Below are 71,490 nucleotides of genomic sequence, written 5' to 3'. Positions count from 1 at the left end.
TTGCCCAACTTCAACATCTGCGGGGCTGGAAGAGGGAATTAAGAAAGCGGGGAGAATTGCGCAAATTCTTGTAGGGGGGGGAAAAAAAAAAAATCTAATAACAGCATTACAGGATGGATCGCTGGACAAAGCGGGGGATGATATTCCGCTACTTCGAGGAATCCATAAAGTAGCAGGGATACAGGGTTACACTAGGTTTACCGCAATTTGGCCCAATCTCATCTGTACAGAATTGCATACGGTATCTAATGTTCGGATTTGGGGACGATATGGACTCACCTACATGATGGGGGCACCCTGAAAGAATATGCCCAACTACTACGCGAGTTTCAGCTTCCAGACTCCCAATTTTATTTCTATTTGCAGCGTCGGCTGCTATCCGCTCCCAAGACAAAGCAGAGGGGATTGGGCCGGCTTCCAAAAATCCGATTATAGATCTGGCGGATCCACCTGTGGGGGTTATATTGCTGCAGTACAGCAGTCTTATGGAAACACAATTTTAAAGGCAGCCTCTCCGAGTGTATGATAAATGGCGGAAGGATATCGACGACTTGACGGAAGACCAGTGGCGCACAGCGCTGGAAGGGTTTACCGATAGAGCGCTAGGCGAAACAGAATGTCACAGCTATTGTTACACAGGGTTTATCGCAGTGCGCCTCCAGCGGTTACAAAACTACAACTCCCAGCATGCCTGCACAACCAAATGCTGTCCAGGCATGCTGGGAGTTGTAGTTTTGAAATAGCTGGAGGCGCACTAGTTGGAAAACATTGGTTTATTGGACACCTGCCCTCCTAAGGAAAATGGGGTACAGGTCAGATGACGGTGCACCCAATGCTACGGGTCACACTGTCACAAATGGAGAGATTTGTATACCAAAGGAGGAATAACCTCAAGAAGTAGGAGAAGATTTGGGGCAGGTGGTTGCAACACTACAGTATTGGAGATTAACATTGATTTGAACAGTTGGTGACCAGATTGCCCCGGTCTTACAAGTTGTCCCTCTGGAAATATGGTACTGGTGCTCCCTGGGGGCAGGAGAGACGCGGTAGATACGGGTCTAGCTTTTGAGGGACCGATTCTACCTACGACTTATTACGTTACCTTGTAATATGCCAGTGTATGAACCAATTGTTCTCTTTAATGCTTTAAAATCTCAATAAAAATAATCTAATTTAAAAACAAAATACACGCATCTCAATTATCCCACCCCCGCAGACCTACCCCTCTGTATGGCGCAGGGTGAAGCCCTGGCCCCTACGCTGAGATGCATATAGATTGTGTCGCAACTTGTTTTTAAAATAAAAATCTGCAGCATATTTACCACGTGTGAACAGGGCGGTGTGACTTCATGTACACACAGGTAATATAGTATTGTGATTGTCCATATTGCCTCCTTTGCTGGCTGGATTCAGTTTTCCATCACGTTTCCATGGTTACAACCACCCAGCAATCCAGCAGCAGCGGTGGTCGTGCCTGCACACTATAGGAAAAAGCTTTGGCCTCTGGTGGTCGGGAGCGTTCAGGCAGTGGCCGTAACCATGGAAAAGAGCAGCGTATGATGTGATTGAAAGAGGATTCCAACCAGCGAAGGAGGCAATATGGACAATCACAATACATTAGTAACTGCATCTACCATAAATGCCACTTGCTGAAGCGAGACAAGTTTCCAGCAGTTTTTGCCCCAAAGCAGGACCTATGGAGGAATCTTTACCCCCCAGCCATACACCACAGATGGGGCCACATGCACCTCTGAAGCCAAAGGCCTGTCATTGGCCCTGTGCATGCAGAAGATGACAGATGGGGACCAGACCACGAGCAGGGAGTATGGACTTCTCCATAGGTCCTGCTTTGGAGGGGGGACAGTAAGACCCCCCCCCCCCAGGGTCAAAGCCGCCCCAGTGATCCCTCCATGTACAAGTGCAGGAGACGGACAGTGACTGAAATATTTTCTTTATTTGATGAGGGCAGAGGATGGCGACGACTTAACGGTTGGATTTGGCGACTCTCTCCAGTTCATCTTTCTTCTTGATGGCGTAGGAGTTAGAGGAGCCCTGCAAGGAGAGAAGAAGAAAGAGTGAGTCTCATCGCCCGGCGCTCCCGGCGGCGTGCACTCGTACAGACTGCGGCGGCGCTCACCTTGGCTGCGTTGATGAGCTCATCAGCCACACATTCTGCAATCGTCTTGATGTTCCTGAAAGCGGCTTCACGAGCACCGGTGCAGAGGAGCCAGATGGCCTGCGGGAGAAGCAGAGGCGGGTAAGAGGCTGGCACATGGGGGGGGTATAAGAATCTTAGGCCAACACTAGCCTTGGCGGATACCTGGTTGACTCTTCGGAGAGGGGACACGTCCACGGCCTGTCTCCTGACTGTTCCGGCTCTACCGATACGGGTGGAGTCTTCCCGGGGGCCACTGTTGATGATGGCGTTCACCAACACCTGCAGAGGGTTCTGGTGAAGAGACAGACGGGGCGGCAGTGATTAGTGTTCAGGGCTTTTCACATCAGCACAGGCACTACATTTCCAGCTGTCCCACCTCACCCACGGAGAGAGGTCCCCTAGATCCCATCTAGATGGCTGAGGCGTCCGCGGCACAATACGGACACCGAGTATTACAGCCTCATTCACACCCGGGGACACAGGAGCTGCATTTTTCCCTCAGGATAGGTCTCCAAAATATCTCACAGACCACCGCCGAGCAGCAGAATATACACGTGGATTTTCTACAAAATACCCCACATGTCGCCAGAACCAATTACCACGACTTATCTCCCATCCATAGGATAGGGAACAAGGGTACATTCACACAACCGTCTGTAGATACAGCTCGTGTGTACTCCTAACAGTCCTACCCTTGTCAGTAATGCAGACAATAGGACTTTTTTTTTGCGGAACAGCCATACGGACATGTAGTCATTTCCGTTTTTTGTGGCCACATTGGAGCAATTGGTTCTGCGTACAGGCCGCAAAAAAACAAAAGACATGGGGAAAAAAATATGTTTGTGTGTATGAGCCCCAAGTGTGACAGGCAGGTGTCTGACCACTCATGAGAACGGCGGCCTGTGAGAGCCGGACACAATCCGTTCGTGTGAAAGAGGCCCAAAGGTGTTGTCCCATCTCATTAGCATATCCCACTAATGTCTGATGGGTGCGGATCCTGCACCTATCTTTAGAATGGAGCTTGCAAAGTGAAGGACAGCGGTCAATGCACGCGCAGCCGCCCTCCATTCATTCATTTCTATGGGAGTGACGAAAACAGCCAGTGGCCTGCTGCATCTTGTGCTTGGCCGTCACATTAAAGGGGTTGGTGACATCGCTAGGTAATGCCACCAGTGTTTGATAGGTGCAGGACCCGCACCTCTAGAACAGAGCATGCACTGCGCATGCATACCCACTGCTCCATTCACTTCTATGGGGCTGATGGAAATGGCCAAGCTAGCGCTCAGCTACTATTGGAAGTGCCATATAAATAAATGGAGGGGGGCAGGGCATATGTGGTCCGCTCACCTTCACTTTACAGCCTCCATTCTAGAGATAGCTTCGGGTCCCACCTCTGGGACCCGAACCTATCAGACACTGGTGGCATATCCTAGTGATCTCTTTTAATGTGACCAGCTGTAGCTTAGTCATGACGAACCACACAGAGCCTACAGAAGAAAGATGGTTCTCCTTCACTACGGTGGATGGACCTGATGTCAAGAAGCAATGCCCTACGGTTATATTTCAGCATTATATTGGTAATGAAACCTTGTCACTCATCCAATATCAGGACTACATTCGAGGAAAAAAAAAAAAACTCAGCAGCTGCAGGGATATCGCCACCAGCGGAATACAGGCCACCATAAGACAGCCTGGGCTCTGCTAGGAAAGCACAAACCATGATCAGTTACTGGTCAAGCAGAAGACCAGGGTCCGTACACGCTGTATAAAAGCGTTCCCCATGGAGTCACGGGGGAACCTAAACGCAGGCAGGGACCCCTTCAGTGTTAGCCAGCCCTCACCTCTCCGGTCAGCAGGTGAATGATCTCGAAGGCATGCTTCACGATCCTGACGGTCATCAGCTTCTTGCCGTTGTTCCTCCCGTGCATCATGAGGGAGTTAGTGAGACGCTCCACAATAGGACACTGAGCCTTGCGGAAGCGCTTGGCAGCGTAGCGCCCTCCACTGTGGGGCAGGAACTTGGCATACTTCTCCTTCACAGCAATGTAATCCTGGAAGGAATAAACCGGAGATGAAACATGGACGCAGAAGACACCATCATGGACGAGCACAGATACTACAGGGGGACGTTCAGCGCCCCCTTATGAATCTGAGCAGCTCTGTCCGGCTGACACTTACCTGCAGGGAGATGTCGCTGATCTGGACGTCATCTGTACTCCATTTCCCGAAGAGTTTGATTTCAGCGGTCTCGGCCCCGACGGGAGCGGCTTCCCAATCTGCCATTCTGTAAATGAGATCAGTATAGGCGGTCACACACAGGAGATGCCACCAAGCCCACAGACACGAAGACGGGGCTCTGCCCTCATGAGTAACACCACTGAGCACACACGTTGCACTTCTACAGCGATGGCCGGTGCTTCACCTGGCAGGCTGCTATACGAGCGGTCTGCACGGAGAGGATCGGGGGCTACAAGTAGCGCCATTAGAAGTGTCCTCCTTTTAAAGACATGAAAAGACTGCGGGAGTCCAACCGTGGAGATCACTGATCCCAAGACCCCCTATGTGAGGGTCCATTCACACGACTATTTCTGGGTCCACATCTGTTCCGTAATTTTGCATAACGAGTGCAAGCGCAAACATCCAACGTGAAGGAGCTGGAGCAGTTTTGCAAGAAGGAATGGGCAAAACTCCCAGTGGTAAGATGTGGCGACTGCTCAGAGACTGATCCAAAGAGACTTGGAGCCGTGATTGCCGCAAAATGTGGCTTTACATAGTATTGACTTTAGGGGGGTGAATAGTTCTGCACATTGACTTTTTCTGTTATTTTGTCCTATTTGTTGTTTGCTTTACAATAAAAAAAAAAAAAAAAAAAAAAAAAAACATCTTCATAGTTGTCGGCATGTTCTGTAAATTACATGATGCAAATCCTCAAACAATCCATGTTAATTCCAGGATGTCAGGCATAAAAATATGAAAAAAGTCAAGGGGGGTGAATACTTTTGCAAGGCACTGAACACTCCATTGCCAGTCCATTTCAGCTTGGTTCCCTCCCCCATTCTCATGGTCAGTGGGGCCCTAGCAGATGCTGAATAGGTGATAATTTGGTATTATAGGTAAACGGCATTTAAAGGCTTTTGCTCTCAACAATTGTGACATATGAATAGATTACCCCGTGGATATCTGTTAGGTGCCGGTACTACCTCCGGGACCCGCTGTGAATGGAGCGCATGCACTGGGTCCTCTCCCTTCAATGCTATGGGACTTCTGAAAATAGAAGACTGACTGCGCAGCTTGCTCCCCTGGTGGGGCGGGTCCCAGAGGTAGGACCCACTCCTATGGACATCACCTTTAAAAGGTCACTGAGTTTTCCAAAAACCTTACATGTCAGTGTGATCTGAACACAGACTAGGCACATACATGTGAGGGGGTGCACATACAGTCAGGTCCATAAATATTGGGACATGGACACAAGCCTAACATTTTTGGCTCTATGCACCACCACAATGGATTTGAAATGAAACAAACAAGATGTGCTTTACCTGCTGACTGTCAGCTGTAATCTGAGGGAATTTACATCCAAATCAGGTGAACGGTGCAGGAATTACAACAGTTTGCATCTGTGCCTCTCACTTGTTAAGGGACCAAAAGTAATTGGACAGAATAATAATCATAAATAAAACTTTCACTTTTTAATACTTGGTTGCAAATCCTTTGTGGTCAATTACAGCCTGAAGTCTGGAACGCATAGACATCACCAGACGCTGGTCTCATCCCTGGTGATGCTCTGCCAGGCCTCTACTGCAACTGTCTTCAGTTCCTGCTTGTTCTTGGGGCATTTTCTCTTCAGTTTTGTCTTCAGCAAGTGAAATGCTCAATCGGATTCAGGTCCGGGGATTGACTCGGCCATTGCATAAATTTCCAATTCTTTACCTTAAACTCTTTGGTTGCTTTTGCAGTATGCTTTGGGTCATTGTCCATCTGCACTGTGAAGCGCCGTCCAGTGAGTTCTGAAGCATTTGGCTGAATATGAGCAGATAATATTGCCCGAAACACTTCAGAATTCATCCTGCTGCTTTTGTCAGGAGTCACATCAATAAATACAAGAGAACCAGTTCCATTGGCAGCCATACATGCCCACGCCATAACACCACCACCACCATGCTTCACTGATGTGGTGGTATGTTTAGGATCATGAGCAGTTCCTTTCCTTCTCCATACTCTTCTCTTCCCATCACTCTGGTACAAGTTGATCTTGGTCTCATCTGTCCATAGGATGTTGTTCCAGAACTGTGAAGGCTTTTTTAGATGTCGTTTGGCAAACTCTAATCTGGCCTTCCTGTTTTTGAGGCTCACCAATGGTTTACATCTTGTGGTGAACCCTCTGTATTCACTCTGGTGAAGTCTTCTCCTGATTGTTGACTTTGACACACATACACCTACCTCCTGGAGAGTGTTCTTGGTCTGGCCAACTGTTGTGAAGGGTGTTTTCTTCACCAGGGAAAGAATTCTTCGTCATCCACCACAGTTTTCCGTGGTCTTCCAGGTCTTTTGGTGTTGCTGAGCTCACCGGTGCGTTCCTTCTTTTTAAGAATGTTCCAAACAGTTGTTTTGGCCGCGCCTAATGTTTTTGCTATCTCTCTGATAGGTTTGTTGTGTTTTTTCAGCCTAATGATGACTTGCTTCACTGATAGTGACAGCTCTTTGGATCTCATCTTGAGAGTTGACAGCAACAGATTCCAAATGCAAATAGAACAGAACTCTGGACCTTTTATCTGCTCATTGTAATTGGGATAATGAGGGAATAACACACACCGGCCATGGAACAGCTGAGAAGCCAATTGTCCCATTACTTTTGGTTCCTTAACAAGTGGGAGGCACAAATGCAAACTGCTGTAATTCCTGCACCGTTCACCTGATTTGGATGTAAATGCCCTCAAATTACAGCTGACAGTCTGCAGGTAAAGCACATCTTGTTTGTTTAAAATCCATGGTGGTGTATAGAGCCAAAAATTTTAGAATTGTGTCGATGTCCTAATATTTATGGACCTGACTGTATATGGCAGTATTATGTGAGGGGCTCTACATACAGGCCAGGCACATGCATGTGAGGGGCTCTACATACAGGCCAGGCACATGCATGTGAGGGGCTCTACATACAGGCCAGGCACATGCATGTGAGGGGCTCTACATACAGGCCAGGCACATGCATGTGAGGGGCTCTACATACAGGCCAGGCACACGCATGTGAGGGGCTCTACATACAGGCCAGGCACACGCATGTGAGGGGCTCTACATACAGGCCAGGCACACGCATGTGAGGGGCTCTACATACAGGCCAGGCACACGCATGTGAGGGGCTCTACATACAGGCCAGGCACACGCATGTGAGGGGCTCTACATACAGGCCAGGCACACGCATGTGAGGGGCTCTACATACAGGCCAGGCACACGCATGTGAGGGGCTCTACATACAGGCCAGGCACACGCATGTGAGGGGCTCTACATACAGGCCAGGCACACGCATGTGAGGGGCTCTACATACAGGCCAGGCACACGCATGTGAGGGGCTCTACATACAGGCCAGGCACATGCATGTGAGGGGCTCTACATACAGGCCAGGCACATGCATGTGAGGGGCTCTACATACAGGCCAGGCACATGCATGTGAGGGGCTCTACATACAGGCCAGGCACATGCATGTGAGGGGCTCTACATACAGGCTAGGCACACGCATGTGATGGGGCTCTACATACAGGCTAGGCACACGCATGTGAGGGGCTCTACATACAGGCCAGGCACATGCATGTGAGGGGGTCTACATACAGGCTAGGCACACGCATGTGATGGGGCTCTACATACAGGCTAGGCACACGCATGTGAGGGGCTCTACATACAGGCTAGGTCACATGTATGATCTGCACAGGGAGTCTGGACATGTACCGGCGCCATAGAGCTGCATGTGGGGCCACAGCTCGTGAGCTCCTGGAGCGTTAACATGACGGATTTTCCTGCCTCAGCCCACCACACGAGCTCCGACCACATCCCTCGCTACCCTGCCTGCAGATCAGCCGCCAACAGACACCATTCCTCCCGGTATAACTCACTTGTGTGGTCGGCTATGTCCTAACCAGTCGGCGCTCGGAGCGGAAAGAGGCCGGGGCGGGGTCTCCTGCTCAGATATACAGGGGCCCACACTTCCGCTTAGCCCTGAAACGTAGCTTCTGCCCTCACCTTAGGTGAACGCGCCCATGCTGTAAAAGGCAGACGTAGGAACGGAGGCGCCATCTTTACTGAGGGCGACGCCTTTGACGTCACTTCCGGTCACCATTGCCTAAAAGGGCAAGGTAAGCTTGGAGCATGCGCTGAAGGAGAAGGGTGCCATGTTAACTGCTGGCGCAACGGCGTGGTGTACGGTAGAGCTGCTGACATGTGACATGAGCCATCTTGACTCGGCAGTCAATCAACTTTATTAATACCCTGACGCTGTGAACACTCACACCTAATTACAGTTGGGCTAAGGCTACACTGCCATTTTTATTGCATAACCCCCAAAAATGTATGTTATGTGATTTGGGTGCAAATTGCATATGATTTATGAGTTGCAAATAACACCCTTTGATGCGCTGCCACGGATTTATAGCTTCTGCAGCTTACATTGAAGTCAATGGCATGTGACCTGAGGCAAAGTCCAGCACATTCAGACCACGTCCACCATTCTCACTGTCCACGTTATGGTGTAAAATTTTAGTCTTCTTGTCGTGTGATGGAAGTTGTGTAGCCCCAGACTTTGGCCAGAGACACACCAACAAGTTCAATGCAAGAAACTGGCAGCGTGTGGCAGCGTGAGGTCCCGCTCTGCTCGTCTGACAGGATCGCTCAGCGTTATACTGATTTATAATGCTGTGTGTCTCAGCGAGACCTGGCATCTATTGAATGATATCGTTTCCAACTTTCCCGAATTTGCTGGGACTGTACCTGATTTTCAGAGACAGTCCCAGCAAATTCGAGCTGTCACGATCAAACTCTGCCCACAACTGGATTTTTTCCGGATGGGTTTGGGGCATTCCTGATATGCCCCGATTTTACCAACTGAAATGTTGGTAAGTATGCGATTATACGGGTATAGTGCTGTCGGTGTGGTAGATTCCAGGCCTATCAGCGTCACACCGCATTATAAATCAGTATAATGCTGTGTGATCCTGTCAGAGGAGCGGAACGGGACCTGTCACTGAGCTCCTCGCATTGAGCTCGCTCTTGTGTGTCTGGCCTTATTGGTGTGTAGTCGTGCGACTAATGTATCTGAACTGGCTCTGATTTCTCAACACAGGACAGGGAGAATTGTCATGGAGACTCACCCCTTTAGAATGCTAACATTTTTGCATTTATTGATTTTTTATTTATATTTATGTCCGGTGCTAATTGTTCCTTAAGGCTACAGTCACACAAACGTTAATAATGGCCGTCACACAGTTATTAGGGCTATTCACATGTCTGTTTATTTAACAGCCACTGAATACCAGCTATCCAAAAATAGGCCAAAAATATCCTTCTCTTAGGGCTCTTTCACACGAGCAGATCCCGTGCGTGAAATCCGCTGCGTGAAAGAGAACCCAGCCTCGTTCCGGACAGAAGAGATGTTAATGCTCCGTGCCTCTCTGTGACCTTTTTACTACAAAATAACAGTGAGGGCTCATGCACACGAACATATTTATTTTCCGTTTCCGTTCCGGTTTTTTTGCAGACCATATGCGGAACCATTCACTTCAATGGGTCCGCAAAAAAAAACAAAATCACTATGTGTGCATTCCGTTTGTCCGCAAAAAAGTAGTGCATGTCCTATTATTGTCCACATTACGGACAAGGATAGGACTGTTCTATGAAGGGCCAGCTGTTCCGTTCCGCAAAATACGGAATGCGTCATAATAGAAGTCTATAGGCTGCAAAACGGATCCGTTCCATTTCCGTTATGCAGGGGAATCCTGCACTTTTCGAAACAAAAAATACCGGCCAAGTTAAGCCACACCCCAAAGGGCTGGTTGTGGGGGCGTGGCTTAACACAGGATGTTAAAGGGGTTCTGCAGTTTTTTTAAACTGATGATCTATCCTCTGGCTAGATCATCAGCATCTGATCAGCGGGGGTCCAACACCCGGGACCCCCGCCGATCAGCTGTTTGAGAAGGCAGCGGTGCTCCAGCAGCGCCGCGGCCTTCTCACTGTTTACCGCAGGCCCAGTGACGTCACAACTAGTATCACTGGCCTGGGCGGGGCTAAGCTCTGTTCACTTGAATGGAGCTTAGCCCCGCCCAGGCCAGTTAATACCAGTCGTGACATCACTGGGCCAGCAGTAAACAGTGAGAAGGCTGCAGCGCTGCTGGAGCACCGCAGCCTTCTCAAACAGCTGATCGGCGGAGGTAAACAAGGGGTTAATGTGATCCCAAGTGCAGTAGGAAGTGGGACATCCGCTGCATCGATAATGATATTCCAAAAAGTGTAGGGAGATATCCCCATATAGTATAAAGGTGCTCAGAACATCTGTCAGCTCCATGATAACGGAGTCCTCCATATGTCCGGTAAGGCTCTGTTCACATTGTATATTGAGCCCTTCGTTTTTATTGATCTCAGGAAAGCCCTCATTACATGCGTCAAGTGTATCCGTAGGAGCTCATTCTGACAGAAGCCAAAAGAGCGTCCTATTGGCCTCCACTGGGCTGGTATACGTCGGTATGTACATACTGACCAACGTTCTTCTTGATAAATTAAGGGCATTTAAGCCCCTAACCAGGGCTGCCTCAAACCAGCCTTGGATCTCCCACCTATGGGTGTGGCTCACGTAAACCCTGCTCATTTAAAACAAAAAAATTGTCCCAAGACAGCCTGAATTTGCCGGGATTGTTTCTGAAAATTAGTTGCAATCCCTGAAAGTTCAGGACGGTTGGCCGCTACTTATGCCTAGAAAAGCGTAGCTGACTATGCTCTTCTATGCAGAGACTTCCCACCAAAAAAACCTACCAATCGCAGGAGTCAACAGGTGACGTATACCAGTGTATGCATAGGTCGGGATCATTCATTGGAGGCGTACGTTGGTCAATACTGCCAAGGTAGATGTCTGATGGGAGGCTCAGATGTGATGTGATGAGAGCCTAAGTGTCACGGTGCGGTTCACCGTGACGTGGATTTCCGTGCAGGCTGGCTGCACCCCTTTTGTGTACTGGCTGCGGTGTTCCATGCAGGCTGGTTGCTTTTCGCTGCGTGCTGGCTGCGGTATCTTGTGTGTTCCTGCCCATGTGTGTGCATGTACCCCCATTTGGCTGTATTGTCTCCCTGTGGGTATTCAGGTCTGTTGCACTCTTGCGTACTTGGCTGCGGTGTTCCGTGCATGCTGGTTGCTAGGGGCTAAGTCCTGCATCGCAGCTAAGTAGGCTGCGGTTTATGGTTGCACCTGACCTGATTTGGTACCTCCCCGTTTTGGTTTTGCTGGGGTTAATTATTTTATTTTCATTTATATTAAAGGGGTTCTGCAGTTTGTTTAAACTGATGATCTATCCTCTAGATAGATCATCAGCATCTGATTGGCAGGGGTCCGACATCCGGGACCCCCGCCGATCAGCTGTTTGAGAAGGCTGCGGCGTTCCAGCAGCGCCGCGGCCTTCTCACTGTTTACTGCTGGCCCAGTGACGTCACAACTAGTATCAACTAGCGTGGCGGGGCTATGCTCAGTTCACTTGAATGGAGCTTAGCCGCGCCCAGGCCAGTGATACCAGTCACTGGGCCAGCATTAAACAGTGAGAAGGCCGCAGCGCTGCTGGAAAGCCGCGGCCATCTCAAACAGCTGATCGGCGGGGGTCCCGGGTGTTGGACCCCTGCCGATCAAATGCTGATGATCTATCCAGAGGATAGATCATCAGTTTAAACTAAGTGCAGAACCCCTTTAAGTCTCTGTCGTACTGTGGCCCCCAGTAATATTAATGCCCCCATTATTGTCCCCAATAATAGTAATGCACCCATTAGCGCCCCCCAAAATTAATACTGCCCCTAGTAATAGAAATGCCCCCATTAGGGCCCTCCGCTGGTACCCGCACCTATATCGAGAACGCAGCAGGGAAGGTGGTGGCTGGAGGACTCCAGGTTTCCCCAGGTCCGGCCACCACCAAGTGCTCTCCCTATAGAAGTGAAGGGGAGCGCACCGCACTTGCATGGCCACAGCTCCCATTCATTTCTATGGGGCCGACGGAAATAGCTGAGCCAGCGCTATTTTCGACGGCCCCATAGAAATGAATGGAGGGCAGCTGCGCACTTTTTAGGGCTCCGTTCTCTGTGTATCAGACAATGGGGCATATGGGAATAGCTCTTTAATAATGTCCCCCACTAAAAATAATGCCCCCATTAGTGCTCCCCAGTTAGAATAATGCCTCATTTGTGCGCACCAGAATAAAAAAAAATGACGGATTTCAATACCGGAAAATAGAAACGCTAGTGTGAAAGTAGGCTAAGGTTTATACTTTCTACAGGGAAGCGTGCACTTGGCGAGCTTCTGCAGTGACCATCGCAGAAGATTCCAGAAGAAAACCTTGTGCATGGAGCATTTATTTATTTTGAATGGACGCCATGCAGTACCACATTTCTCCTGCAGTGGCCGCTGCTTTCTCTTGCCGGGTGTTTCAGCTTCCGGAGCCGCTGCGGTTTGGCGATTGACGACAGGTCCTGCTTTACAGAAGAGGTCGGCCAGATGAAAAATACACAAATCACTAGGTCATCTGTTTTTCTTTTTGTTAATGCATTGATTGACAAGTTCCTGTGATCATTCAGTACATGACACAAACCTAGAGATGACTTTTATTGACTTCTCGCTCATCGTGCACCGGGTAGATATCACCGGCACTCTTATACAGCCTGCTCCCAGCGTTTAGTTTTTGTCTGGCATTGCCCCTCTCATAGGCACAGCCTCTCTCTTCGGCCCTTGGCGCTCCTCACCCGCAGTCTCGCAGCCTCACGGTCGATGCTCTCTCCTCGCAGCTTGTTCTCCTGATCGTTCTTTAAGGTTGACTGGGTGTAATGTAAGAGGCCAATTCTATCACGGTTCTTATCGAGAGACTTCTGCAAGGACACGGTGCCCTAAGAGAGCAGGACGGCAGGAAAACAAGGGGTTAATGTGATCCCAAGTGCAGTAGGAAGTGGGACGTCCGCTGCATCGATAATGATATTCCAAAAAGTGTAGGGAGATATCCCCATATAGTATAAAGGTGCTCAGAACATCTGTCAGCTCCATGATAACGGAGTCCTCCATATGTCCGGTAAGGCTCTGTTCACATTGTATATTGAGCCCTTCGTTTTTATTGATCTCAGGAAAGCCCTGATTACATGCGTCAAGTGTATCCGTAGGAGCTCATTCTGACAGAAGCCAAAAGAGCGTCCTATTAGCCTCCATTGGGCTGGTGTACGTCGGTATGTACATACTGACCAACGTTCTTCTTAAAGCCCTCACTCAGGAATGCCTCAAACCAGCCTTGGATCTCCCACCTATGGGTGTGGCTCACGTAAACCCTGCTCATTTTTAATTTATTTTTGGCCTAAGACATCCTGAATTTGCCGGGATTGTTTCTGAAAATTAGGTGCAATCCCTGGAAATTCAGGACTGTTGGCCACTACTTATGTCTAGAAAAGCGTAGCTGACTATGCTCTTCTATGCAGAGACTTACCACCAAAAAAAACTACCAATCGCAGGAGTCAACAGGTGACGTATACCAGTGTATGCATAGGTCGGGATCATTCATTGGAGGCGTACATTGGTCAATACTGCCAAGGTAGATGTCTGATGTGATGTGAAGACAGCCTAAGTGTCACGGTGCGGTTCACCGTGACGTGGATTTCCGTGCAGGCTGGCTGCACCCCTTTTGTGTACTGGCTGCAGTGTTCCATGCAGGCTGGTTGCTTTTCGCTGCGTGCTGGCTGCGGTATCTTGTGTGTTCCTGCCCGTGTGTGTGCATGTACCCCCCTTTGGCTGTATTGTCTCCCTGTGGGTATTCAGGTCTGTTGCGCTCTTGCGTACTTGGCTGCGGTGTTCCGTGCATGCTGGAAGTCCTGCATTGCAGCTAGGTAGGCTGCGGTGTTCCGTGCATGCTGGTTGCTAGGGGCTAAGTCCTGGGTCGCAGCTAAGTAGGCTGCGGTTTATGGTTACACCTGACCTGATTTGGTACCTCCCTGTTTTGGTTCTGCTGGGGTTAACCTCCCCGATTCAGTTCCTCGGCGTTTACTTTCAGGTGCGCTCGTTAGGCTGCTAATTCTGCCTTTGAGTGTGGAGTGTTGAGATCAGTCGTAGGCTACTTTCACACTGGCGTTTTGGTTTCCGTTTGTCAGATCCGTTCAGGGCTCTCACAAGCGGTCCAAAACGGATCAGTATTGCCCTAATGCATTCTGAATGGATAAGGATCCGTTCAGAATGCATCAGTTTGCCTCCATTCAGTCTCCATTCCACTTTGGAGGCGGACACCAAAATGCTGCTTGCAGCGTTTTGGTGTCTGTCTGATGAAACTGAGCCAAACGGATCCGTTCTGACAATGTAAGTCAATGGGGACGGATCCGTTTTCACTGACACAATAGAAAACGGAAACGTCCCCCATTGACTTTCAATGGTGTTCAAGACGGATCTGTTTTGGCTATGTTGAAGATAATAGAAATGGATCCGTTCTGAACGGATGCAGACGGTTGTATTATCTGAACGGATGCATTTGTGCAGATCCATGATGGATCTGCACCAAACGCGAGTGTGAAAGTAGCCTTAGTCAGTCTGTCGTTGCCATGTCTTGTGGGTGTTTCACCCTTATGCTCTGTTAGGTCTGTCTATGTTTGCCAGGTTTTGCCCTTTGCTGCTGACTCAAAGGGGCCGGCCATCTACGTCTCCATATGTGCCGCCTGGTTCTGCATTGTTGTCTTCTGTCCTGTACCATGCTATGCCTTGTACCATGCTTTGTTTCTGTCCTGTATTTGTTCGCCTAGCAGTGCGTAACTGTGTCTGATAGCTTAGCATGGCTTATCTGCGTCTGTTCCTGTCCATGTCTGTTCCATGTTCCTGTTATTGTCTGTCTGGCAGTCCTTACTGCTTCTGGTATTCCATTCATGTCTGCTTCTGTTCTTGTCAGTCCATGTCCACCTTCAGAGGAGGGTTCCTGTGTTCCCCGGAGGGGGAATGCCCATTCTCTGCCCTGCTATGCCTTGTCTGTCTCTATGTCTGTTTTGTACCATGCCATGCCTTGCTCATATACTGTCGGTACCTTGTCTGGTATCTCCTTGCCGCCGGCTCCTGCTGCCACTGACTTGGTTTACGCTCTAGAGTAGCCCCTGGCAACTACCATGGCTGAAGTCTATCCTCACCACCAGAGGCGCTAGTGAAGACCTGGTGTTGCTTAGTTACACCCCTCTAGAGTATTGCTAGTCAGTGGCGCATTGGATTCTCACCCACTGATCTGGTGCAGTACATTGAGGTCTTCTATTTATATCATTGTCACGTGTACTGGTTCCTTTGTATGGTTATGTGTTCAGTGGTCACTTGCCTGTTTTGCCTTGTCCAGCTCGTATGTCATCCTGGAGGTCCTCCTGGGGACATCCGGCACGTGACACTAAGGAGGTGGTCAGGTGGACTCTATTCCTTCTGATCCCCCCCCCCCCCCCCCCCCCCGCCCCGGCCATGCAAGTAATCTCGATCTCCCTTGAAAATAGAAAAGTTCTAACATGTCCACCCTCATCTGACCCATGTACTTTAGCTGATCGACTGACTCCATTGAAATCATCACGTTTGGCCATTATTTAGCAAATGTGTGGCCATCTTATGGACATATGGATAGACTTTTACGCCAAGGTTTAGATGCAGTTTTCATTAAAAATATTGCATGTTAGGCCACGCCCTTTTCTCACTAAGCCACACCCCTTTCCATCTCAGACCCTCCTATGGTCGGGCTAGGTGTTGTGGATTTTTTTTAAACTAGATGTTTGGCACATTTTACAAGATCTAGGCACAATCCAATTTTTATGAAGAATATTAAAGGGGTTTTCTGTTTAATATAAGGCAGGGCAGATCCCTTTAATAGGCCGTACTGTACCTGTATGATGAGCGTGCTCTCTGGGAGCTGGGTTCCAGGATGCCTCTGAAGGACTCTCACTAATGGACGATCTAAACGTTCTCGTGTGGAGAGATCCAGGCTGGAGACAGGGCCCTATAAATGTGGACAAAAAGTAACTACGAACTCAGTCTGCATTTCTTGTAAGCGCGCTCACTATTTCCGTAACACCCCATTGACTATAACAGAGGGTACAATGTACTCTCACGATTTTTCCACCTATTTCACTCTGCTGCTGCAAGATTTTAAAAAAATCATCATATAATGTTAAAAATATCTTAGATTAAAGGGTTACATTGGGTGCATTATGCTAGGATATGCCACCAATGTCAGACAGGAGCAGGTCCCACCTAGCACGGTCAGCCGTTTCTGGAACTCCCATAGAAGTGAATTTAGAGCTCGCCACGGTGTGCACTCGTTCACTTTGGGGCCCCGTTCTAGAGATAGGTGCGGGTCCGAGCAATATGCCACCAATTAAAGGAGTATTCCAATCTCAAACATTGATTCACAAGATATAGCATACATGTCTGATAGATGCAGGTGCTGTGGGATTGGGTACATGTTCATTACACTGATAAAGGTGAGGAAGGTACACCAAGCTTCACTGTGCGCGCTCCCGAAGTGTAGGGCATGCGCAGTGACCTGAGGTGTACTCCACTCGGCCTTATGTGCATGCATCTGATGCTGCTAAAGATGAGACCCAGGCTCCTCTTCCAGTTCTTCATTTACTGAACTTTGCAGGTCCAGATAGGTTTGGGATCCTAAACCCCAGCTCCATAATGGCATGTTGGTGGTTTAAGGGACCCAAACCAAGTGACGGGTTCCATTTAATACCCCACACCCAGACTGCTGTGATAATGGGGAGTTGGGCATGGATACTAACCAGCTGTAACTGGTAACCGGCCTCCATCTCATCGTGAATTCTCTGCTGCCTTTGCATCATGTTCTTCACATCTCCAGAAGTCAATGTTAAATCCTCCTAAAATACAAAGTCAAGAGCATTTCTAATGGCTGGGGATTGCTGTCCATTTCATCTACATTATTATGTATTTACAGGACTTCAAAGGGGGTTTCCAAGTGCATTGGTGCCCGCAACATACAGTAGATGATAAGATGCCCTCCCAGTATACTCACTTTTTAGACATTTTTACATAGGGGGATCTAGGGTTCAGTGATGGTATTCTTTTAATATGCCTGGTGGTCTAGAGTGGTTTACTGGCTAATACCTGGTATCTCTTAAGGTCTGTGTTGGGGAAGGGATTGACATTTATGATCCATTGTGGTTATGGGTTATTATCTAAAAACCCACCTCTCTAATGTTTACGGTGGTTTGGGTTGGTGAAGGGGTTTGTCAGGGTCGTTTTGGACATACATGTTCTCTTGAATCGGTTCCTGTATTGATGACTTCACAAATATAATAGCTGTGGTAACCGGTAGTTGTTCTGTGCAGCACAGAGGGGACCTTGTATCTTATGAAGTAGTAAGATTGTGCCCAACCATAAAATAGGAGTGCAAGCACCAAAAATGGGAGTAGAAGGGTCAGAAGGGATCTAGCAGCATACTTGTTTGACTTGTATGGACACTGATGGTTCACATTACTGCACATCATGTTACCCAGATGCGGGCGCTCTCCTCCGCCTTCTTGCACAGCGCTTGGGTCACAGTTTCTTTCAGCTCTCGTCGGTCCTCCGGTTTCTGCCAGTTAGGAGGGTGCGTGTTTCGGAATTTTTCAGATGTGACAAGAGCATTGCTGATAGCCACCTGACAATCTATTTAAGGATAGCGGTAAAGAAAAAACATTAAACATAGAGAAAGTCATAAAAAATTTATTTCTTGGTTTCCTTTTTCAATGTGCATCCCGGTACCTGAGTTTTCAGGACCCAGCAGCTTATTTCCACCAACTTGCTCTCGACATCGGGCGTTCTCACCGATAATGTCCAAGACCCGTCCCTTTTCTTTAGAAAAATCTAGGAGCTTCTGACGGTGTGAGTAGAGAACCTGAAAGACCGGAAGAAAATAGAGTCATATGCAAGAAGGGTCAATACTATGAGGACCAAACAATACAAAGCCTATAATGCGAAACATCTTGGTGTCCATACAAAGACTATACTACCTGACCACCAAGAAGCAAGAATTACTCCGTAACCATCTATTAAAACCTAGAGGGAAGACATATGATGGAAGTGGACAACAAATAAGCAAATCCTACTGAGAATAAATTCCACGTATAGAGTGACCTGGAGCTGCCTCGAGATTTGATGTAGCTGATTCTCCGAATGTCTCTTCAGGTCATGAAGGCCTTTCTTCTCTTCTTGTAAAAGATTATCAACTTTATCAGGATACTGAAAGCAAAGAAGCGTTAGTGACAGACTACTAAAAAAGTCTCCCACATCTATGAAGCCAAGATCTGTTTTATGCATCTTATAGTTTAGATTTTGGGACTTCTCTAGGGATCTGTTCAGCTAGGAGAGCATTAGGTTGGACACTGTCGTTGGATTATAAGGGCAGGCTGACAGTTGGTGCTATACATCATTTTAACTTGGGTGGAAGTCAGGACTTTGTGCACCACGACCATAGACTATGCTGGCCATGTTATTTATGGGCTTCTCCTAGGCCCATAAACAGTATGGACCTTCCCTACACCCCATATCATGACAGAGAAAATATTCCTACTTGAGCAAGTTTTAGGGGATTTGTCTCTATGGATTTAGGCTCATCCATTATGCTGTTAGGTAAATATTGGAGATGTATATTACACTACTACAGCCATCACTTGGCATTGTACATGGGAATCTCCAGAATTGGATACAACTGCTCTACCATCGAAACCTCATCCATGATCAGATGTGTAATTCTCAAGTTGCTTCCAGAGACAGTCTGCATCTCAGTGAGCAGTGAGAACCTCAATGGTCTCGTTTTATGAGCTTTCACTTTACAATCACTGGTGACCAGGACAGCAAGGATTTACTGACTGGTGTGGTGGTATCCTATGGGTATGCCATGTTGGAAGTCACTGAGCTCTTCAGTGCAACCTATAATACTGCTAAGGCACATTTGCTGATTACGGTGCTAATGATAAAGCAGATTTTCCATGAAAGTTTGATGTTCAGAGAGTAACTCCAGCCATAATCCCTATTGAATCTACAAAAAGGGGACGCGTATTATAGACTATTATATGACATCATCTTTATCCAGTAGATTGAGTACTGATCTCTCACCCTCTCGCTCATGGGCCTTGTGCTACGCAGATGAGTAGTCTCGTTATTCGTCAGGATGTCTCTTCTAGTATTAACATGGGATCTTTCTAGTGTGCTCCTCTGTTTTTGCAGTCTATGGATATGGTGGTTCATCTCGCACAAGGCTTGTCTCAGAATGGACATCGAGGTTCGGGTTTCTCTCATGTACCCGCGGGCGTAAGTATTGCATGTGTCGATAATTAGGTCTCGGTTGAAGGGCGGAGGTGTAGGGTGATCTCTTCTGATACTCTTCATCTGGGTCTTCTCATCTTCTGATCTCATCTTATCTTTGGTACTTGCATTGAGAGGAAGACAAGAAAATGGCGGTATCCTAAGATCCTTTGCCAGGAAGATGGTCTTATAAGAGGCATCTCGCCAGGTGGCCGATCCCACAGAGATTTCTGCCATGAGGTGGTCAGAGAGTCCTGGATTACAAAAATAAAATGAACAGGTCACAAAAGAGAATATCTTGTATAAAGTTCAGGAATGCAGAATTAGGAATCTGACAGTAATATCTCTCATCATGGAGCCCCATAGGAGACCTCTGAATGGGCCACAACTAAGAGCTCTGCCATAGGTACGCAGACTATTTTTTATTTAAAGTTAAAGGTTTTGCCCAGCCCATTCAGTGGTTTAAATGGTGTAAAATAATAGTATAAGTCATACTCCCCTTACCAATCCCCTGTTGTCCCATTCTGCCGGTCTATCTGGTCCTTCTTGACACAACCACTCAACTAATCACTGGCCTCATCGATCATGTGCTGAACATGCAAGTATCACCTCTGAGGCCAATCATTGGCTGCATCTTTCACATGAATGATTGATGCGGAACCGGTAGGGACTGAGGAAGCGGCAGAGGATTAATGGTGAGTAATGCTTATTTCTTTTTATTTTATGCCCTTTTCTGCATTTAAGCAACTTTCTTAAAGTCCTAGAAATGGTATAGTTCTTGCTATATGCAGTCACCACTAGGGGGAGCTAATGTGGATGGTAATGAACTCAATGGGAGCTGTATGTGTGTGTATGCAATAAGCTCTCCCTAGTATTCGCTGCAGATAACTTCGTTGGCAGTGAAACGGCAAGCAGGGGAGCAAGTTCAGTGCCAAGCCACCCCTTCCCCCACCATGGGCCCCGTGTCCAACCTGTTTGGTAGGTAGGGCCTTGGCCTGCAGAGTGATAAAAGAGACTGTAATCTTATTATAAGGGTAAATGCCCATCAATAGACGTTATAATTGGTTGTCCTACCTCTCCAGGATCTCAGTAATAGTCTGCCACCTTTGGATCTTTAACTTTAGGGAAACTACAACTCCCAGCAGGCTTAGGTTGCAGATCACTTAGGAATATCATGGAATATTGGCACCCAGTGCCGTAGCCATATTGGTCACAGATGTGAATGGGCCCCTAAGCTATGAGGCACAGAGGCCGCCTCACCACACAGTTGCCTTCCATGTCCCCTCCGTGCTCTCCTCTGTATGATCAGTGCATGGAGGAAACCAGAAGTTATAGGCAAGACAACACAGATGCCGGGAGGGGTAAGTATCAGCTGGACTCCAGGTGTGTACCATTATCCCTTCCACTGCTCTCCACCATAGATCCTTACATTAACCTCCTCACTGCTGTAGACCACAACAGATACTGGGGTTAAAGCCCCTCACTACCTTACCACCATTAACATTTTCACTGCTGTATCCTTACATTAACTCCTCCGCTGCCCAAGACCACCCAGAATACTAGGATTAATACCTTCAATGCCCAAGACCATGAGTAGTACTGGAATTATCTCCTTTACTGTCCTAAACAGCCAGGCATACTGAGATTAACCGGTTCACTACCCGAGATTGTCGTTAAAGGGGCTTTCCGAAAAAAAAAAAAAATTAACTGATGACCTAATCACAGGATGGGTCATGAGTATCTGATCAGTGGGGGTCCGACACCCAGGACCCCCCGCCGCTCAGCTTTCTCAGAATGCAGTGGCGCTCCTGTGAGCACTGTCACCTCCATTCTGGTTTTCCTAGGCCAGTGACAACCTGTTCGTCAGTAACATGGCCTAGGAGCAGCTCAGCCCCTTACACATAAATGGGGCTAAGCTGCAATACCTAGCATAGCCGCTATACAATGTGCTTGGTTGTCAGCGCCGCTGCCTTCTCAAAACATTTTTTCCCGGGTGTTGGACCCCCACGATCGGATACTGATCCTGAGGATAGGTCATCAGTAAAAATAAAAAAATCTTGAAAAACCCCTTTAACTTTTTCACTGCCCTAAATGACCAGAGTTGCTGAGACTAGCGCCTTTACTGCAGTACATCCCCTGACGCCCACCTCTCCTGAGATACAGAGGAATCATTTCCAGTGACGGGCAGGCTGCCGCCAGCAGTGATGAAGATAAGTGGGTTGGGGCAAGCTGTACTTTTACACCTCGGCCCACGAGCCTTTCTTTAGCTACGCTCCTGTGCACACTAATACTTGGTCTGCAGACAATCTTGTGAAATACTGTCTAGACTCATTGCTCCCGTGTCAGATCCTTTGGCCATAGTTATAAGTAGGCAGCCAGACTGGGAGTGCGCCAAGAACACAATGAAAGTGATATCGGCCAGACGTGAAGTTACTCCACCGACAAAGGGAAAGCTCTTGTAAAGTAACCAACGAAAGAGGACAGCACTTATAAAGTCAGACATAAAGTTACTCTACCGACAGAGGAAACACTTATAAAGCCAGACGTAAAGTTACTCTACCGACAAAGGAAAAATACTTATAAAGTCAGACATAAAGTTACTCCACCGACAGAGGAAACACTTATAAAGCCAGATGTAAAGTTACTCCACCGACAGAGGAAACACTTATAAAGCCAGATGTAAAGTTACTCTACCGACAGAGGAAACACTTATAAAGCCAGACGTAAAGTTACTCCACCAACAGAGATAACATTTATAAAGCCAGACGTAAAGTTACTCCACCGACAGAGATAACATTTATAAAGCCAGACGTAAAGTTACTCCACCAACAGAGATAACATTTATAAAGCCAGACGTAAAGTTACTCCACCGACAGAGGACAGCACTTATAAAGCTTGACATAAAGTAACTCCACCGACAGAGGACAGCACTTATAAAGCCAGACGTAAAGTTAGTCCACCGACAGAGATAACATTTATAAAGCCAGACGTAAAGTTACTCCACCGACAGAGATAACATTTATAAAGCCAGACGTAAAGTTACTCCACCGACAGAGGACAGCACTTATAAAGCCAGACGTAAAGTTACTCCACCGACAGAGGACAGCATTTATAACGCCAGACATAAAATAACTCCCCCGACAGATGACAGCCATATGTTTGACAAATGATTCATGCTTGCACAAAGACCTGCCCCAGGAACCATCCAAGATCACCCTATTTTTGGCGGGGCTTACATAAACCCTTTGTATAATATGCACAGACCTGCACTCCTTGGAACAGGTAACTTCTCTTTCTCAACAAGGACTACGCCCTCCACAGATGTAATCCTTTCTTCCTACCACCAACCTCTTGCTTGCACTCACAAATGGCCGAGACCTCCGTGCGTTCCGTCCTCTCCTTCTTCTGTCCTCCCCCGATCTGCAGGCACAGGGTCAGGATGAGCAGGGACTATAAATTGGGGCTACCAGTCTCCACAAATTTGGGACTGTTGGCAAATATGCACATGTGATGGGTTGCCAAATGGGGTGAAGATGTAAATACAGTGATCCGTATGTAATCCTTCATCGGCCTGTCAGAGCTCTGTTTACTAGAAGGGAATGTATAGGGGAACATTTACGGAAACTAAAGGATAAGCTGTTTTTGTTGCCCATAGCAACCAATCAACGCACAGCTTTCAATTTATATTCTGCTCTTGGAAAATGAAAGCTGTGATGTGATTGGTTGCTATTGGCAACAAGGACATGGGACATGGACACACAAGGCCGGATTTATCAAGACCCGCCGTTCTTGATATCCCCGGCGCTGCCAGAGGATGAGAAAAAGGTGTCGTCATAAATTAGGCACATCCTCCAGTAGTCTGTGCACCTGAACAGAAATCTAGATCAGATCAGAGCTACCGTAGATTTCTGGCTCCATTTGCGACAGAAAACTGGCATGAATGAAGATAAATTAGCGGCGGCTGCTGGCCACGCCCCCTCCCCAACCTTACCACGCCCCCTGTAGGAAAAGTGGCGAGTGCGGCGTAAAAACTGGGAGATGCGACTATTTTTAAATAGTTTCAAACACATGGGGGGGCCTATATTAAGAGCGGCGCCGGCCTCCACATAACTTTGGCACATCCACTACCGGTCTAAATCTACGTCAGCTCCCTTGTTGGCTTAAAGGGAACCTGTCACCGGGATTTTGTGTATAGAGCTGAGGACATGGGTTGCTAGATGGCCGCCAGCACATCCGCAATACCCAGTCTCCATAGCTCTGTGTGCTTTTATTGTGTTTAAAAATCGATTTGATACATATGCAAATTAACCTGAAATGAGTCCTGTCCCTGACTCCTCTCACATACAGGACTCATCTCAGGTTAATTTGCATATGTATCAAATCAGTTTTTTTACACAATAAAAGCACACAGAGCTATAGGGACCGGATATTGCGGATGTGCTAGCGGCCATCTAGCAACCCATGTCCTCAGCTCTATACACAAAATCCAGATGACAGGTTCCCTTTAAATTTAGACAATTTTTTACACCCAAAACAGGTGTAGAATATGATAAATTAGACCTGGCGTGAGCGGGGAAAAGACGCAGATAGTGGCGCAAATAATATTAGAGTGACACAAGAGATATGAGCTGGATACATGAGATAGAGAGATTGATATTATATAAGGAGATGAAAATAAAAAATCTGCAGCACTCTCATAAAGTAAAAAGGTAAAAAAAAGACCACATGGGTGAAAAAAAAACTCCTCTTTTTTACCTTTTTACTTTATGAGAGTGCTGGTAATTTTTATATTTTTTGATTATTTGGACTATAGTCCCAGTCCTTTAGGCTAGGTCTACACGATGACATAACATGTCGCGCGACACATAGGGCACAACTACACTGCCACATGTCTCTCGCGACAATTTTTATATTGGTAGTCTATGGCGTCGCACTGTGACATGCGACTGCGACGCATTTTGAATGGATTTTTTGCTACTGTCGCATGTCGCAGTCGCAGCATGTCGACTATATTATAAAAATCGCAGCGCGACATTGGTGCAACAAAATGTCGCGCAACAAATGTGGTCGCGTAGACCTAGCCTTAGGCTTGCACCTCTGTTATTTTCGGTTACTTTGTTCCGGTGCTGCCATTCTTTTCCTTTTTTTTTTTCTTTTAGATAGATAGATGAATATTAGATAGATGCAGAGAAGAATGGTTTCTGCAGGAATGATCCTCTACAAGAAGAGAACAATAAATGTAATGTCCGTCACCTAAAGGTCCGGTCTACGCCTGGTCTTGTCATAGAGGTGTCTGCAGAGTATCACTGGATATAATATATCGCACGTCTTCTTACCTAGTTTGTCCTGTGTAGATGGCTCTGATCCGGCGGGTCACACTAGTTAGTCTCTGTCTCTCCGCCCTGTCTCTCGCAGTCTGTGTGTGTGTCTCTCAGGATACAGTTACTATGTACAGTGTCTCATGTTCTCTCCCTATTGATTAACACAATGTCACAGTGTAACAAAGCCGTTCCTCACCCTGCAGGATCCTCAGCACCAGGTCACACACTGTGAAGGTTGAGTACGCTCCCCTCCCCTGCTAGCCACCAAGGCTACCCCCATAGTGACTATGGGGGTAGCCCCAGCAATCCCCTGTACCCATTTAGCAACTGGCGCAGCCTGATAACATAACAAGAGGGATATTTTTGGGGTTAAAGGGGTTCTGAGATATTTTAACTGATTGGTGGGGGTCCGATACCCAGGCCTCCCGCTGATCAGTTGCTTGAGAAGGCACCGTCGTTCGCAGAAGCACCGCAGCCTTCTTATAGCCTTCCCTAAGCCAGCGATGTCACGTTCATCAGTCACATGGCCTAAGAGCAGCTAAGCCCATAGAAGTGAATGGGGCTGAGCGCAAAACCAAGCCGAACCGCTATACAATGTACGGCGCTGTGATTGGTGAGCAGGGAGAAGGCTGCGGGGCTCACAGGAGCACTGGTACCTTCTCAAACAGCTCTCTAGTAGGAAGTGTGGTGCGGGCGGCGGTCATTAAAGCTAAATGCCGCCAGCACGCATGTTTAATAGGACGTGTGAGCGCTCAGTCTGCTGACGCTGTGCTGTCCTCCGAACCACACCGCCCTCCCCTACTGTGACGCGCTCCGGCGCTGCTGCCCTGTATGTTGAGCTGATAGGTGGTGAGCACGGCGGGAACTGCTGCTCTGCCGCCTCCACCAATCAGTTGCCCGACCGCTCGCCACTACCAACTGCTCGTCACTACTGAACCTCCGGCACCCGGAGTCAGCGCTGCTTTCCCCTGGGACTACTGGGCTGTCTCTACCTGAGACTTGGTGAGTGACAGCCTGGATATAAAGAAGGGGCGCTCAAGGGCCGACCTGGACAAATACGTATTACATATGGCTATAACCGCTCCTCATCTATAGGAATACACTCTTTAGGATGGGGGGGGGGGGGGGGGGTTACAGTCACATTTAATGTAAACACTGTCCAGGAGCTGTACTATTATTGGCCTAAGTATTTGCATTAAATGTGACTATAACCCCCCTCATTCATAGGAATACACCCATGTGCAGCAGTGCATGGATTAATTTCTATGGATGAGGGGGGTTATAGTCACATTTAATATTAATACTGTCCAGGGATTGTACCATAATGGACCTGTGTATATTAAATGTGGGGGTCCGACTCCTGGCACCCCCGCCAATAAGCTGTTTGAGGAGACCGCTATGTCCCAGTGAGCGCCGCAGCCACTGTGCTCGGTATTGCAGCTCAGCCCCAATCACTCGGATGGAAGTGAGCTGCACCTCTAGGCCATGTGAACGATGTCATATGGCCTAGGAAGAGACTGTGGCGCTTACGAAGCACCGCAGCCTCTTCATATAGAAAAAAACACTAGACTAAAATGGAGGGGGGCCCGAGTTGGGTAGACAGCCCCGGGCCTATCGTGCACTTAATCTGCCCCTGCCCCCAGTGTATAATGCCCCCTGTAGTGCCACTTTATAATGGTACCCCCCATAGTGCTGTTAAATGATGCCTACCTTATATATAATGCCCCAGCCCCACCTTAAAGTACCGGTATATAATTCACATCCAAATGTTATTACAGTTGCAAAAAAAAGTATGTGAACCCTTTGGAATGATATGGATTTCTGCACAAATTGGTCATAAAATGTGATCTGATCTTCATCTAAGTCACAACAATAGACAATCACAGTCGGCTTAATCTAATAACATAAAGAATTGAACACACCATGTAAACATTCACAGTGCAGGTGGAAAAAGTATGTGAACCCTTGGATTTAATAACTGGTTGAACCTCCTTTGGCAGCAATAACTTCCACCAAACGTTTGCTGTAGTTGCAGATCAGACGTGCACAACGGCCAGGAGTAATTCTTGACCATTCCTCTTTACAGAATTGTTTCAGTTCAGCAATATTCTTGGGATGTCTGGTGTGAATCGCTTTCTTGCGGTCATGCCACAGCATCTCAGTCGGGTTGAGGTCAGGACTCTGACTGGGCCACTCCAGAAGGTGTATTTTCTTCTGTTTAAGCCATTCTGTTGTTGATTTACTTCTATGCTTTGGGTCGTTGTCCTATTGCAACACCCATCTTCTGTTGGGCTTCAGCTGGAGGACAGATGGCCTTAAGTTCTCCTGCAAAATGTCTTGATAAACTTGGGAATTCATTTTTCCTTCTATGATAGCAATCCGTCCAGGCCCTGACGCAGCAAAGCAGCCCCAAACCATGATGCCCCCACCACCATACTTCACAGTTGGGATGAGGTTTTGATGTTGGTGTGCTGTGCCTCTTTTTCTCCACACATAGTGTTGTGTGTTTCTTCCAAACAACTCAACTTTGGTTTCATCTGTCCACAGAATATTTTGCCAGTACTGCTGTGGAACATCCAGGTGCTCTTGTGCAAACTGTAAACGTGCAGCAATGCTTTTTTTAGACAGCAGTGGCTTCCTCTGTGGTATCCTCCCATGAAATGCATTCTTGTTTAGTGTTTTACGTATCGTAGATTCGCTAACAGGGATGTTAGCATATGCCAGAGACTTTTGTAAGTCTTTAGCTGACACTCTAGGATTCTTCACCTCATTGAGCAGTCTGCGCTGTGCTCTTGCAGTCATCTTTACAGGACGGCCACTCCTAGGGAGAGTAGCAGCAGTGCTGAACTTTCTCCATTTATAGACAATTTGTCTTACCGTGGACTGAGGAACAGCAAGGCTTTTGGAGATACTTTTGCAATCCTTTCCAGCTTTATGCAAGTCAACAATTCTTAATCGTAGGTCTTCTGAGAGCTCTTTTGTGCGAGGAATCATTCACATCAAGCAATGCTTCTTGTGAAAAGCAAACCCAGAACTGGTGTATGTTTTTTTATAGGGCAGCTGTAACCAACACCTCCAATCTCATCTCATTGATTGGACTCCAGTTGGCTGACACCTCACTCCAATTAGCTCTTGGAGATGTCATTAGTCTAGGGGTTCACATACTTTTTCCACCTGCACTGTGAATGTTTACATGGTGTGTTCAATAAAAACATGGTAACATTTCATTCTTTGTGTGTTATTAGTTTAAGCAGACTGCGATTGTCTATTGTTGTGACATTTTATGACCAATTTGTGCAGAAATCCATATCATTCCAAAGGGTTCACATACTTTTTATTGCAACTGTATGCTACTGAGTATACAAGGTTATACTGCATGCATCCAGTATAGCTACAAGCAGAATGCCAAGCCTTGGATGAAGATCTGTCTCCTCTCCTGACATGTTTTAATAAATACTTGTATTCCCCATGAAATAATTCTGGAGCCTCTTTATTCAGACCAGATACATAAAAAAAATTGCAGACCCCAGATCAAACCCTTAAATAAATTCAGATATCAGCCCTATTAATTGCAGAAACCAGACTTCTAAATTAATCCATAAATTAAAACTTGACCTCAAAAGTAATTTAAATACCTGACTCCTAAATAAATTCATACCCCTACAAAAATTCATACCCCAGACCAAAACCCCAAATTGCATTAGACCCCTCTATATATTGACCATCCTCGCTCCCTGAACCTCTGCAGCTTTGGTCACTACTGCTCATTGGGTTTAACGCCGGCAGCATCCAGACAATCTGCATGCTGCTTGGAAAAAAATCATATGATCATGCGAGTGTATTACTGTAGTGCAGCGGCGGCATGAAGCGCACGGCATCATAGCAGCCAATGACGCCGTGCGCTTCTGCTGTCAGCAGGATGCCAGGCCGGGATACCACAGACCGCTCACCTCCGTGTTCCACGGCCGTGTGCATTCGGTCTATGACGGTTGATACGGTTGAAACGTGTCAGACTAGATCAGGATGTGCGTCTTTTAATGTGAACAGTTGTCAATAAAAAAGATATGATTGTACTCGCTGGATCCAGTTTCTCCAGGGTGTGGAGACACTTTAGGATCCGAGCTTTGAGTCTACAAGCTATTCTCTTGGAAGCTGGACATCCACTACATGTGTGCACCTGGGAGCAAAGAGGATATCATTCATTGTTATCCATCTACAAATCCAGAAGATAATGGCTGCTGAAAGAGTATGACCAATGATCCCAAACATACAGCGAATGTCATTAAGAACTATCTTAAGTGTAAAGAAGGAGTCCTGGATGTGATGATTTGCCCCCCACAGATCTCAACATCACCCAGTCTGTCTGGGATTACATGAAGAGACAGAAGGACTGGATGAAGCCTACATCAGTGCTTAGTCCTCCAAGATGTTTGGAATAATCTCTCTGCTGAGTTTCTTCAAAAACTGTGTGCAAGAGTCCCTAGAAGAACTGATGCCGAAGACAATGGGTAGTCACACCAAATACTGATTGGACTTGGATTTCTATTTTGTTCATTTATTTTGCATTTTTTAAAGGGGTTTTCCAGGATTATTATATCAACCCATACTCAGGACAGGTCATCAATATGAGATCAGCGGGGGTTCGACTCCTGAGACCCCCTGACATACATAGTAACATAGTACATAAGGCCGAAAAAAGACATTTGTCCATCCAGTTCGGCCTGTTATCCTGCAAGTTGATCCAGAGGAAGACAAAAAACCCTGTGAGGTAGAAGCCAATTTTCCCCACTTTAGGGGAATATAAACTTCCTTCCCGACTCCAATCAGGCATCAGAATAAGTCCCTGGATCAGCGACCCCTCTCTAGTAGCTATATCCTGTAATATTATTACACTCCAGAAATACATCCAGGCCCCTCTTGAATTCCTTTATTGTACTCACCATCACCACCTCCTCAGGCAGAGAGCTCCATAGTCTCACTGCTCTTACCGTAAAGAGTCCTCTTCTATGTTTGTGTACAAACCTTCTTTCCTCCAGACGCAGAGGATGTCCCCTCGTCACAGTCACAGTCCTGGGGATAAATAGACGATGAGAGTGATCTCTGTACTGACCCCTGATATATTTATACATATTAATTAGATCTCCTCTCAGTCGTCTTTTTTCTAAAGTGAATAACCCTAATTTTGATAATCTTTCAGGGTACTGTAGTTGCCCCATTCCAGTTATTACTTTAGTTGCCCTCCTCTGGACCTTCTCCAGCTCTGCTATGTCTGCTTTGTTCACAGGAGCCCAGAACTGTACACAGTCCTCCATGTGTGGTCTGACTAGTGATTTGTAAAGTGGTAGGACTATGTTCTCATCACGGGCATCTATGCCCCTTTTGATGCAACCCATTATCTTATTGGCCTTGGCAGCAGCTGCCTGACACTGGTTTTTGCAGCTTAGTTTGCTGTTTATTAAAATTCCTAAATCCTTTTCCATGTCAGTGTTACCGAGTGTTTTACCATTTAGTATGTACGGGTGACTTGCATTATTCCTTCCCATGTGCATAACTTTACATTTATCAGTGTTAAACCTCATCTGCCACTTATCTGCCCAAGCCTCCAATCTATCCAGATCCCTCTGTAGTAGTATACTGTCCTCTGTAGTATATATACAGTATACTGTCCTCTGTAGTGTATATACACAGTATACTCTCCTCTGTAGTATATATATACAGTATACTGTCCTCATCAGTGTTAATCACTTTACACAGTTTAGTGTCATCTGCGAAAATTTATATTTTACTATGCAAGCCTTCTACAAGATCATTAATAAATATATTGAAGAGAATAACGCCCAATACTGACCCCTGAGGTACCCCACTAGTGACAGTGACCCAATCTGAGTATGTACCATTAATTACCCACATACAGATGTTTTCTCCCAGTCCGAGCATTCTCATTTTATATACTAACCTTTTATGTGGTACAGTGTCAAATGCTTTGGAGAAGTCCAGATATACGACATCCATTGATTCGCCGCTGTCAAGTCTAGAACTTACCTCCTCATAGAAACTGATTAAATTAGTTTGACATGACCGATCCCTCACGAAGCCATGCTGATATGGCGTTATTTGCTTATTTCCGTTAAGATGCTCTAACATAGCATCTCTCAGAAAACCTTCAAACAGTTTACCCACAACAGATGTTAAACTTACCGGCCTATAGTTTCCAGGCTCTGTTTTTGGACCCTTTTTGAATATTGGCACCACATTTGCCATGCGCCAATCCTGTGGGACATTCCCTGTCAGTATACAGACTGCAAATATCAGAAATAAGGGTCTGGCTATGACATTACTTAATTCCCTTAGGATACGGGGGTGTATGCCATCCGGTCCTGGCGATTTGTCTATTTTAATCTTTTTAAGTCGTTGTTGTACTTCTTCCTGGGTCAGACAGGACACTTTTAATGGGGAATTTATTTCAACATTCAGCATTTCATCTGACAGTTTATTTTTCTCAGTGAATACAGTGGAGAAAAAAATATTTAACAGCTTTGCTTTCTCCTCATCGCTCTCTGCGACTCCCCCCTCATTACTCTTTAACGGGCCGACACCTTCCGATTTATACTTTTAAACATTTATATAATTAAAGAATATTTTAGGGTTAGTTTTACTTTCTTTGGCAAATAATCTCTCTGTCTCTAGTTTGGCCGCTTTTATTTGTTTTTTACATGTTCTATTTTTTTCCTTATAGTTTTTCAGTGCTTCCGTGCTACCTTCTTGTTTTAGTGATTTATATGCTTTATTTTTGTCATTTATTGCTTTCTTTACAGTTCTGTTTATCCACATTGGTTTCTTTTTGTTCCTTAACCGGTTATTCCCATACGGTATGTACCTCTCACAATGAGATTTTAGGATGCTGACGATCAGCTATTTGATGAAACTGTGGCGCTGCAGCCTCCTGACTCCTTAGCAAGCACAATGCCGTCCATTTGATAGCGGCTGTGCTTGGTATCACAGGTCGGACAAACACTTTAGTTGTGCCTAGGCCATGTGACCGAAGAACGTGATGTCACATGTCCTAGGATGAGGCCTTAGCGCTCACTGGGCACTGCGGCCTCTTCATACAGCTGATCGGCAGGGGTCTCGGAAGTCGGACCACTGCCGATCTCATATTGATGACCTATCCCGAGGATGAGTCATCAATTCATCAATATGAAAAGTCTGGACAACCCCTATAATTGATAAAAATAAATTAGTAACTCTTCTATTTTTAAAAGCATTCTTACTTTGCAGCATTTTTCCAAATTCTGCCTAATACTTTTGCACAGTAGTGTGTAAAACAATATCCAGCACTGCAATGGGAATCCTCTTTATTCGATCAGGTAGATCCAGCATGGTGGTAGGGAGGTAGGCTTACAGATCCTTAGTCATAGCAAGTAATCCTACCACCATGCTGGATCTACCTGATCAAATAAAGAGGATTCCCATTGCAGAGCTGGATATTGTTTGCCCCATTTCTTCCTGCCTTCGAGGAATACCTGTGTAAGGAGCGGTGAGCTGGGCTATGTCTATTCCTTGCCTAGTACTGTATGTCTACCCTCACACTTCCTTCATATTATGCAATTTTGTATTCTGTTTTACGTCAGGCTCGGGGAATCTAAGCGGTAAAGTGATTACGACCTGAACACCTCTGAGATTCTGTTCCATGTTGTAATAATTAGCAACCTTTCACTAAATGGGGGGGGGAGAAGTATCAACATGGAAGTTTCCTCGCTCTGTAAACAGCTCATTAATTACCCCTCCATGGGATTTGTTAATTGGAAAGCGATTATTACTGTGAAATCACAATCTTAAATGATATTGGAAGTGCAAGGCAATTACCTGGAGGACATGGAGGCACAACTGATGCGTTCTTAGTGGAAATCTTAAGAGTCAACATGAGAGATTATTAAAATGTTAACTGTTAAGGACCCATTCAGACGGCCGGAGTGATTTGCGGATCCGCAAAACACGGATACAGCCGTGTGCGTTCCGCAATTTGCGGACCGCACATGGCCGTAACCATAATATATAATGTTTATTCTTGTCCGCAATTGCGGACAACAATAGGACATGTTCTATCTTTTCCGCAGAGTCGCTGAACGGAACCACGTTGTGCTGTCCGTATCTTTTGCGGCCACATTAAAATGAAGGGTCTGCACCCGTTCCGCAAAATTGCGGAACGGATGGGGACTCCTTCATACGGCCGTCTGAATGAGCCCTTATTGTGATAGTATGTGTATAGTAAGGTTACATGTATGGCGGCATGTCTTATATCAATGGCGGAATACTACAGGTTGCTCATAGGCCCTCTGTGGCAATGTGCCTCCTTGAGCAGTGCATCTAGGCACAGACAACGTGAGCTAATGCCATGATTTAGTATAGTCTGAGTCACACGGAGGTACAGTATGGACTCTTAGCTACCTATGGCCACAGTATTACTGGTTTCTATAACATTTCTCTAAATACAGCAATGTCCAACTCAATGGTTGGCAAAAAGTTTCGAAGGGTAGACTGTCTTCCTGTTGAGCTTGTACAAGGAAGTCATGGACATGGCTACCTGCTACATAATAGGCTTTAGTTCTCTGATAGACTGGGAAGGACCATGGCCAGTACCATCCTCCATTGAGGTATTGAGAAGTCTATTATCCTCCAGTGTTATCTGAGGGGGTCATCCAGTGATTTTAAAGGGTTATTCCAGACAAATATTTATCACCTGTCAAATGCATAGGATTGCTGTGCTTTCCATCAGTGCCATAGACTTTGAATGGAGCAGTAGGGCACACTCAACCGGTGATCCATTTAAACTCTTCCTAACCCTGGTCTTGGGGCTAGAGGAATGATGGGCCAGGCTCCCCCAGTGAGCAATCACTTGGGTCCAAGCAGCTCAATCTCTACCAATCTGGTATTTGCGACCTATCCAGCCATGTAATGCAGCAGCAGAAAATGTAAAGCTAGATTCCGTTTCCCTCTGCAATAACAGTTGACCACCAGGAGTTAGGGAAACTGGACCCACAACCATCAGCTGATCACCATGTTGGCTTCTTTTTGGGAAAAATAAATTGTTGATTTGGCGAGACAACCAGGTAGCTACATTTGAATATGCTACGTTCCTCTACCTATGGTTCATTAGTGTCCTCATCAGTTCACAAATGGGCATCACCCATTACTCCCACTCCTGGTCTTGTGACCAGGTTCCCACACCAGGCAATCAGTGTGATTTCAAGCAGTTCAATCTCCACCAATCTGGCATTTGTGACCTATCCAACCATGTAATGCTACAGTTCCCCAGCAAAAGAAAATGTATAGCCATATTTGGATTCCCCCAGCAATGACAGATGACCAATGAGAGTTAGAGGAACCGGACCCACAACCATTAGCTGATCACCATGATGGATTCTTTTTTAAATAAAAAAAATATATTCTCTTGGTGAGACAAGCAAGTAGCTACATTTATGTTTACTACAGACCTCTACCTATGGCTTATTAGGGTCAGTTCAATGATGGTCATCATTCATCACTCCTACTCCTGGTCTTGGGACTCGCGAAGGATGGACCAGGCAATCAGTGGAGGTCCAAACTGTTCGACCTGCCTAAGTCTGGCATTTGTCATTTATCAAGCCATGTAATTGTACATTTGCCCAGCAGCAGAAAAAGTATAGCCGGACGCAACTTCCATCAGCAATGACAGCTGACCACTGGGAGCTAGAGAAACTGGAACCACAGTCATTAGCTGATCGCCATGATGTTTTTTTTATTTTTTTTTGCCAAAATATAAATTGTTATCTTTTTGAGCCAACCAAGCCACCATATTTTTATCTCCAATAGACCTCCAACTATGGTTTATTAGGGTCAGTATCCATTTTCCAATGGGCATCACTCATCTTTTTCAGTTTTGTGCATGCTGCAGTTTGATTTACAACTCTGGAGAATGCATTTTGGTGAAATTCCTCGGTAATTGGGGTACAATGCAACATTTCTGTAGGAACTTCAGTGTCTAGATAAACAACTCACTTCTTCTATACTGTTAACCTCTCAAGACAAACACAACTAAGGTGGAAGATAATTCCATGTTTTTGCACTGAACAAATACCAGGGCCTAAAAACTCAGATGATGATGATATGACTGATCTGTCTGGTGATGCAAAATGTCCACATGGTCAAGAAGAGACAGAATTGTGCGGTTATGGAATGACACTAATCTGCTTGTACTTGTGTTGTTTGTTTGTTTTTGCAATTTTAACCCTCAGAAAAAAAAAGTTGGAATAGCTTAAATTAGAAGCTAGCAAATATGTAATGGATTACCAGAGTCAGAATTTTTGTAAGATACTGGAACCAACATTGCTCAGGTGAGGTAAGTGTAGACGAGAAACATTTGGGTAAAGCAGATGTAACTTATCTATCTCATATCTTGAAATACATTCAATCTTAATAGCATTATTAATCATATTACTTTTTATTTTTGGTTCTCTCCGTGATGGGAGTTCAGTGACATTTTTAGATCTCCAGCGTTAAACCCTCCAGAGTGAAGCTGTTATTGACGGTCTATAAAACCCAGTGGTGCTATTCTTGAGTTCTGATACTGGCTGTATTTCCACACACAGCTGATGGTGGTGTTCTGTATCACAGTAGAGGGTAAATTGGCAAACTAAATACAACGAATACTATACTGTTATATTGTATTCTGATTATATGCATATATAAATATATATATACATACACTCACCTAAAGAATTATTAGGAACACCTGTTCTATTTCTCATTAATGCGATTATCCAGTCAACCAATCACATGGCAGTTGCTTCAATGCATGTAGGGTTGTGGTCCTGGTCAAGACAATCTCCTGAACTCCAAACTGAATGTCAGAATGGGAAAGAAAGGTGGGCTACAACAGCAGAAGACCCCACCGGGTACCACTCATCTCCACTACAAATAGGAAAAAGAGGCTACAATTTGCACGAGTTCACCAAAATTGGACTGTTGAAGACTGGAAAAATGTTGCCTGGTCTGATGAGTCTCGATTTCTGTTGAGACATTCAAATGGTAGAGTCCGAATTTGGCGTAAACAGAATGAGAACATGTATCCATCATGCCTTGTTACCACTGTGCAGGCTGGTGGTGGTGGTGTAATGGTGTGGGGGATGTTTTCTGGGCACACTTTAGGCCCCTTAGTGCCAATTGGCCATCGTTTAAATGCCACGGGCTACCTGAGCATTGTTTCTGACCATGTCCATCCCTTCATGACCACCATGTACCCATCCTCTGATGGCTACTTCCAGCAGGATAATGCACCATGTCACAAAGCTCAAATCATTTCAAATTGGTTTCTTGAACATGACAATGAGTTCACTGTACTAAAATGGCCCCCACAGTCACCAGATCTCAACCCAATAGAGCATCTTTGGGATGTGATGGAACGGGAGCTTCGTGCCCTGGATGTGCATCCCTCAAATCTCCATCAACTGCAAGATGCTATCCTATCAATATGGGCCAACATTTCTAAAGAATGCACCTTGTTAAATCAATGCCACGTATAATTGAGGCAGTTCTGAAGGCAAAAGGGGGTCCAACACCGTATTAGTATGGTGTTCCTAATAATTCTTTAGGTGAGTGTATATATATATATATATATATTTTCCAGCTGATGCTTCTAATTTTCTGATTAGAGTGCTCCAGTGATACTTTTCCTTAGGTGGAACTTAAAGGGAACCTGTCATCAACTTTATGCTGATCTCACTGAGGGCAGCATAAAATAGGGACAGAAATGCTGATTTCAGCGGTGTGTCACTCATGAGCTAAAAGTATCAACTCACCTGTCTCTACTTTATTCTGCCGTTAGTATGGGCAGCATAAAGTTGATGACAGGTTCCCTTTAACATTTTCTATGTAGACCATTATACAGTTTAAAAAAGACACTGATCCATCAAATCCAACTTTTTCTCCTACAGTGTTGATCCAAAGAAAGACAAAACGTCCTAGGAGACAAGTGCCAATTTTCCCATATTTCTTTCCAAATTTAAATAATGCAATCAGAATATTACAAGATGGGTCAATACTCCATCTCCGGAAACAGAGTAACTATGAACTTGTAATATTACAAAAATCCTTCTAATAGCTTTTATTTCCATACACACAAATGCATTGGGAACACTACACATTCTATTTCAAATCAAAACATGAAGAAAAATATATCACATTTGTGTTGTTCCTCTAAAAAATTTTTGGAAGAAAAGTGAATATTAGACTGTTAAAAAAAAATAGCAGTGTTTGTATTCTTCTTTACAAACTCAAACATTCACTGTATAAACTGAAAAATGTCTGAAGATTTTGCTTTCCTTTGAATCCCTTCACTAATATTTAGTTGTATAACCGCTGTTTCTGAGAACTGCTGGACATCTGTGTTGCATAGAGTCACCACCTTCTGCCCCTGTGACCAGGTTCTCCAGCCCAGGAGGATTGGACTACATTCCACAGTTCTTCTCTATTTCTTAGTTTTGCCTCAGAAACTGTATTTTTGATGTCACCCCACAAGTTTTCTATTGGATTAGGATCCGGGGATTGGGCTGGCCACTCCATAACGTCAATCTTGTTGGTCTGGAACTAAGATGTTGCACGTTTACTGGTGTGTTTGGGGTCGTTGTCTTGTTGGAACACCCATTTCAAGGGCATTTCCTCTTCAGCATGAGGCACCATGACCTCTTCCAGTATTCTGATGTATTCAAACTGATCCATGATCCCTGGTCTGCGATAAATAGGCCCAACACCGTAGTATGAGAAACATCCCCATATCATGATGCTTGTCCACCATGCTTCACAGTCTTCACAGTGTACTGTGGCTGGAATTCAGTGTTTGAGGATCGTCTGACAAACTGTCTCCGGCCACTAGACCCAAAGAGAACAATCTTACTTTCATCAGTCCACAAAATGTCTCTTTAGGCCGTCAATGTGCTCTTTGGCAAATTGTAACCTCTTCAGCACATGTCTTTTTTTCAGCAGTGGGACTTTGCGGGGGCTTCTTGCAGATATCTTGGCTTCACATAGGCGTCTTCTAATTGTAACAGTCCTCACAGGGAACTTTAGACCTTCTTCGATCTTCCTGGAACTGATTGTTGGCCGAGTCCTTGCCATTTTGGCTATTCTTCTATCCATTCGAATGGTAGTTTTTCACTTTCTTCCACGTCTTTTAGGTTTTGGTTGCCATTTTAAAGCATTTGTGATCATTTTAGCTGAGCAGCCTATCATTTTCTGCACTCCTTTATATGTTTTCCCCTCTCCAATCAACTTTTTAATCAAGGTACGCTGTTCTTCTGAACAATGTCTGGAACGACCCATTGTCCTCAGAATTTCCGAGAGAAATGCACTGTAACCAGCATGTACAACATTTGCTGCCTTCCTTCCTTTTTTAAATAAAGGCAATAATTGCCACCTGTTTTTCAAAGAATGAATGACCTCATTCATTGAACGCCACACTGCTATTATTTTGAACATGCCCCATTCAATTAGTGATTCAATTACACAGAATCTGCAGCATGCATGTCATGACTATTGGGTCTGTTGGGTTTCTATTACTCTACTACACCTGCTAGTAAATTATTTTTCATGTAGAAATATCATTTCTACCAAAAACAGTGATTGATCAGGTTAGTGATGTCTGACTGCTATTATTTTTAACACAACTGTACATCTTTCAGGAAGGATTTCAGAAAACTATTGCTCAGCCAGTCATTAGTCAATGACTAATAAGCCACTAATAGACTGGCGTGGTAGCATCTTATTCCCCTCTCCTGAAAGCAGTATGTGTATTTATTAATCATGTGTGCTAAATCCTTTATATTTTCCCTTATTTTAGGGACCATGGTATGCAATGGAAACTGGAGCTTGGCCAGCACCTTCATAGTTGTGGGCTTTGAGGCGGTTCGGGAGACTGAGCTCTTTCTGTTCTGCCTATTCCTTCTTATGTATGTGATCACCATTGGAGCCCATTTACTCATTATAGGACTTGTGGCTATAGATAAGTGTCTTCACAAACCAATGTATGTGTTTTTGACCAATTTCTCGGTGGCAGAGATTGCATATATCACAGCAACTATTCCGAAGATGCTTGATGGTCTACTGACCCGGAACAAGGAGATTTCATATTCTGCTTGTCTCGTTCAGTTTTATTTCTTCTTTGCATTTGGAGCCACTGAAAACTGTTTTCTCGTTGTGATGGGATATGACCGCTATGTAGCAATCTGTCAGCCATTGCACTATACAACCATGATGGCCAAAAGGACAAGTTTGGGCTTGACAATTGGAGCCTGGGCAAGTGGGTTAATGGCAGCCACCTCGCCTGCTATCTGGGTTTCTTCATTGAAGTTTTGTTATCCTAACCAAATTGACCACTTCTTCTGCGATTATGCTCCTCTACTAAAGCTGTCTTGTGAGGACACGTCCAGAGGCGAATTGACATTCACTGTCTTATCTTGGACTATAGTTTTGGGTTGCTTTTTTCTAACTTTAGTGTCTTATGCCCTCATAATTCACTCTGTTCTAAAAATCCCTTCTGTTGAAGGACAGAAGAAGGCTTTCAGTACTTGCGCATCACACCTCACAGTAGTGTCCATATTTAATGGGACTGTTATCTTCGTTTACCTACGTCCTACCTCCACAGTCCGGTTCACTTTCGACAAGGTGATATCTATCTTTTACTGCCTGGTGACACCACTCATGAACCCTATTATATATTGTCTGAGGAACACTGATGTTAAGAATGCCTTGTACAAGGTATTAAAGAACTGTAGAGCAACACAGTATGACTAATGAAATAATTTCAATTCTCGGCGTTCCAGATCGGAGAGGAGGAGGTGTATATACGTGTGCTTGATTTGTATCACTGGGTAGAGCTGGGCTGTATGTGTAGGCATAACATGTTCTCATTCATTTTTGGTTCCTCATGATTTTTTCTTTGACCTTGACAAGCTCCAATTTTCTCTGTGGCATTTCACTTTGGAACATGAACCAAAAAGTTTTGACAAAGATAAGTTTCGATAATTTTGAAAGTCACCAGAATCCACAGATTTGGACCAGTCATGCCTTATACTTCTTTAAAGGGTTATATCATCACTAGGATATGCCACCAATGTCAGATAAGTGTGGGTTCCATCTCTGGGACCTGCTCCAATCTCCAGAAATGGGCCCCCAAAGCAACAGAGAGCTCACCATGTGCTATTTTCAGCAGTCCCACATTGTTTGCCATCGGTGGGATATCCTAGCGATATGACATCAATGGCTGAGATGAGACAACTCCTTTTAAAAAATGAAGACTCAATATCATCATTGACTTTATAGGCATTGTCACGAACACCACTCACTGCACGCATGACTTGTATGTGAGTGAAAGGGGTTAATCTTTCCTACTTCACGTACATCTTTCGTATAAGGCTACAAATAACTTAAAGGGAGTAGGTCACCATGAAATTCACTGTTAAAGGGGTTTTCGGAGATTTTTATACTGATAACTAGGGATGAGCGAATCGACTTTGGATGCTTCATCCGAAGTCGATTTGCATAAAACTTTGTTGTAGAAACATAGAATGTGTCGGCAGATAAGAACCATTTGGCCCATCTAGTCTGCCCAATATGCTGAATACTATGAGCTCCGTACAGTATTAGAATGTATTGGCTCCAATGAGCCGAAGTTATTACTTTGCGAAGTCTCACAAGACTTTGCATAATAACTTCATGAATTAATTATTACTGTAAAAAACCTTGATACTTAAACTCTGTTCCAGTTCCAAGGTACCACTCGGCGGAGGTTCGGTAGGAGCCTCTATGTAGATTCTAAGAAAAAAAGAACAAAACACCCCTGTATGCAGCTGTCTTGTGCCTTACAGAATGTCAGAATCCATAACTGAAACCCGACAGACCTCATTATATGGGATCCTATGGGTGGTTTGTGTCCTATGATTGTGGGGTTTGAGACGGTTCGGAAGACTGAACTTCAAAGGGAATTCTGGACATGGAACCCGTATCAAGAATGGCCAGGGCACTTGTAATTTTCCATGGTGCAGTTTATAAAACCACAAGCTGAATAAAAAGGGGTTGTCCCATCCGGGCCCCTGAAGTGAAGGGAGAGCACAATGTGCATGCACCGCCATCCTCTATTATACTATGAGTGTTCTGATAATAGCTGATCACTGGCAATTCCATAGCAGTGAATGGAGATAATGCTGCACATGCACACTGTTATGGGGGGATCTGTGGATGACACACTGTTATGGGGGGATCTGTGGATGACACACTGTTATGGGGGATCTGTGGATGACACACTGTTATGGGGGATCTGTGGATGACACACTGTTATGGGGGGATCTGTGGATGACACACTGTTATGGGAGGATCTGTGGATGACACTGTTATGGGGGGGATCTGTGGATGACACACTGTTATGGGGGGATCTGTGGATGACACACTGTTATGGGGATCTGTGGATGACACACTGTTATGGGGGGATCTGTGGATGACACTGTTATGGGCGATCTGTGGATGACACACTGTTATGGGGAGATCTGTGGATGACACACTGTTATGGGGGATCTGTGGATGACACTGTTATGGAGGATCCATGGTCGGATGACACACTGTTATGGTGGGGATCTGTGGATGACACTGTTATGGGCGATCTGTGGATGATACACTGTTATGGGGGATCTGTGGATGACACTGTTATGGGGGATCTGTGGATGACACTGTTATGGAGGGATCTGTGGATGACACTGTTATGGAGGATCCATGGTCGGATGACACACTGTTATGGGGGATCTGTGGATGACACAGTGTTATGGGAGATTTGCGGATGACACTGTTATGGGGGATCTGTGGATGACACACTGTTATGGGGGGATCTGTGGATGACACTGTTATGGGCGATCTGTGGATGACACACTGTTATGGGGGGATCTGTGGATGACACACTGTTATGGGGGATCTGTGGATGACACTGTTATGGGCGATCTGTGGATGACACACTGTTATGGGGCGATCTGTGGATGACACACTGTTATGGGGGATCTGTGGATGACACACTTATGGGGGGGATCTGTGGATGACACTGTTATGGGCGATCTGTGGATGACACACTGTTATGGGGGGATCTGTGGATGACACACTGTTATGGGGGGATCTGTGGATGACACTGTTATGGGCGATCTGTGGATGACACTGTTATGGGGGATCTGTGGATGACACTGTTATGGAGGATCCATGGTCGGATAACACACTGTTATGGGGGATCTGTGGATGACACAGTGTTATGGGAGATTTGCGGATTACACTGTTATGGGGGATCTGTGGATGACACTGTTATGGAGGATCTGACTGTGATACTGCCACAATATGTGGCTTTATAGATGGCTTTTATCAGCAGCCCTGGTCTGCTCCCCCCAGTACTGAAAAAAAGGCACTGCTAATTTGGACCTGAGATTCTTAATCTAATCAGCAGGCACAGGCAGAACACACAGGGAGCGCACACAGGGAATGCACACAGAGAGCACACACAGGAGGCACAGGGAGCGAGCAGAGAGAGCACACACAGGAGGCACAGGGAGCGAGCAGAGAGAGCACACACAGGGGGCACAGGGAGTGCACACAGGGAGTGCACACAGAGAGCACACACAGGAGGCACAGGGAGCGAGCACAGAGAGCACACACAGGGGGCACAGGGAGCGCACACAGGGAGTGCACACAGAGAGCACACACAGGAGGCACAGGGAGCGAGCACAGAGAGCACACACAGGGGGCACAGGGAGCGCACACAGGGATTGCACACAGAGAGCACACACAGGAGGCACAGGGAGCGAGCACAGAGAGCACACACAGGGCACAGGGAGCGCACACAGGGAGTGCACACAGAGAGCACACACAGGAGGCACAGGGAGCGAGCACAGAGAGCACACACAGGGGGCACAGGGAGCACACACAGGGGGCACAGAGAGCACACACAGGGGGCACGCGGAGAACACACGAAGCACATGCAGAACACACAGAGGGCACAGGGAGCGCACACAGCGGGCACAGAGAGCACACGGAAAACACACAGGGAGCGTATACAGCGGGCACAGGGAGAACACACAGTGGGGGCACACACAGAGGAAAAAGAGCTGACAGTGGGAACTCACAAATCAGTGACCATCAGTAGTTGAGGGCAGTGCAGGGCTGTATCAGTGAGAGTGTGGCCCCCGCAGCCCTGCACCCTCCTCCACAGACACTGCTGCATGTTTTTTACTCGATGGACTTAACAGCTGGGGAGGGAACAGGCCGGGTGCTTTGATAAGAGGGTCCTGGGACCCCCTGCAGTCCAGGAGCTGAGGTCGGCGTCAGGGGGTCGGATGCATAAGAAGGTCCAGTCCTCCAAGTCTGATGTTTGGGCCTTGCAGCCTGGAGCAAGAGCAGGCAAAGGATGGGGGCGTGGCTATGTTATCTCCGCCCACACAGAACGTCCTGATGCCGCCCTGTGTCAGGATTGTGGATAATGCTGTGCGGTCACGGAGGTCTGGGGAGACGGTGGGAGACTGTGTGGGGCGGACAGCGGCAGACTGCTGCAGCATGTGGAGGAGATAAACAAAGGAACTGAATGAAAAAAAGGCTCCACCCGCCAGCCCACTTAACAATCAAATAGCAGGGCCCCCCCTCCTAACGCCGGCCCTGGGCCCAGTGGACCTTGGTTGTTGGGGCCTGGACAGCTGGGTTCCTGGTAGCCAAGGTTCATGCCTTCTGGTTTATCATCTCGTGACAACTCCATTGATGACTTCTTATTCTCCTCTTCTGAAGCTCTCCTTTGAGGACACATCTGAAGAGCAGATTATATTCATTATCCTGACCTACTGGATCATTTTAGGGGGTCTGGGGTCTTTTATCTATTTTGTTTTTATAAAGTGGGCACAAGCTGTGTAACTACACATAAAACTTTTACAAACTTGTTAAAGGGCTTTTCTAAGAGTTGAAGAAATTACAGTTGGTAAAGAATATGTTAAAAAAATAAAAATAATACCCTGATTAGTCACCTTCCCCCGCCGCTCCTGTGGTAATGCGCTGGAGGTCCCCGACCATCTGGTGACTGTTCCTGGAACGATAACATGCCATGGATGTACGCTCCTTCTGCAGCCAATCACTGCCAATGAACTTTTGCTAATTTTTTCACAGTTACACCCACAAACTTAAATTTATTTTATTGGGCTTTTATGTGATAATTTAAACCAACACAAAGTAGCAAGTACTGTACAGTTGCAAGAAAAAGTATGTGAACCCTTTGGAATGATATGGATTTCTGCACAAATTGGTCATAAAATGTGATCTGATCTTCATCTAAGTCACAACAATAGACAATCACAGTCTGCTTAAACTAATAACACACAAAGAATTAAATGTTACCATGTTTTTATTGAACACACCATGTAAACATTCACAGTGCAGGTGGAAAAAGTATGTGAACCCTTGGATTTAATAACTGGTTGAACCTCCTTTGGCAGCAATAACTTCCACCAAACGTTCCCTGTAGTTGCAGATCAGACGGGCACAACGGTCAGGAGTCATTCTTTACCATTCCTCTTTACAGAACTGTTTCAGTTCAGCAATATTCTTGGGATGTCTGGTGGGAATCGCTTTCTTGAGGTCATGCCACAGCATCTCAATCGGGTTGAGGTCAGGCCTTCTGACTGGGCCACTCCAGAAAGCGTATTTTCTTCTGTTTAAGCCATTCTGTTGTTGATTTACTTCTATGCTTTGGGTTGTTGTCCTGTTGCAACACCCATCTTCTGTTGAGCTTCAGCTGGTGGATAGATGGCCTAAAGTTCTCCTGCAAAATGTCTTGATAAACTTGTGAATTCATTTTTCCTTCGATGATAGCAATCCGTCCAGGCCCTGACGCAGCAAAGCAGCCCCAAACCATGATGCCCCCACCACCATACTTCACAGTTGGGATGAGGTTTTGATGTTGGTGTGCTGTGCCTCTTTTTCTACACACATAGTGTTGTGTGTTTTTTCCAAACAACTCAACTTTGGTTTCATCTGTCCACAGGATATTTTGCCAGTACTGCTGTGGAACATCCAGGTGCTCTTGTGCAAACTGTAAACATGCAGAAATGTTTTTTTTTGGACAGCAGTGGCCTCCTCTGTGGTATCCTCCAAATGAAATCCATTCTTGTTTAGTGTTTTACGTATCGTAGATTCGCTAACAGGGATGTTAGCATATGCCAGAGACTTTTGTAAGTCTTTAGCTGACACTCTAGGATTCTTCTTCACCTCATTGAGCAGTCTGCGCTGTGCTCTTGCAGTCATCTTTACAGGACGGCCACTCCTAGGGAGAGTAGCAGCAGTGCTGAACTTTCTCCATTTATAGACAATTTGTCTTACCGTGGACTGATGAACAGCAAGGCTTTTGGAGATACTTTTATAACCCTTTCCAGCTTTATGCAAGTCAACAATTCTTAAACGTAGGTCTTCTGAGAGCTCTTTTGTGCGAGGCATCATTTACATCAGGCAATGCTTCTTGTGAACAGCAAACCCAGAACTGGTGTGTGTTTTTTATAGTGCAGGGCAGCTGTAACCAACACCTCCAATCTCATCTCAGTGACTGGACTCCAGTTGGCTGACACCTCACTCCAATTAGCTCTTGGAGATGTCATTAGTCTAGGAGTTCACATACTTTTTCCACCTGCACTGTGAATGTTTACATGGTGTGTTCAATAAAAACATGGTAACATTTCATTCTTTGTGAGTTATTAGTTTAAGCAGACTGTGATTGTCTATTGTTGTGACTTAGATGAAGATCAGATCACATTTTATGACCAATTTGTGCAGAAATCCATATCATTCCAAAGGGTTCACATACTTTTTCTTGCAACTGTATGTGTTTTCAAAATTTTGAATAAATAAAAATCTGGTGGCGTGCATTTGTATTCAGCCCATCTGAGTCAATAATTTGTAAGACCACCTTTCACTGTAATTACAGCTGCAAGTCTTTTGGGGTATGTCTCTACCAGCTGAAACTTTTGTCCATTCTTCTTTGCAAAATAGCTCAGCTCAGTGAGATTGGAAGGAGAGCGTTGGTGAACGGCAATTTTTAAGTCTTTCCACAGATTCTCAATAGGATTTAGGTCTGGACTGCGACTGGGCCGTTCTAACACATGAATATGCTTTGATCTAAACTATTCCATTGTAGCTTTGGCTGGATGTTTAGGGTTGTTGTCCTGCTGGAAGGTGAACCTCCGCCCCAGTCTCAAGTCTTTTGCAGCCTCTAACAGGTTTTCCCCCAGTATTTAGCTCCATCCATTTTCCCATCAACTCTGACCAGCTTCCCTGTCCCTGCAGAAGAAAAGCATCCCCATGGCATGATGCTGCCACCACCATGTTTCACCGTCGGGGTGGTGTGTTCAGGGTTAGATTTCCTCCACACATAGCGTTTTGCATTAAAGTTAAACTTTAGTCTCATCTGACCAGAGCACTTTCTTCCATATGTTTGCTGTGTCCCCCTACTTAGCTTGTGGCAAACTGCAAATGGGACTACTTATGGCTTGCTTTCAAAAATGGCTTTCTTTTTGCCACTCTTCCATAAAGGCCAGATTTGTGGAGTGCGTGACTAATAGTTGTCCAGTGGACAGATTCTCCCACCCGAGCTGTGGATCTCTGCAGAGGTTTTCCAAGATTCTGATATTGATGACCTGATTCTGAGATCAGAGGAGGTCCGACACCCATGACCTCTGACTCTCAGCTGTTCGAAGAGACTGTGATGCTCCAGTGACTACCGCGGGCCTCTTCCTAGGCCGGTGACGTCACATTTATTGGTCATGTGGCCTAGGCACAGCTCAGGCCTGAGCTGCAATACCAAGCATGGTATGTGGTACTCTCCGGAGCCACTCTCTCGTCAAACAGCCGATCGTCAGAGGTCCTGGGTGTTGGACTCCTACTGATCTGATATTAATGACCTATCCTGAGGACAGGTCATCAATATCAGAATCTTGGGAGAAAAAAGTAAATTAGAATCTTGGAAAACCCTTTTAAACTTGTGTTCCCTTTTCATTACGGTCATTTTGGTATGGGGAAAATATATATATTTACAGTCACCAGGAGTTGATAGGTCAACGATATCAGATCGGAAGAGGTCCGACATCGGGGATCCCTGCCGAACTGATATTGTTGACTTCTCATAAAGGGAACCTGTCACCTGGATTTTAGGTATTGAGCTGAGGACATGGGCTGCTAGATGGCCGCTAGCACATCTGCCATATCCATTCCCCATAGCTCTGTGTGCTTTTATTGTGTCAAAAAAACAATTTTATATATATGTAAAGGAGGCTACTAACGTTTCCGGAGCCCAGCCACACCCACTGTGAAGGAGCCCAGCACCGCCCTGCATCCTCCGAATCTCCTCCTTGCTCCCCGACTTCACAAAGCTAGAGCGCCGTAATCTCGCAATGTGCGAGCTAGCGCATGCGCAGTGTCGACATAGTGTCGACATAGTGTTCCTTCCCTGTGCTGGCATCAGCCTCAGGGAACGAACTGCGAAAATGGAGAGATTACGGCGCTCTAGCTTTGTGACGTCGGGGAGCAAGGAGGAGATTGGTAGGATCGGGGCGGTGCTGGGCTCCATCACAGTGGGCGTGGCTGGGCTCAGAGTCAGAGAACGCTGGACTCATCTCTGAAGCATGGAGGAGACAGGACTCAGCTAAGGTTAAATTACATATCTTTAAAATCTTTTTTTTTTACACAATAAAAGCACACAGAGCTATGGGGACTGGATATTGCGGATGTGCTAGCGGCCATCTAGCAACCCATGTCCTCAGCTCTATACACACAATCCAGATGACAGGTTCCCTTTAAGGATAGACCCTCACTATCATCTAAATCTCAGACAACTCCTTTATAAAAGTATTTCAGTTGCACTTTGTGCCTTTTTTTTTTTTAAACAAAAGATACTAAAATAAATATTGCACAAAAATAAAGCCCCATGTATCACCAATAAAAAAAATTATGCAAAAATTATAACCAAGCAAAAAAACGTACAGGTTTTGTAGGAGCATGGACTAAAAATATGTAAATGATGGGATGGAAATGGCCCAGGGAACTGGTTAAACATTTGCCTGTAAGATAGAATTGGTTGTTCTCTTAAGGGTCTCGGGGGGAACAGAGGTTTTAGTGATATTAATTGTGTGATTTCGGCAGGGGACAGGCAGGGTGGCCCTCAGGGGTTAATCCCCCAGACAGAGCTGCTAATCTACTGCTATAAATGCCTGTTTATTGGGTGCCGGAGAAATGTGATCCCGGTTTTGCTCCAGGTCTGTATTTATTATCCGACTGTTCATTTTATCTACATCCTGGTCATCAGCTTGACCTTCAGATTGATGGCATCATTTATGAGCAGATGATTCCTCGCCTGTGCATCCCATGCGGATGTGATCTGAAGACTTCATATACAATGAATGCAGCGTCCTCCACCCTGCCCTCTGTTGTATCATTTCTAGAGCTTCCTATACTGGAACCTTGTGGTCCGCCAATATAAATAGCGCATGACCGTGCATATTGCATTGGATGCAATTGAAAAAAAACCCTCAGCTGTGTAAAGTATTAGATTTGTGCAGTTTTTAAGCCTTTTAGAAATAAACAAGCATATTTACTGGCAGCAGGCTGAAATCTGAATATACCGAGGAATTGGTACATGAGGCATATTAGAAAGTTGCAGAACGTTCCATTATACATGTACTGTATGATGTTAAAAGGGTTCCTGGGACTTGTATATTGATGACCTATCCAAAGGATAGACCACCGGTTCAGGATTGGTGGGGTCTGACACCCAGGACCCCTACCAGTCAGTGGTTAGCTGAGAGTACTAGCGTATGAAGCCGGAACACCACAGCTCCGCGCACAGTGTAGTGGGGGCAGAAACGGCGCTGAATGTCCCATTGAAATGAATGGGAAGCATAAAAAAACAGCTCCATGTAAGTCCATGCGTTTTTTTCTGTATTTTCCTAATGTTTTTGGGACCGACCTGCTTTAAAAACCTCAAGCTTAAAATTCAGCTTTGTAAATGAACCCATTGGTTAAAAAACAGATGCATTAAAAAAAACTGCACGAAACATATGTTTTTTGTGCTGAAAAAAAGACACGTAGATTCCACGCTGATATATTAAGCATGTTTTTCAAAATCATCGCGTAAACAGGAAAAGTTATTTGATTTGGAAATATTGTTCATCCACATATTTATTTTACCTAATGGCACTATAATAATATCAGTGTGGCATCCATTCCTACCTATTTATTTAAAGCAGCTCTGTCACCAGGATTACAGCATACCGCCTGGTAGGGTTGATCATGCTGATGAGGGCAGAACTGTGTCTTAGCATCTACATATCATATAACTATGTACTATAGCTTCACCACACTGAGATCTGCTCAGAAAGCTAATCTACATATTACTGCTTTATTCACAAGCACAATACAGTCATTGGCACCTCTGAAATTTTTTAATTTAAGTATTAATTAAGTATTTCTCACAGAAAAGTATTGCAGTAACACATGTTTTGCTAAACACATGTTTATTCCCTTGCAAGGACTAGGTGAACTTCTCTCCTTTTTATCTGCTTTCATGTGTGATTTTTATATTGCCCACACCTGTTACTTGCCCCAGGTGAGTTTAAAGGAGCATCACATGCTGGAAACAATCTTATTTATCCACAATTTTGAAAGGGTGTCCAAAATTTTGTCCAGCCCATTTTTGGAGTTTGGTGACATTATGTCCAATTTGCTTCTTTTCCTCCCTTTTTTGGTTTTGTTCCAATACACACAAAGGGAATAAACATGTGTATAGCAAAACATGTGTTACTGCAATACATTTCTGTGAGAAATACTTCATTTTCTTGAAAAATTTCAGGGGTGCCAACATTTACGCCCATGACTGTATCTCATAAGAAGGACACCAGTAATGTGTGTTAGCTTATAAGCATCTTTATGTGGTAATGTTACATCTTAGCGGTATGGTGGTCTACCCTGTATGTAGACATCCCTGGTTCAAATCCCAGGAGAGAGATATATTTTCTTTTTTTTTTTTTCTTTAAAACCATATTGAAAGGCTATATTGTAATATATAATTATAAGGCCTTACTATATTGAGAATAGTGTGTTTTGTTTTATTTTTGCTAAAACCTATTACCTATTTATTCACAGATACAATATATATGATTATAAAGAAACCAGTAATATTTATTAGCTTTTTTTTAAAAATTATTCTCCGTATGATAAGAACATAGACTTTTCTTATGGGATAAATCGGAAAGAAAAAAAAAATATCTGAAGAAAAATACTTCAAAGTCTCTCCCAAGATTCAAACCAGGGATCTCTACATGCAAAACCAGTTGCTCTAACCTATAGCATTACCACACAGAGATGTATGTTTTTTTCTATACTTATAAGCTGACACATATTATTGGTGTCTTTACAATCATATATTGTGCCTGTGAAAAAAGCAGTAATATGTAGATTAGCTTTCTGAGCAGATATCAGTGTGGTGAAGCTATAGTACATAGTGATGATAGTTACTTGCTAGGACACAGCACTGCCCTCAGCCTGCTATCTAGCCCTGTCAATCAAGGGAAGGGGGGAGTGTGCAGAGCACAGGAGGCCTTACATAGCAGTGCTCAGAGGATACGGCCTTGCCTCTTAGTGCTCTAATTGCTCATTTGCATATGAATAAACAAGCGGATATCTCTGAAGACTTTTATCATACAGAGAAAAAAAGGGGTATCGTTTTAATCAGCATGATGAGCCCTACCTGCCAGTATGTCTGGTTTAATAGGGTTGATCCTGTTGACAGAGCCACTTTAAAGTGTCCCTCCACTTTTATGTTGTATGTTGAGATGAGTTAGCAGACCCATTATCTGCAACCCCAATAACCTGTGCAGTTACACCAAATTTAATCAAATGTATGTGGAAAGATGCTGGCTCCAGGAAACAAACAATGGTTAAATTTTTTTTATAAATAACTATTAGAACAAAAAAAAGTTTTCGCCCAGAATAAGCACAATGCAATCATAATAATAACAACATGTAAGAGTGCCCATAGCCTTTAAAGGCCATTAACCAGTCCTTTTCAAATGCTCATTGGGAGGAAGAGGGAGGAGTCGTCTGCTTTGCTGTAGTGATGAACCATGTCCAACACAGGCCTCCAGAGTTAAACATCACAGATTATGACCCTCTGGCACTGGAGAAAAAAATTTACATATTTTTTAAGCACATCATAATAGGGTCCCTGAAAAGGGAAGAAGACCCTCCATTATCTGCTTCTGGGGCATCTGCTAATACCGTAAGCTGAACAGTGTCTGAACAGCTGATTTTATACTTCCTCTGGTTGGGATTTTACAGCAATCCATCTTTTTTTCATAATTCAGCTATCTCCGTGCCATAGAGCGTCCACGTGTTATTAACCTTCATTCCTTTGTTTCAGGGAATACAATATCGATGGACAGTTTAAATAAAACTATAACCACCATCTTCTTTATTATGGGCTTTGAGACCATACGCAATATGGAAATTTTCCTCTTTTCCCTTTTCTTGAGTATGTACATGTTAACATTGGGGGCCCATTTTCTTATCATCACCCTTGTGCTTCTGGAACGTCATCTTCATAAACCAATGTATCTCCTCTTGGCCAATTTCTCCTTGGTGGAAGTCCTGTACACCACGGTGACCGTACCTAAGATGCTTGATGCGCTCTTGACCAGAAACAAAGAGATTTACTCATCTTCTTGTCTCGTTCAGTTTTATTTTTTCTTTGCTTTTGGTGCCGCTGAGAATTGCTTCCTGGTAGTTATGGGCTATGACCGGTATGTAGCCATCTGTCGACCACTGCACTACAGTACATTGATGACTAAGAAGATGGCAGTAGGACTGGCATGTGGACCATGGGTTGTAGGTTTCTTAACCGCTGCTTGCCCTGCAGTATGGATCTCCACTCTTAGCTTCTGCTTCCCAAACTATATCGACCATTTCTTTTGTGACTATTCTCCACTTTTGAAGCTATCATGTGAAGACACATCCAACGGTGAGTTCACGTTTTCTGTGATCTCCTGGAGTTTGACCCTCGGTTGCTTCTTTCTTATTTTAATCTCTTATGCCTTCATCATTCAGTCTGTTCTTAAGATTCCATCTGTCGAAGGGCAGAATAAAGCTTTCAATACCTGCGCGTCCCACCTCACCGTCGTATTAATCTTTAACGGCACAATAATCTTTATGTACATACGGCCGAACTCCCACGTCAGATTCACACTTGACAAGGTGGTGTCAATATTCTACTGCGTGGTGACCCCAGTTATGAACCCCATGATATATTGTTTGAGGAACAAAGAGGTAAAAGAGGCCCTCAAAAAAGCTCTTCAAAGACGAGTGATGATATGAATGCGAAAAGACAAGGTCATACTTCATGATAAAGAGTTAATTTGAAGGTCAGAATGGCATAAAAAAGGAATGATACCTCACTGATCCCCATCACCCCTTTCCCAATGCTTCACAGATCCCCGCTGGTGTCTACTTCCTGGACCCTCGCAACACACAGGAATCGACCACACAGCCAATCAGTGGCCACAGCAGTGACTCACCTCAGTCAGTGGGGGGGATCGGTGAGAGTTTTTTTTTTGTACTATTTTGACCTTTATTTTGAAAGAATTTTGCCAGACGGATGAAACCTTTTATATTTTTCTCTACCGAGTGGAAACCAGCAGCATATTAATTGTGAAATCACTGGACTCCGAGAGGTTGTTTATTTATGAATGATAAAAAAAAAATATATATGAAAATAAGAAAAATAATACAAATATGAAATGTTATCATTACAGAAATGTTTACTATGTATGCTAAGGCCTCGTTCCCATTTCCGTGTCCTTTTGATGTCCGTCACAAAATCATTATGTGTTTCATCCGTGAAGATGTCCGTCTTTGGTCCATGTGCCGAATTCTTCGGACACAGCTCAGCTAAAAGTTATTTTACAGAGCGTCTCCTATTAGTGGTCAGGGAAAAATGGACCAAACACAGATGCAACATGGACGTGTTGTGTCCGTTTTTTCTTCATGGACGAATAGACTATAAATGGGCTTGTTCGGTCTTCATCACAGGCCAAAGTAGTGCATGTCTGCGTGACTTTTTCAATGACCCCTGGTCAGTAAAAAAAGATACCTACATTAAAATCAACGGGCACGTGTGCTGTCCGTGGAAAATGGAAATGGGAAGGAGGCCTTAAATGGTCGATCCACTTAACCTAGAAAAGGTACAGGATCAAGAAACATTGTGGGTTATATTTTATTGTGTAATTCTAGGCATATTAAAAAGGTTGTCTGGTTTAGGAGACATATTTTAAATACCCTTAGGTCATTTAAGCAGTGTCCTCTATTTGTAACCTCCATCAGTTTGCTGAAGTAGACGGCAGTAGACAGCTTCTCTTGTGCTGGAGGACCCAGCACGTCCATGAATTATATTGGGACCATGTAATACTTCTTGTCACCTGCGGGGATGCTTTAAGGAAATTGAACAATCACTGCCAGGTTCCTCTGCAAATTACTAATGATTGTTGGGAGACCCAGAGACAGGCACCTCATGATCTGCTTACTTTAAGGGATTTTTTATTTTAAAAATTTTAAGAATGTACTGGTATTCAAAGTAGTAAAGTAACGACACTTTGATGCTACTAGAATTCAAACAGGTGTGGTTCTTACTGGATCTGCATGCCATTGGTAGGCCAGAATTACCTAAAGCTCACTATACACATTTTTTATTTATTTATTTTATGCACTTACTAGTGGTACTATATTCCACAGCGCTTTATAGACATTAGCAACAAGCTGTCCCCAATGGGGCTCACAATCTAGTATGTCTTTGGAGTGTGGGAGGAAACTGGAGAACCCAGGCTATGGACACCTTCGGGGCAATTTTTTAATGATTTCATTAGTTATTTTGCGTTAAAATATTTTTTTTCAGTTGGTCTTTATTAAAAATTTTCAGCTGTCTTTGAAATGCAGGGGTTTAAAATTAGTTTGTAGAGTATCACTTCTCAGTCCCGTCGGTTGATGGCTCATGCAAAGCCTTATCTCTGATTCCCTGACCTCATAAACGCTCATTATAGCTAAACTGATAAGAATATGGCTTAAATGAGTGTTTATGAGGTCAGAGAATCAGAGATAAGCTTTGAATGAGCCTTCAGCTGACAGGACTCAACAGTGATACTGTGCAAACAGACTGTTGACTCCTGTATCTCAAAAACAGCTGAAACTTCTTAATAAATACCAAATAAAAAAATAATTTTATCCCAAAATGAGTATAATGCAATCATAAAAAAAAAAGAAATAGTCTTTTAACGAGCTGAAATCTATTGCGCCCAGACCTTGTTTCTCCTGATATCTGCCATTGGAGGACATTTAGGAGACCTTCTTGTACAATATGTTTCTGAAAATCCTGTCGAAATTGTACAGCGGACTTGGCTATTTTGCACAATCCCATTTTTCTTCAGGTCTGGGGAAGCCCGGGATGTTGGAAATCAGTCGTTGCAAGATTGCATTTGTCCTGCGCATGCTGTAGTGTATGTCTGCCATTATGCAATAAAGCACATCAATATGGGATCTGTGAGTACCCGAAGCAGTAACTCACAACAGGGTCACTGCAAAGGATTAACTGGTGTCATGTTATATTGTTAAAGGCAATGTACACCTACAGAGGCAATTTTATTTTTATGATTGCATTTTACAAATTTTGGGCTAAAAATCATATTTTCCACTGGCCTTTATTAAAAATTTTGAGCCGTTCTGTCACAAGGGGTTAACTGTTTTTCTAGCTGTGTGACTGGTACTTTCACTTTGTGTCGGTCATCTAATGAACCGTATCTCTAAACTACTGAGAGGTCATAAACACTTACTTAAGCCACATTCTTATCAGCAAGGTAAGAACTGAGCGATAATGAGTGTTTATAATGTCAGAGAGCATCTGTAAGGAGTCCGTCAGCTCCTGGTCTGATGGAGCAGGGAGAAAAACCAGATCCTACTACTAGAGCATCTCAGCCCCCGTACAGAGAAAAGGACTCCATATTTTAAAAAATTTAATTAGTACAATGCAATATTTCCCCAAAAATTGTCCCCAAAGATATACATAGCGTTTAAGTTTAAATGTTGTGATTTGTGTACCTCACGGTTAAACATGTGTTGTTGAGTTGCTGGGGAGATGGGCCTTGGGTCTGCTCCCAGAAGAGTCTAGTCTACATAGAGAAAGAGGATAGACGTGTGTGAGAAAGCTCTGCAGACAAGACCTCAAGTCCCAGAGAAGCACCATCTCTGAGACTAAAGAACATCTGCTACACCAGAGTACTCCTGACAGATAGAAGACATGTAGAAAGTCTAGAATCTACAAGGCCATGCGTTGGAGTCAGTCAGCAAGGTATTGGGCATGTTTATGGCCAAGAGACTTTGCTTCCACAAATGGGAACATTGCCAATGCAGCCTTCCACACTTTGAGACTTTTGGCCATTGGTATCTTATATCTGTACCCCTCAGCCAGGTAACTGCAGAGACAAGTGCCTGCCTATGGTTGTGCTGGAAGATTTTAGAAAGACATAAAGGAGTACTGCAACCTCCATTATTGCTGCTGTCCAAAAGGCTGCTATTGAGGGAGGATTGGACTGTGTTGTATGTCTTGGAACTGTGCCTGGTTATTGTTGGATGTACTACAACTTCTATTCTGTAAAGAGACTATAATTATCAATTGCACCCTGATAAACATCCAACATCAAGGGCACCCCAAATACCCCCAGGCAGGAGCCCCAATTACCAGGGTGTGCCTTGAGGGAAGAAAGGGAGCATCCTGCAGTCATTGCAGGGCCTCAGGGAGCGGCAGAGGGAGAGAGTGCCACTGTGAACTGCGAGTACTACTACCACTCTCAGGACCACCACTCCCATCTTCCTCAAAATTGAAGGCATACTGAACCAGCATGGCTACCACAGCATCTTGCAGCGGCATGCTATTCCATCCGGTTTGCGTTTAGTTGGACCATCATTTATTTTTCAACAGGACAATGACCCCAAACACACCTCCAGGCTGTGTAAGGGCTATTTGACCATGAAGGAGAGTGATGGGGTGCTGCGCCGATGACCTGGCCTCCACAGTCACCGGACCTGAACCCAATCGAGATGGTTTGGGGTAAGCTGGACCGCAGAGTGAAGGGCCAACAAGTGCTAAGCATCTCTGGGAACTCCTTCAAGACTGTTGAAAGACCATTTCAGGTGACTACCTCTTGAAGCTCATCAAGAGAATGCCAAGAGTGTGCAAAGCAGTAATTAAAGCAAAAGGTGGCTACTTTGAAGAACCTAGAATATGACATATTTTCAGTTGTTTCACACTTTTTTGTTATGTATATAATTCCACATGTGTTAATTCATAGTTTTGATGCCTTCAGTGTGAATCTACAATTTTTATAGTCATGAAAATAAAGAAAACTCTTTGAACGAGAAGGTGTGTCCAAACTTTTGGTCTGTACTGTATATATTGTGGGGACTCGCTCTGGTAGATAGGATTAGCGGACGCAGTATAGAGGCAACAACAATTTTTTTTGGATCAAACAGTTCAGTGTTTTATTCACACTTTAGGCAAGTGACAAAACAAGCAGTCATAATCAAACAAAAAGCCACCTTGCGGTATAGGTGGTAATTCACACCATGCGGCAATTCTGCCTCAAAGAGTCCTTGCTGATAGCAGCACCAAACTGTTTTCATGGCAAACAGGTAACAAGCCTTCATCCAGATACAATGCTCCCAGATCCCAACACAGAGACCTCGCTTCTGAACCCAGCTGCCTATTTAAGGACAGCCATGTACTGCAAAAACCCGGACCGGCATTTAAAATCCGGTCCGGTATTTGACCTCACCTGGCTTTAAATCAGCCCAGCAGCACATGCTGGGAGGAAAGTACCTGTTTTCCCAGACCAAACCTATCACTGTGTCACATATCCCCCCCTTTTGTTCAACCCTGAGGGGGTGAACACACGCCAGACAGTGTACCCGGGACAGGGCATCTGCGTTTCCCTGTAACCGGCCTGCCCTGTGTTCCACTGAAAACCTAAAGTTTTGCAGGTAGAGAAACCATCAGGTGAACCGGGCATTTCTGTCCTTGGCCTGGCTCATCCACTTGAGAGGGGAATGGTCAGTCACCAGACGGAATTTTCTCCCTAATAAATAATAGTGGAGAGATTCTAGTGCCCACTTATTAGCCAGGCAATCTCTCTCCACTATACTATACCTGGTCTTGGCGGGGTGAGCTCACGGCTGAGGAAGACAACGGGATGCTCCTCCCCGTTGACTTCCTGCGACAGTACAGCACCGAGGTCTACGTCGTAGGCATCGGTCTGTACTATAAACTCCCTTTTGAAATCGGGCGTCACCAACACCGGGGACCCGCACAGGGCCGACTTCAAAGCGGAGAAAGTCTCTTCCGCCCGATCATCCCAGCGAACCATCGTTGAATTGTGTCCCTTCAAGAGTCCTGTCAAGGGTGCAGCTAGAGTAGCAAAGTGGGGAACAAACCCTTATGTTATTTGCCTAGTGGTGACAGGTCGGGGCCAATTCCGTATCGCCTCTATTTTGTTCATTTGGGGTTTGATGACTCTGCATCCAATTACATACCCCAGGTACTTAGTCTTTTCTAACCCTATCGCAAATTTTTTTGGGTTAGCGGTCAGGCCAGCCTTCCAAAGGGAGTCCGCTACAGCCTCCACTTTGGGTAGGTGACTTTCCCAGTCGGTACTGTGGATGACAATATCGTCCAGGTAAGCCGAAGCGTACCGATGATGTGGACGAAGCACAATGTCGCTGAAAAGTGGCAGGGGCGCCATGCAGACCAAAGGGTAAGACCTTATATTGAAACAGCCTCTGATGATGAAGGCAGTTTTCTCTTTGGCAGCCTCTGTTAAGAGGTGTACCTTGTAGTTTACATCTCCAGTATTCTCGAGTACCTCGTCACCTAGCCAGGAACTTACTGTCCACTGTCAGCACAAGAACCAAAACCCGATCACCCTGGTTAAGGATCCGGATCCGAGCCTGCCGATTATAGACCGACTCTGGGCTCGCTGAGCTGCCTCCATATGCTCCCTAACAAGAGGCAGCACTGTCTCTATCCAATCTTTCATCTGAGTAACGTATGACACTTTTATGTGAAGTAGGTTGCTGTTCCCACGTCTCTTTGGCCACGTCCTAGAGACCACGAGGGTGTCTGCCATATAGCAGTTCGAAGGGCGAGAACCCAGTAGAAGCCTGGGGTGCCCTCTCGCACTGCGAACATGAGATGGGGCAGAAGGAGGCCCCAGTTCTTCCCATCTTTAGATACTACCTTTTTCAACATATTTTTTAATGTTTGGTTAAACCATTCTACGAGACCGTCCATTTGCGGATGGTAAATGGACATCCGTAGTTGTTTTATGTGGAGCAACTTACAGAGTTCCCTCATCACCTTGGACATAAAAGGGGTCCCTTGGTCGGTCAGAACTTCTTTAGGTAGTCCTACTCGGGAAAATATCTCCATTAACTCCTTAGCTATGAGTTTGGCCGTGGTATGTCGCAGTGGCACCGCCTCAGGGTACCGAATGGCGTAGTCTAGAATGACTAAGATGTGTTGATGCCCTCTGGCGGACTTCGGTACTGGGCCTATGAGGTCCATAGCTATTCGGTCAAACAGTACTTCGATAATCGGGAAAGGTACTAGGGGACTATGGAAATGTGGCTGGGGGCTAGTTATCTGGCAGGTCGGGCAATACTTACAAAACTCTTCCACTTCTTTGAATATGCTGTACCAGTAAAATCGCTGTAGAATATGATCCTGAGTTTTCTGCAGCCCCAGGTGACCCCCGAGAACGTGTTGGTGGGCTAGGTCTAACACAAACCTGCGATGATCCTTGGGGACACCAACAGTTCAATAGGCTCACCCCGTAGTTGGTTTACCCGATACAACATATCTTGATGAACCACAAAACGGGGAAACACTGACTCTGCCCCAGGTTGTTGTGGTTCACCATCTACTATTAACACATTTTCACTGAGGTCTGCCAATTCAGGACCCGGTGGCAAGTCCTCCACTTCTCCCACCATCACACTTAGTGGCAGTCACCCCTATCGATGGCCCTTTGGTCCCAGGTTCCCAGGGTTCAGGTCTCCCTCCTGAGCCGGGCTACTCTGCTAGGGTTACCCCTGTCTCATGGGTATCAGTCACTCTCATAGCAGGCCACAGTGCTGGGAAGCCCGGGAAGTCTCTCCCTATTATTAGTTAATAATGTAGATTTGTGGCAACAGCCACCTTGTGGTCCATCTACCGTGGTTAGAGACACCAGCGCGGTGGGGTAGTCTTTTAAGTCTCCATGGATGCACATCACCCCAACTTTCCGGCAAATATACTCAGTGGAGCGCACCAGGGTAGCCCTTACTAGGGTCACTAGACTCCCTGAGTCCAGCAGACCCTCCGCCGGAGTGTCTCCCACTTCCACCTGGCACAAGTGATCTAGAGACTCTGGGGTACCTGTTGCACACAGCTTCCTGGCATATAGCGACTGACGGTAGCCATAGTTAGTGTCCATGGGCTCAACCTGAAGGGGACAATCAGCCCTTACATGGCCAGGCTCCTGACACTGCCAGCAGACTATCAGAGCCAGGTCCGCCGTGGGTACATCCCGGGAGGGTTTTATCGGCTTAAATCTCTAGGCCTGGGGTGGAGATTTCCAGGGTTTGCCTACCCCCCTCCCGACAGAACCCTCCTTTAGATTCCTGTTAACTTCATAGCGTTTCACCAAGTCCACCATCTCAAGGGCATTGCCAGGAGACACACCTGACCGATTCAGTTCTGGAGAGAGTATGGCAAAGCCGTCCAGAACATATCGGCTAATAGTCTATCCAGCATAGCTGGGGGACTCAGCACATCAAGCTGGGCTGTAGCCACTTTTCCAAGAGGTGGAGTAAGTCATAATACTGGGTCCTCGCAGGCTCAGCCGGCTTAAACCCCCACTGATGTACCCGCTGGACCCGGGCTAACACATTCACCCCCAGTCTTGCCAAAATCTTACCCTTTACTTTTTGGTAGTCGGCCGCTTGATCGTCCGGCAATTCGAAATACACCAGCAGGGAATCGGATGCCAGGAATGCAGCGACGACCTCAGCCCACTGGTCACGGGGTAGATTTTCCCTGATGCCCACTTTCTCGTACATTGCCAGGTAGGTTTCGATATCGTCTGCGGGGGTCATCTTAGCAATCGCGACACGGACTGCTTTCCAAGCATCTTGGACCCTCGGGGTTGCTCCTGCTGTCTGCAATGCCATCACGTGTTGTAGCAGCAACTGGTTAGTCTCCTGCTGCTGCTTATTAGCCTCACGTTGCTGCAGGTTTGTCTCTTGCTGCTGCAGATTAGCCACATTTTGTTGTGGGGCACTGGTTGTAATACATCTGGTTTAATGTATGACATACTATTGTGCTTGAAAAATGCACAAAACAAAAATATCGGCGTTCACGCCAGCCTCACTGCTCTCGCCCGCATCCTCCACCAATTGTGGGGACTCGGCTCTGGTAGACAGGATTAGCAGACGCAGGCTTTCAGATCCCAACACAGAGACATGGCTTCTGAGCCCAGCTGCCTATTTAAGGACAGCCAGAACTCGGACCGGCATTTAAAATCCGGTCCGTTATATGACCTCACCTGGCTGTAAATCAGCCCAGCAGCACATGCTGGGAGGAAAATACCTGTTTTCCCAGAGCAAACCTCTCACTGTGTCACAATATATACTGTATAATACATTCCCTTTAATTGTTACCAGATGTACAACATATTTGAAGTAGTACTTCAGACAGAAAACACAAAACATGGCAGAACATGGCATTAGAAAATGAGTATAAACAAAACACTAGGTAAAATGTACCAGCAAAAAAATTAAAAATATTCTGCATCCTCAAGATCAAAATGAGAAGTATTCTTAAAGCAGTTGGTTGTACAGCGTTTTACAAGTCCTAAGGACAGGTCATACCTTTTTGAGCAGCAGAGATCCAACAACTTGCATCCCTACTAATCAGTTGTTTCATAGTAGTTCCAGCGCTCCACAGAGCAGTCTATTCTGTAGTGCATGTCCTACAGATGTCCTCCCACAACCCTAATTTTGCAAAGTAGAAAAACTATCATATGAAATGCAATTGAAGGGAGCAGGATAAAATAGGTAGGTCAGCATCCACTCCAAGTTCCTCAGAAGACATAAGCATGATGTACCGTAATAGATTCCATGACAGAGTTATCAAATTATAAGGAGATTCTCCCAAAATTGGGGCCTCTTTGTCATCAGTTTTAACAATGGGATCTGTACTAATGGGGTCATTTATGATTAGAAGTACGCCACTTTTTTGCATACCCTTTTCACAGATTTGGTCACAAAGAAGATTTGCTGCTGACTCTGCAACTTTCCCCCACTCACACCACTTTTCCGAGGTGGTGAAAAAAGCGGACATAGCGCAGGCGGGGAAGAGGGCCCGGCCGGACGGCCCATCTCATTTATCATTTTATATGCCTGTTTTTGGTGTAGAAAATGACTTAAATATACATCAGCTAGGGATCTGGTGTAGATTTAAGCAAGTCTCGCAGCCAGCGTCTAAAACACCAGTCTTAATAAATTACCCCATACATGTCCACAGGGTAAGCATTCAGACTGCGCTTGAAATCCAAATGATGGTAAAAACTTCTACCCTTTCCAAGCCATGGGGCCATTTTAAAGTAGAACATTTCAATGTCTTTCAAAGCAGTTGACTAATGATTCTGTTCTTGTTTTGATAGAAGAGTCCCGTTTAGTTAAACAGTTTACCTGTCTTTATAACAGTGACCTGGGAATATGGAAAACCACAGAGTTGACTCAAGTACAAAGGTGGACCAAGCCCCTGGAGTGATGTTTCCCATAGGAACGGATTCGGCCAAATCAGAAGTAGAAAGCAGAGTTGTTGGCGCAGTGTGACAGTTGTCCAAAAGAAGTCTGCCATAGACTATGCAACCAAGCATGTTAGAAACAGTACTAGAGCCAAGGGAGGAGTTAAAGGCCTTGATATCAACTTAACCCCTATCCATGGGATCAGGCATAAGCATCTGATCAATGGGGGTTTGTCTGCTAGGACCCCCACAATCATGGGAATGGGGATACCGTGCACCTAGTGCAGCATGTACATTGTCTCTCCATACTTTCTCTATGGGACTGGTGGCCAAGAACACAGCTTAACCTGCATTTCCATTCTATGAATGCACAGGACGCCATTCTCATGATCAGTGGAATCCCAGAGGTCAGACCTCCACTGATTAGGTGCTAAGGTGGATAGGTTGATATGGCACAAACCCCTTAAAATAGCAGAGGGCCAGAAGCAGCATGTCTTTGGCAACCATGTTACTCCCAATGCTGGGCAGGACCAGTCCAACGCCATAAGAGGTAAAGTGGAGACACAACTAAGCCGCCCAATGAATCAAAAGCAAAAAAAAAGAGTATTATGGAGGATAAATGTTGGATCTCTAGCATTGTGGGCTTTACGTCTAGGGCTTTTTACCTACTGCGGAATCAGGAGCTCAGTGTATAGTTTATCCAGAAGCCATTGGAGAGCAGCAAAAGTGCTGGGATCTAATGGATGTTCCCTAAAACTAAGAATGGAGGTTACATCAGTTTTCTAGACTATGGCAGAGAGTTTGGCTGGTATGGCAGGAACCATTTTGGATAGTCTCTTTAATGAGGTGCTTTATCTCAGAGTCTAGTGTATCCAGGGACCACTCGTGACCAAAGAGGCCCAGACAGCCAGAGAGTCAAGTTCTAGAGACACTTTGGGGTGTGGTCCTTGTCTATCACAACAGGAAGAGTAACCTCATGATTCTCATGACGATGCTGGTACTCCAACTGGAATTATGGACAGAAAAGGGCATTTATTTTGTGGGAGCACACATCAGCCAAAAGGGTGAAAAACCTAGAAGCACAACAGAACATGCCTATATATGCAGATATTCGCTCTAGAAATCATTGACATGAGAGACAGTGTTTCTTGGAAAAAAAGACATACAATTCTTTCCTGGACAACTCCTTTAACTTTCAATTTCAGCAGTGCTCAGCGGTTGGTTTCTGGAAGGCTCACTAGATCAGTAGAGGCTTGGTTCAAAATCCATCATCTGCTGCATGAAGTTTTATGTCCACCCTGCATTTACATTACTTACTTCTGTCAAGTTCAGTTTCCTCCCACACTCCAAAAACAGAATTCTTGAATATATAAAGCGGCAACATACTCTGTACTTAACGCTCATTCCTGATCGGTGCTGATAATTGCCTGCTCGTCAGTGCGTGTAAATGAGCCTTAAGTCTCTGTTTCAAGCAGATCTCATTTCCTATTTCATTAAGATGATTGGTTTTGGTCCTAATGTGTGTCTGAGATACTGAAAGAGAGAGCTGGTAGATGTTTGTAAAGGCCTCTTTACATAGGCTGACACGGAAAGCAATTATCAGGAACTAACAGTTCTTTATATCTGCTCGTTACAGGAGGTGAAAGGTGTAATTACAATCACCTCTACTGTATTGGGATGAGTGATCGCTAGAGTGATCCACATTCATTAAACCACCATGATTTCCAGAACATGATAATGGGGCGGCCATCTTGCCTGAGCTGTTGACAACAGCCTTTAGAGACTTGGTTTACAGCAGCCACATAGGGCATAGACACAATGAACTCGTTGCCTTCTATGGCAGAGTTTTCTAGGCATGTTCTGTGACCTGCACAGAGATCAGGAGGGAGTAGATAAGCTGTGGTATTGCCTACCGTAAATGGTGGATCCTGTGTTTTCTATATATAGGTTCTATTTGTCTAATCCTGTTTGTGATGATAAGCACATAACTTTTTCTTATGACACATTCTCTTTAATATTCCTTTTCCTCTTTTTCACAGGTTGTGAAATTTAAAATTAGACTTTCAGCTGAATCTCTTGGCACTCTCTCCCCAGACAGGTTACTTTGCCTGCCTCTCTATAAATACCTGCCACATTTCATCATTAGGGGCTCATGCTGGACTTGTTTTCAGGCATATTACAGGTCTGTAGTATAATAATCTGAAGCAGATATGATTCACACTATGCTGTATGCGCATAACCCCAGCAGTAGGTGATCTGAAGCACTTCAGGTGCAGGAGGTTGTCTACTTCTAGACAGAGAGTTGTTTTAGCTTGTCCTCTTTATCCCATAAGAACATGAGGAACGTGAGGACACAGTAGGATGCTCTGGTCCATTGGTGGCCAGACAATTCACTACAAGACATTTACCATCAGCTTGGGATCCTTTGAACATACACTTGGCTTTCTAGGTGCAGACAGATCTGTCGTATTTCTTTTTTGAAATTTTTAGCAGCCTGGTTTGATCTCTTCTCCTCTGTTTTCACATCTGTACCTGTTTAGTGAATATATAACTTTCTAGACTTGACGATCACACTATGAATTTCCGCATCCCTCGACTATCCCATAATTAGTAAAAATTAGTCTTCACCAAGCCACCCTGATCCTTTTTATCAAACATTAAGCTAGATTTGATTTACAGAATGAATATCCAGATGAACACTATTGGCCCATAGATATTATTAAAGAGAGTGGGTCATGCGGCCCACCCCTTGTATTTTGGATAATTTCATACAAAATGCAAGCCAGACACCAATGACTGTTGCAATATTACAAAGTGGTCATACATGTACTTCAGTTCCAGACAATTACCGGTAAGTAGAAACAACAAAGGAAAGGACCACTGGCACAATGTCACGGTCAGGGGTTAAGAAGATCCACTGAAAGTATCCCAAGTGTTCACAGACTAGACTTCAGGACATAGAATAGGCAAACAATGGTTACATGACATCAACACATTCAGAATCAAACTGGACATACGAGTAGGGAACAGTACAAACCTAATCTCCACCCGACCTACCTGCTTGGACAATCTGTCCTAAATGACAGCCCCCAACTGGACGACAGTCCCTATGCTGGCTAAGTGCAGGGACCTAGTCCAAGCACCCGCAGTGTCACGACTTTTTCATTGTCTGGTGTCTGTTGACTGTAACACTTTTGCTGTGCATGCTTGTTGCTTGTGGCAACGTGTTGTTTGTTATGCATGCGTGTGCACTTCCCCTTTAAGGCTGTCTTTCTTCCCATTCTGGTATGCATGGGGTTAAGAGGTTTGTAAGGTGGAGCTGGGTGTGGCCTCATGGCTCTTATTGTTCTGGAGTTATGAACCTGAGGTCATATTGTCTTCAGTGTCTTGAGGAGCTGGTGCTATTCCATCTGCCCTGTCCTTGAGGGCCACCTTATGGGACATCGATGTCATCTGATGTCTTCAGATGTCACCCCTTTGTGTCTGTTGCTGTTACTCTACCTCACTTGTTGTATGTTTGGTGTGGGTTTATGTTTGGGGTTTGTTATGTCTGGTTTGGTTTTTTTCATGTCTGGCCTGTTTGGTGTTTCAAGTCAGCATGGATGCCAGACATATCTTTTGTATGTCCTTTCCTCCGGAAGGGGGTCCCTAGAGTTCCCCGGAGGGGGAACTACAAGCTTATCAGCCTGGTGCCGCCATGGTTCATGCCTCATGATAGTCCAGGTTGTTATTACTGGATTCTGTGTTTGGTGTTTGTGCTGGGTCCTGCCTGGTGTGGGCCTATACCCATTTTCAGGATCCAGTGGTAGCGGCGTGGATGGCTCGAGTTCCTGTTGAAGCTGTGTCAGGTAAGTGTCCATGTTTGCCCTGTTGGCAGTGGTGTTTTCTGCCTCTGGACACTTACCTGTCGTGTCGTCCACTGCTGGCTGCTTTCTTCCCCTTTGTTGCTAGGCCTGTTGGAGACTCCAGTTCCTCGGTGTTGTGGAGGAATTGGTTGTCTCAACCTTCTGTCGTGATATTGCAGGGACCGTTAGGGTGAGTAGGGCCCAGGTTCGAGAGTATGATACCCCCTACCATCAAGGGCGGCTCATATAGTCAGGAGTTCATGGATAGGATTTAGGGATGCTTAGTTGGTTTCCAGCTCCCTTTTCACTGTTTCCAGGCCTAGCTGCTTCCCTATTATCCCCACATTGTATGGTGGGGGTTTTGCCCACTCACCACCATGACACGCAGACCTGTTCAGGCAGCAGGAACCCAAGTAGACAAAACAGACATGAATCAAGATCACAAGACCAGACTAAAGACACAGTATCAGAATCAAAGCATAAACCAGAACCCATGTAGATTAGAATACACTTAGGAAGCATGTCATTCACGGGAAGACGAGGACATAACCAGACATGACGAAGATGTATAAGACATTGATGAACAAACAGGCTGATCACAAAAGTCAGGGCCAAAGTCAAAAACACTCTGATCAGGACAGAAAGCACCCTGAACATAGCTTTCCTGAAGACAGACTGATATCCCAGGCACGAAGCTCACAGATCTAAGTAGCAGAGTCATTAGGACATCTGACCACCTGGAAACATCAGACCAGGGAAACATTAACCACCTTACATGAACAAACATGGAGGATACGAGTTAGAGGAAACTGTTCTCACACACCGAAGTCCGTAGCCAGCACTCACAACACAAGCAACCAGCATACACGGGAACACGTCAACTGCAGGCAGCCAGCCTACATGGCAACACAGTGAACCGCACCGTGACACATGGAAGAGACAGGAAGTAAAACCCGGTACACGGATTTCACTCCAGCATTGTCGAAATGATGTAAGAAAAAAAAAAAAGAAATCATCCAGATCCAGTGTTAGATAAACGGCTCCTTAAGGTTTGATTTTGACAATTTAAAAATATCCACGACAATAATTGCACGAACACTTATGTTTCGACCACATCCACAACAATAGTCAAAGCATAGACTAAATTACCGCCCAATGTCTTGCAAAAAAATCATGTGTATTGTATGATTGGGCATGCCATACATCTACCACTGCAATACCTAAAAAAACTAAACGTAAAGACACCCATTGTGCATACAGTAGGTCACTGTCTCAGCTGGTAATGCTAAAGACACTTCCCAAAATGTTATAATTTCTACCATATTATGTCCACCTTTGTCGGCATCCTCAGAACCCGTCAGTTGCATGGGATTGTATTGTCTTGGGTTATGTGAGATTCCACATTTCAGATTATCAGAAGAGTACTTCTATCCATCCAGCAAATATAAAGGCAATGATTTGCTTTTCATATTTTTTTCATTGGTTAAAACGATGTAGATATTTTTGCACTTTCGAATATTTTCAGAATTGGCATGAAAGAAGGGGTGCACCTAGCCGAAAACTAAAACCACATCCCCCCCCCAAGCCATATTTTTAACCTAACCTCTTCCCTTCAGCCCTACTGTTAAAGACATACTTGGAAAATATTACATACAGAGCTACAAAACATACAGGGTAATACAGCGCCACGTATCTCTTACGTCCAGTGACATCTCATCTGATGTAGACATTCTCTTTCCTTATCTTCTCCGTTCAGACCAGACCGCCATGATGATTTCTTTCAGCCATCTCTTCTCTCTGCAGAGTTTGACAAACAGACATCTTAGTTTCCCACTTTTCCATCCTCCTCCCACCTTCTGAACATCCCATCCTGCTACCTCCAATACTGTGTCCGCTGTGCTTCCCAATACTATACTGCAGAAACACATAATCCCCCTCAAAATACTAGTTCCACACATTCCCCTTCAATAATTATTTGCACACAGTGCCCAGCAAATAGTGTCTCTGAAACTTATAGTGCCATAAACATAGTGTCCTCCAAAAATAATTGTGCTAAGCTGATACTGTGCCAGGGTGCCCCCCCCCAATGTAACAGTCCTCCCTAAAGTCCCACCAGTAGTAATAATTCTCTGCCAGAGTGCAGATGTCCCTCATTTCACCCTCAGAAGTAATAATGCCCCCTTAGTTACCCCAGTAGTTAAAATTCCCCCTATAATGTATGCATGTACAGAAAATAACCCCTTATAATGTGTGCCAGTACAAAAAAATGGCTTCTTATAATATTTGCCAGTATAATAATTCTCCCTTGCAATGTGTGCCAGTAAAAAAAATGCTCCCTTATAATGCGTGTCAGTACAAAAAAAACACCTTTTAGTTCCCCCTGTACAAAAAATGTCCCCATAGTGGCCACCTTAGAATGTGTGCTAGTACAAAAATACTCCCTTATATTGTGTGCCAGTACAAAAATGCTCCTTTTTACAGCCGCAATGTCCCCATAGTGCGTTCTCCAGTTACAAAATAACGACCTCCACCCCATTGTGGCCAAACAGCATGCTGCCGAATAAAAATAAACTCAAATACTTAATTCTGGTGTCAGCGATGCGGTGCAAGACTCGGACCTCTTCTAGTCTGTGCCCTGAGCTCTATGCAGCTCGGCTCAGGGAGTGCGATAATGATGACCCCGGCCTCTGATAGTCCTAGTGCCTGTAGCCTAAGGCCTATTAGAGGAAACGGTGGGCCGGGGAGACATCACTCCTGTGCCCCATCGCGGCATTCAACTGTATTGCAGTCCTGAGCATAGCGATGCAGTTGAATATGTAGAGATGAGCCTTTCCACAATAGAAGCGCTCATCGCCCATGGCCCTTCCGCTTCCCCCTCTTGCCCCTTCCTGGTGCTGCCTGAGGCAATCGCCTCACCTCGCCTCATTGGCGGTGCACCCCTGAGTGAAAGTATCTGTGAGGTTCAGGACATCAAATATTGCAATAGAACACAGATGTTAACGTGTTACAATGACCGTGCACAATTTTATACCCTTCAGCAAAACCTTGTCAACCATCACCTGGGTTTGGGTGCCCCACACCAATTGGTCCGAACCAGTAACAAAAATTCTGTTTTTTAAATGTGTCGCATGTGTGCATAAGACCTCTTTCAGACGTCGGTGAATAATGGACAGCACACGTGCTTTAATATGTGTATTCACACATCAGTGGTTTTCCACAGACTATGGTGACACCATGGAAGCATGCCCTATTATATCCCTCACACTCATTATAGCCTATAGGTCTGTGAAAACCACAGACACAACACAGATGCCATCCATGTTTGGTCTGTGGTTTTCTTGGTAGAAGATGCTCTGGAAATGGGAACGCAACGAAACGGAACGCTTTTTGGAGCATTCAGTGCTATTCAGTTCTGTTTTGTCCCCATTGATAATGAATTGGGGACAAAACAGAAGCATTTTTTTTCCAGTATTGAGACCCTATGATGGAACTCAATGCCAGAAAATAGAAACGCTAGTGTGAACGTAGCTTTAGCCTGGCAGTGTCCGTGGATTACGCATGACAACCAGAGTGCAAAAAACAGACACACGGACCAAACATGGATTTTTTGAGGACATCTTCCTGGTGGAATCTTGTTACGGGTGTCATCATGGACCTAGCAGCTGTCACCCTCACCAAATGTTTCCTGTAGAGCAAATAAAATTGACACAAGATTGAGGAGGAATTTCGGACCATTCCTCCCTGCAAATATGTTTAAGTTTCTCAATATTTTGGGGGTTCCTTTCATGTACATCCCTCTTCAGATCATACCTCAGTATCTCCATGGAGTTCAGGTGAGGGTTGCCCATTGCAAAACAGTGCTTCTTTTCAGGTTGGTTTCAAAGCTTATGTCATGACCATGGTTATGGTCGTGACTCCGTGACCCGCATGCAGTTGTCAGCGGTTTGTTCTATGTTGTCAACCACAGGTGAGGGCTTTGGGTTTGTTGCCTCACGTGTGGTTGCCGTTGGCAACATATGGTTGTTGGCAGTGTAGCAGCTGGAGCTGTTGGCTAGGCGGCTCGCTGTCACTGCATGCGGTTGCCTCTGGCAACGTGTGTGTTTATATGTGTGCACTTTCCCTGTTTGGTGTGCACGGGGTTTATTGTGTGTGTATTCCCCTTTAAGTGGCTTCACTACCCTGTCTGGTGTTGGAAGGGTTAATTCCCTTTCCAGTGTGTGTCTGTGTAGGTGTGGCTACTTGGGCTATTTAGCCTCTGCTGGAGGGGTACTCCTGCCATGTTTATGCTGGAGTCATCCTCCTAGTTTATATACCATCTGTCCAGTGAGGGCCACCCTTGTGGTCATAAAAAGTTATGCATGATGTTAAGTTGATGTTGTTATCCTTTCTATGTTTTTGCTGCTATGGATGTCCTGGTTACCTGTGTGTTTTGTGGTGTGCTGTGTCCTTAGTGTGTGTGCTGGACAGCAGTACTGGTGTATGGGTTCCAGTCAGCGAGGCTGTGGCAGGTAGGTTTAGAACTGGTGTAGTTCACCTGCCATATCCATATGCTGTATATGTTCCCCCTTCCTTGCAGCTTGGCCAGTGAGACTCCTGTTCATCCGTGTCCTGGAGGAACAAGTCGTCTTACCCTGCTTCTAAGTCCAGGGTAACCTAGGGACCCTAGGTTCCGGAGTATGAGCCCTCCTACCATCTGGGTTGGCTCATACGGATAGGAGTCAGGGTCAGCATTAGACACACGATAGGAGGTGACCTGCTCCCGGATCCTGTGGTCCTGGCCTAGCAGCTACCATCCATCTTCTGGCATCGCACGGCTGAGGGTTTCCCCCATCCTCAGCCGTGACAGCTTAGTTGTCTTGATGGTGATGGTACATTTTTACGGAAATGGATTTTAGACTTTTTGACTGATAAAGTACAGTCAGTAAGAGTTGATAATCTTTTTTCATCCCTTGTTAGGACTAATAATGGTGTTCCCCAAGGACCTTTTTGTATTCCTTATTATGTTCCCATCCATGGCAGCAATTCTATAATCAAGTTTGCTGATGACACCGCATTAGTTGGTTCAATTAAGGGTAATTATGAGTCACCATCTAGGGATGAGGTCAGGCAGCTAACCGTATGGTGTCATGATAATAATTTGGAACTTAACGCTAATAAAACTAAAGATGTAGTGGATTTTGGCAGGTCAATGAGTATAAGACATGTCTCTGTTTATATTGATGGGGTGGCAGTAGAGCAGGTACCCAGTTTATTGGAGTCCACTTATCAAATTATTTCACTTGGTCTGTGAATTCCTATGCGATGTTCAAAAAGGCTACATGCAGACGACCGTATGTGTTTTGCGGTCCGCAAATTTCCATCCATATGCCATCTTTTTTTTTTTGCGTATCCATTGTAACAGTGCCTAAAACGGACAAGAATAGGACACGTTCTATTTTTTTTGCGGGGCTACGGAACGGACATACTGATGCGGACAGCACACGGTGTGCTGTCTGCATTTTTTGCGGACCCATTGAAATGAATGGGTCCGCATCCTATCCGCAAAAAAAAACGGAATGGACACGGAAACAAAATACGTTTGTGTGCATGTAGCCTTACTGTTAGACTTTTTCTGATATTTGAAGAGAGCCCACTTGTGTTCGACAATATTGGTGCACCATCGCAAGCATTTTGACATACTGCGTTGCAG

The 71,490-nt window shown here is 45.2% G+C and overlaps 5 protein-coding genes across 7 annotated transcripts in view; 3 read left to right on the top strand and 2 right to left on the bottom strand.

Moving 5' to 3' along the window:
* Positions 1–1,934: 1,934 nt before the first annotated feature.
* RPS5 (ribosomal protein S5) lies at positions 1,935–8,385 on the bottom strand. The gene is made up of 6 exons (XM_044268742.1): positions 8,263–8,385; positions 4,337–4,442; positions 4,000–4,209; positions 2,321–2,449; positions 2,138–2,236; positions 1,935–2,052 (listed from the first exon to the last, which is right to left on the bottom strand). The coding sequence occupies exons 2-6, from the start codon at positions 4,439–4,441 to the stop codon at positions 1,984–1,986; spliced, it is 612 nt and encodes a 203-aa protein (XP_044124677.1). The 5' UTR covers position 4,442; positions 8,263–8,385; the 3' UTR covers positions 1,935–1,983.
* A 4,609-nt stretch (positions 8,386–12,994) lies between these two features.
* On the bottom strand, positions 12,995–25,064 carry CCDC105 (coiled-coil domain containing 105). Of its 3 annotated transcripts, none has more exons than XM_044268760.1 (9): positions 25,013–25,045; positions 23,025–23,096; positions 19,488–19,930; positions 18,507–18,611; positions 18,135–18,267; positions 17,884–18,038; positions 17,153–17,248; positions 16,252–16,365; positions 12,995–13,270 (listed from the first exon to the last, which is right to left on the bottom strand). In XM_044268760.1, exons 3-9 carry the CDS (start codon positions 19,911–19,913, stop codon positions 13,088–13,090), a joined length of 1,212 nt encoding a protein of 403 aa, XP_044124695.1. In that variant the 5' UTR covers positions 19,914–19,930; positions 23,025–23,096; positions 25,013–25,045; the 3' UTR covers positions 12,995–13,087. The 3 variants fall into 3 exon arrangements, with proteins under 3 accessions (XP_044124695.1, XP_044124694.1, XP_044124693.1); XM_044268759.1 differs by having other exon boundaries at positions 23,042–23,096; positions 25,013–25,035; XM_044268758.1 differs by lacking the exon at positions 23,025–23,096 and having other exon boundaries at positions 25,013–25,064.
* Positions 25,065–38,875: 13,811 nt separating this feature from the next.
* LOC122919735 (olfactory receptor 6N1-like) lies at positions 38,876–39,823 on the top strand. Its single transcript, XM_044268920.1, has one exon. The coding sequence runs from the start codon at positions 38,876–38,878 to the stop codon at positions 39,821–39,823; it is 948 nt and encodes a 315-aa protein (XP_044124855.1).
* Positions 39,824–51,508: 11,685 nt separating this feature from the next.
* On the top strand, positions 51,509–52,444 carry LOC122919734 (olfactory receptor 6B1-like). Its single transcript, XM_044268918.1, has one exon. It carries the CDS (start codon positions 51,509–51,511, stop codon positions 52,442–52,444), a length of 936 nt encoding a protein of 311 aa, XP_044124853.1.
* A 13,329-nt stretch (positions 52,445–65,773) lies between these two features.
* Positions 65,774–71,490, top strand: part of LOC122919733 (olfactory receptor 10C1-like) — a 7,304-nt gene continuing 1,587 nt past the window's right edge. The window contains exons 1-2 of the mRNA XM_044268917.1: positions 65,774–65,804; positions 70,253–70,309. Coding sequence (XP_044124852.1) covers positions 65,774–65,804; positions 70,253–70,309 — 88 coding nt within the window. The remainder of the gene's footprint in view (positions 65,805–70,252; positions 70,310–71,490) is intronic.

Source organism: Bufo gargarizans, chromosome 9 (genome assembly GCF_014858855.1).
Source record: "Bufo gargarizans isolate SCDJY-AF-19 chromosome 9, ASM1485885v1, whole genome shotgun sequence".
NCBI lineage: Eukaryota > Metazoa > Chordata > Amphibia > Anura > Bufonidae > Bufo > Bufo gargarizans.
Note: the sequence above shows the minus strand (reverse complement) of the source record. Positions and strands in the feature narration are given on the sequence as shown.

What these genes read in the sequence shown, in the direction of transcription:
- RPS5 (XM_044268742.1), bottom strand. Translation starts at nt 4,441, where the DNA reads ATGGCAGATTGGGAAGCCGCTCCCGTCGGGGCCGAGACCGCTGAAATC. An exon ending in CTCTCCGAAGAGTCAACCAG is followed by an intron (nt 2,237 to 2,320) that starts GTATCCGCCAAG and finishes CTTCTCCCGCAG; the next exon opens with GCCATCTGGCTCCTCTGCAC. An exon ending in AGCTCATCAACGCAGCCAAG is followed by an intron (nt 2,053 to 2,137) that starts GTGAGCGCCGCC and finishes CTCTCCTTGCAG; the next exon opens with GGCTCCTCTAACTCCTACGC.
- CCDC105 (XM_044268758.1), bottom strand. Translation starts at nt 19,913, where the DNA reads ATGGCAGAAATCTCTGTGGGATCGGCCACCTGGCGAGATGCCTCTTAT. An exon ending in CAAGGCCCATGAGCGAGAGG is followed by an intron (nt 18,612 to 19,487) that starts GTGAGAGATCAG and finishes CTTTGCTTTCAG; the next exon opens with TATCCTGATAAAGTTGATAA. An exon ending in GCTGGGTCCTGAAAACTCAG is followed by an intron (nt 18,039 to 18,134) that starts GTACCGGGATGC and finishes ATCCTTAAATAG; the next exon opens with ATTGTCAGGTGGCTATCAGC.
- LOC122919735 (XM_044268920.1), top strand. Translation starts at nt 38,876, where the DNA reads ATGGTATGCAATGGAAACTGGAGCTTGGCCAGCACCTTCATAGTTGTG.
- LOC122919734 (XM_044268918.1), top strand. Translation starts at nt 51,509, where the DNA reads ATGGACAGTTTAAATAAAACTATAACCACCATCTTCTTTATTATGGGC.